Raw genomic sequence first — 53,781 nt, 5'->3', positions numbered from 1 at the left:
ACCCAGGAAGGTGGAAGCCAGGTGAGCTGTGTGTCCTGCAGACAGGCTGCTCCCCCAGAGTCCTGCCTGGCTTCATAGGGAGCAGGCCCAGAGCATCACTCGGGGACACCAGGACTGTCCGACCCCAGGTTTGTGTACCAGGCACCCTGCTGTCTAGCTGCCAATACAGGCATGGGCTGGCTGGTCGGCCCGTGTCCTGCTCCGCTGGGGGTTTGGTACGTAGGGACACGTGCTTTGCATGATGCTCTACCCTGAGGCAAACGGCTTAAAACGTCTCCACAGGCGCTCGGCCGCAGCCAGAGCAGTCGGGGTCTGCGGAAACCCCGCCGAGCCCAGCGTCCAAGCAGGGGCCTGTCTCAAAGGAAGGGCTGTTGCCTGGCCTCTAAAACTGACCAGGCCAAAGCCGCGGGGAAGGGAACGTAGACACCGCTGTGCCTGCTGGGGCTTTTTCAGCCCCACTTGTTCAGTCAGGCAGCCGGTGCCGCAGCCGTGACAAACTCGGGGGGAAGCACCCCGCTGCTGAGGAGGTTACGGCCCAGCAGCTACAAATGGTAAAGAGGGGGCTAACCTGCCCGGCAGCTGCCAAGTCATTAACACTTCAGACTCCTGGCTGCAACTAACCCGGCTTCGGCTCCCTGGGGGCCTGGCTAGGCTGGGGAGCAGCAGGGCCCCGCCCCAGCCACTGTGCTGGAGCCCGAACCGGGGCGGTTTGGTCAGTTTCCGACGCGCACACGGCTGCAGGCGGTCGGCTGGGCCTGCACGCGCGCCCTGGCTGCTGAGGCAGGCAGAGAATCCGCCGGTCAAAGGCTGCCCGTGGTCCCGGCCGGCCAAGCCCCGGGCGGGCCCTTAGGCCTGGGCTTGCTACACTCTAGCTCCTCTCCCCCTGGGGGGGGGGGGGCGCGCGTTTCGGTGAGCGCAGGAGCTCTGGGCTGGGGGCTCAGCGTGTGCTTTTCCCTACGCTGAACGCTCATCGGGCCGGCTCCCTTCCTGTCCTCTCCCCCGGCCCCCATCAGAAGAAGCCTCACACACGCCCCGCGCACGCAGGCAAGTGGTTGCTTTTATTAACAGCTGAGCCCTTCCCTTGCCACATCTCTGTGCCAGGCCAGCTCCCGGGGCCGTGACGCCAGCTCCCGGACACTGTGAATGCAGCATCGCCTCTGGCTCAGCCGCGCCCGCGGGCTGGATCAGGCCCAACGGCCGGGCCTGTCCTTTCAGCAGGCCCCAGCACCTGCTGCCCACCCCCCAGGCAGAGTTCCCATAAATGCCCAGGGCTGTGGGTCTAACCCAGTCTCTTTCCTCCATGGCAGGCATGGCCTGGCCCTGCAGTGCTCTGGCAAGGTGGGGCCTGGCCCGCAGCCTAGCGTATTCCCAGCAGGCGATGGTGTGGGCCGGCCTCCACCCATCCCATGCAGGAAGAGCCCCCTCCCCCCAGCCCCTTTGGGGGCCACAGCTGGTAGCTGGGAGGTTGGGGGGCAGCCTGCGCTGACGGATCCGGCGGAGCATTGCCCTGTAGCTGAAGCAGTGGAGATCAGTTTGCCTCGTCTCCCCCTCCTTGGGGCTGGCGTGCACGGCCAGGCTCACACGGGCGCCCCTCAGGAGGGAGGGGAAGCGGGTGAGTGTCTGCGACGTGCCCACGTCCTCACTGCTGCATGCTGCTGGCCTGCATTGCCCAAGGGCCCGGGCCTGGCTCCAGGGTCGAGGCCGGGGGGGCCTGCAGGCTCTGCTGGTTTTGCCAGAGCTGATGCAGCTCCTTGAACTGCTCCACCATCTTGTCTTTCAGGTCCGGATGGGAGATCTGCAGGCGGATGCTGTCCGCCGACCAGGAGAGCTCCCCAGAGAACATCTCCAGCAGGATGCGGGCGGCCACTGGCACGACCTGGGTGGCAAACAAACAGCAGGCCGTAGCTAGCCCGCTCCCCTCTGCAGCCTGCTCACCCCTGCCCCTTCCCAGCCTCAACCCCTTGTCTGCCCCCACTTCCTGGAAGGATCCGGGGCTGAGTTACCCAGCCCCCGCTCGGGAGTCCCTGCTACAGTCCTGCTCCGAGCATGTTCCCTTCTCTCCGCTGAACCCTGCCGGGTAACAGCCTCCTCTTGCTGCTGCGTCTCCACCCCTTCCAGCAGGCCAGGGCTGCGATTAGGCAGTGTGAAAATCTCCGAGCTTGGCCCAGGGAGGGGAGGGACGGAGCGGTCGGCATGACCAGGGGGCCTGCTGAATGAGGGAGCAGCGAGGAATTGGTGACCGAGTGTCCCGTCCAAGTACTGATCGGTCACCCCACTCCCAGCCCGAGATGCTCTGGTGACCCCCTGCTCGGGAAGGGTATCGCACACACGCCTGGCCCTCAACTCCCCCTTCGCAAGCTGCAGGCGCCCCCTGGTCCCAACCACTCGGCCTTCTCTGGGCTGTTGCTGGGGGCCCATGTGGGTCTGCGGGTGCGTCCTCGTTCTAGCCTTGGCCTGCGTGCATGGAGTTCAGTGCAGTCCAGGGGCCCGGGGCGCTGGGCCATCAGGCACCCCAGCTTGGAAGGGCCATAGTTCCATGGCTGGCGTGTCCTGCTGCAGACTGGGAAGGAGCAAGGGCAGAGAGGGCGGAGGGTCCTTAACAGAGCCAAACCAGCAGACAGGACCGCAGCTGGGCCCTAGGCCCTGCTCCCAGGGGCGAGAGCGGGTGGGGGACCCCTTACCTGGACAGTGATAAGTTTCTTCTCCTTCGGCTTCTGGTCCGGCCACTCCTCTCCGAAGCAGAGGAAGATTTCGAAGGGGGGCGGCGTGCTGGTCTGCCCCTTCTGGAACAGGATGAGCCCTAGGGAGCCCCACAGGGAGACACAGCATGAGGGGCGGGGACCCCGTGGCATTTCTAATCCCCTCCGCCCCCCAGCATCTAGCAATCCCCCCCCCCGCCCCGCCCTCCCGCCGTGTGGGAGGGGCCAGGGCCAGGGCCAGAGGAGAGGGGCCCTAGGGGAATGGCAGCCAGGAAAGCTGGGGGCAGAGAAGCCACGTGGGGAGGCCAGGGCCGGGGCGCCAGGATGCGGAGGGACCCCTCCGCTCACCGTTGAGGAAGCTCTCCAGGCTGAAGAGTTTGATCTTCCTCTCGCGCTCGATGGGGTTGGGGCCGGCCCGCTCGCCGGCGCAGGGCCCCGTCCAGAAGACCTTACACTGACACAGCCGGACGGCGTAGATGTCCTGTCCCTGCAGCTCCAGGATCAGGCCCCGGTCCATGGCGTCCAGCAGCTGGTGGGTATAGAAGCGCTGCTTCTCGTGGGGGATGTGCTCGGTGCTCGGGAACCGCACCTGCTCCAGCGTCACGGGCCCGAAGAGGTCCACCTGTTCGTGCGTGGGTTCCAGGCTGCTGTGAAACAGCCGGCACCCGTGGGGGTTGCTGATGGTCAGGGAGCTGGCCTGCCGGCCGCGGTAATGGAACTTGATCTCCAGGTCGGTCACTGGCCGCGGGAAGAGCGAGACAAGCCCATTAGCCGGGGCAATCGGGGGGGGGGGGGCCCTGATAACCCTGTGCTACCGTCACGCCGCTACCTCCCCTCAGCCTCTCCCCCGGCCTGGTCACGGCGCTAGGTGCTGTCCGGAGGGAACGGCATGCAGCCCGCGCCCCGGGGAGCTCGCGCCCCAGACTAGAAGGGACAGGGCAAGGAAGCACCGATGGGGAGGGCAGCCCCAGGCAGAGCGGGTGGGCAGGGGGGTCTTACATGGCAGCATGTGCGGGCTGATGAGCAGGTCGGGGATGAACTGTTCCATGGGCTGCAGAGACACGTCCGCGGGGGGCAGGTTCTGCAGGCTGCCCGGCCCCCCCAGCGGCATGCTCCCGGTAGGGTTCTGGGCCGGCAGCTCCCCGGCGGTGAAGGCACCGACGGTGGGAGGCGGAGGTGCCGACACGTCCGGGTGCAGGAGTTCCTGGGTGCCCAGCGGCGGGAAGGACCCGTTCCCGCAGGCGTTGGGATACTGGACTTCCTGCTTCGGCCACACGTAGGAGGGGAGTGGCTCCACGCCCTGGCTGCCATCTGCAAGACAGCAAAACACCCTGGCTCAGGATCCCCTCGTCAGCCCAAGCCAGCCGCTGGCATCGCCAGCCATGCCGGCTCCAGCCCACGACACCCAACACCCAGGCCCTGGGGGCGGGCCAGCGGGCCGGGACCCCCTCGGCACACGGCTCCTGCTCTCCAGCAACCCTGGTGCAAGGGCCCTCACCCTAACGGAGAGCAAAGGAGGAAAACAACTGACCCTTCCGGATGGGAGCTGGTCCTTTAGTGCCCCACACGGGAGGGTGGATCGAGGGTAAAAGAGGGGCAGCCCCCAACCTGGAGTGGGATCTTGCTGTGCCAGCCAAGCCCCCAGGGCACTTTGGTAGCTGGGACTGTCTGCTTGGGGGACAGACCCAGCCCGTGACTGGGGAAGAGAGGGACCACCCTGTGTTTCTCCCCACAGCTTTCAGGCTCCCGTTGGAGTTGGGGCGGGGGGCATTGGAGGCTGCTGAGTGCATCGCTCTCCTCTGCCCCACCTTCCCTGATCGGCTGCAGGTGGCTCTGGGCACAGAGCAGGGGGAGCCCATGGGGCTGAGCCGGCAGGACCCCACACCAAGTCACAGCCCCTTCTCCTTCCCCTGTGGAGGCGGGGGTCCGGGCGAAGCAGGGGCGGAGGGGGCAGACTCAGGCATGAGGACGGCATAGGGAGAGGAAGGGCCTCAGAGCCCTATGGAATGCAGGGGGGTGCTCAGGGGTGACGAGACTCTGCACCAAGGGGTGCTGGCCCCGGGCAACTGGGCCGCAGTGACCCCGCCAATGGGCCGGGGCAAGGCCGAGAGACGCCCCGGCTGGCGTCCCGGCCCACGAGCTGGATGAGGTCGCCCTGCTCCATCACCATCCCCGGCCTCAGGCCACGCCGGCACCTGGCACCAGCCCCATCGCCTGCCGCAGGGCCTGGGCACTGCCCGAGCTTGCAGGGCATCCGAGGGAGGGAGGGGTTTAACCGGGGAGCAGAGTGGCTTTGTCCCCGGGGCTAAGTAGATGGAGGGAGCAGACCAGCCCTGCTAGCCCCGTCCCCAAGTTGCCAGGCACCCCGGCCGGCCCCCCAGCACTCACCCACTATCGTCAGCGTCGTCATTTTCTGCAGCTGTGAGAGAGACAGGAGGTGCTCGGTTACTGGGGGAGGGCGCCCAGGGGCCTGTGACAGACCCAGGGGAGGGGGCAGAGGAGGGGTGGCAACTTTCAAATCACACAAAACCTAACACCCCTGCCCCGCCCCCACTCACTCCATCCCCCCCCCGTCGCTTGCTCTCCCCCACCCTCACTCACTTTCACAGGGCTGAGAAAGGGGGTTGGGGTGAGGGTTCCGGCTGGGGGTGCGGGCTCTGGGGTGGGGCCAGGGATGAGGGGCTTGGGGTGCAGAAGGGGGCTCAGGCCTGGGGTAGGGTGTTGGGGTGCAGGAGGGGATGCGGGCTCCGGGAGGGGGCTCAGGGCGGGGGCAGGAGGGGATGCGGGCTCCGGGAGGGAGTTTGGGTGAGGGAGGGGGTTCAGGGCTGGGGCAGGGGATTGGGGTGTAGGAGGGGGTGCAGGCTCCAGGAGAGGGCTCAGGGCAGGGGCAGGGGGTTAAGGTGCAGGAGGGGGTGTGGGGTATGGGCTCCAGCCAGGGGGCGCTGACCTCAGGCAGCTCCCGGAAGCGGCCGGCATGTCCGGCTCCTTGGCAAAAGTGTGGACAGGTGGGTCTGCGCGCTGCCCACCCCTGCAGGCACCGCCCCCACAGCTCCCATTGGCTGTGGCTCCTGGCCCATGGGAGCTGCAAAGCCGGCCCTCAGGGTGGGGCCTCCCTGGCCACCCCGTGCCTAGGAGCTGGACATAGCAGCCGCTTCCGGGAGCCACATGGAGCCAGGGCTGGCAGGGAGCCTGCCTTAGCCCCGGAGCACCGCCAGCCGGACTTTTAACAGCCCGGTCAGCAGTGCTGACCGGAGCTGCCAGGGTCCCTTTTCGACTGAAGGTTCCAGTTGGAAACCGGACGCCTGGCAACACTAGGGCGTGCCCATGCAGCCGAAGGGATTCCCCCACCCCAGGGCCTCGTCAGCCAGCCCGTGGGCTAGCCGACGCAGCGCTGTTCAGCAGGTGGGGCAAGCGCAGCACTCTGCCCCGGGTTTTCAGGGGACACTCAATGGCAAGCTCCGGCAGCCTGCGAAGTGTGTAATGGCTAGTAGCCTTCTGGCCCTATTGCACCCACACTCACGCGCTGGCCAGCTCCACCAACCCCCTCACTCACTCACCTCCTCATCCTCCTCGCCCAGGCAGCAGGTGTGATCCTCCCCGGCCAGCGAGTCTACAATGGACACACGGGGGCGGTTAGCAAGCCACACGTGGGAGTCATGGGGCCTGTTAGTTGGGGGTGAGGCTGGAGTCACAGGGCCTGCTAGCTGGGCGGGATCATGGGGCCTGTTTTCTGGGCCGAGCGAGGGTGTCTGGGGTGCGTCACGGAACCTCTTAGCTGGGTTGTGGGGCGTGGGTCATGGGTCCTGTTTTTTGGAGGGCCTGGGGGGTGTCCAGGGGCCTGTTAGCTGAGTTGTGGGAGGTGGGTCAGAGGGTCTGTTTTCAGGGCGGGTTTGCTGGGTGGGCAGTCATGGGAGCTGTTAGCTGGGTGCTGCGAGTGTGTGGGGGTAGAGTTGCCAACTTTCTAGTCACACAAAACCCAACACCCTAGCTCCGCCCCTTCCCTGAGACCCCACCCCCCACTCATTACATTCCCCCTCCCTCAGTGGCTTGTTCTCCCCCACCCTCACTCACTTTCACTGGGCTGAGCCAGGGGGTTGGGGTGCGGGATGGGGTGCAGGCTCTAACTGGGGGTGCAGTCTCCAGGGTGGGGCCAGAAATGAGGGGGTCAGGGTGCGGGAAGAGGCTCAGGGCTGGGGCATGGAGTTGGGGAGCAGGAGGGGGTGAGGGCTCCAGCTGGGAGTGCAGGCTCTGGGGTGGGGCTAGGGATGAAGGGTTTGGGGTGCAGGAGGGGGCTCCAGGGTGGGGCCGATGGACTCAGAGTGTGGGAGGGGGCTGCAGGTTGAGGCATGGGGTTGGGGTGCAGGGGGCTGAGGGCTTGCGGGGGGGGGGTCACATGGGCTGTTAGCCGGGGTTTGGTGGGGAGTCATGGGGCCTGTTAGCTGGGTTGTCAGGGATGGGTCACGAGCCCTGTTTGCAGGGTGAGTTTGCTGGATGGGGTGTCATGGGGTCTGGTAGCTGAGTGAGGCGAGGGAAGGGGGGTCACGGGGCCTGGTAGCTGGGTTGCAGGGGCAGTGGGTCCCGGGGCCTGGTTTTTGGAGGGGGCTGGAGGTGTTGTGGGGCCTGTTTGTGGGGTTTTTGTTGGGTGGAGGCACAGGCAGCCCCCCCAAGCACTGAGGGGCTCACCAGGCAGCCCCTGCCTAAGCCTCTGCAGCTCTGAGGTGGGGCCGCCGAAGATGGGAAATAGGCCAGAGAAGCCCAGGCGGCGGGGGGGCAGGGAGGGTGTTATCCTCCCTGCCCCCCCCCTCAGAAAAGAGGACCCCAACCCTCATTTTTCCCAGCAGCCTCCTTTCCAGGTACCCTGCTTGCCCCCAGTTCCCCTCCTCCCCCAACCCAGTCCCCCCTTACCATAAGAACGGCCATATTGGGTCAGACTAAAGGTCCATCTAGCCCAGTATCCTGTCTACCGACAGTGGCCAATGGCAGAGGGAATACCCCAGAGGGAATGAACAGAACAGAGAATCATCAAGAGATCCATCCCCTGTCGCCCATTCCCAGCTTCTGGCAAACAGAGGCTAGGGACAGCATCCCTGCCCATCCTGGCTACTAGCCATTCATGGATCCATCTTCCATGAACTTATCTAGTTCTTTTTTGAACCCTGTTATGGTCTTGGCCTTCATAATATCCTCTGGCAAGGAGGTCCACAGATTGACTGTGCCTTGTGTGAAAAAATACTTTCTTTTGTTGTTTTAAACCTGCTGACTATTAATTTCATTTGGTGACCCCCCCAGTACATGTGTTATGAAATCACAGAATATCAGGGTTGGAAGGGATCTCAGGAGATCATCTAGTCCAACCCCTTGCTCAAAGCAGGACCAATCACCATTTTTTGTCCCAGATCAACTGAACAGTCCCCTCAAGGATTGAACTCACAACCCCGGAGACAGAGTAAATAACACTTCCTTATTTACTTTCTCCACACCAGTCATAATTTTATATCGTATCTCCCCTTAGTTGTCCCTGTTCCAAGCTGAAAAGTCCCAGTCTTATTAATCTCTCCTCCTACAGAAGCTGTTCCATTCCCCTAATCATTTTTGTTGCCCTTTTCTGAACCTTTTCCAATTCCAATATACCTTTTTTGAGATGGGGCGACCACATCTGCACGCAGTATTCAAGATGTGGGCGAACCATGGATTTATACAGAGGCAATATGATATTTTCAGTCTTATTATCTATCCTTTTCTTAATGATTCCCAACATTATGTTCGCTTTTTTGACAGCCGCTGCACATTGAGTGGATGTTTTCAGAGAATTAGCCACAGTGACTCCAAGATCTTTCTTGAGTGGTAACAGCTAATTTAGACCCCATCATTTTATAGGTATAGTTGGGATTATGTTTTCCAATGTGCATTACTTTGCATTTATCAACATTAAATTTCATCTGCCATTTTGTTGCCCAGTCACCCAGTTTTGAGAGATCCTTTTGCAGTTCTTCACAGTCTGCCTGGGACTTAACTATCTTGAGTAGTTTTGTATCACCTTCAAATTCTTCCACCTCACTGTTTACCCTTTTCCAGATCATTTATGAATATGTTGAACAGTACTGGCCACAGAACAGACCCCTGAGGGACACCACTATTTACCTCTCTCCATTCTGAAAACTGACCATTTATTCCTACCCTTCGTTTCCTATCTTTTAACCAGTTACCAATCCATGAGAGAACCTTCCCTCCTATCCCACGACAGCTTACTTTGCTCAAGAGCCTTTGGCGAGGGGCTTTCTGACAGTCTGAGTACACTCTATCCCCTGGATCCCCCTTGCCCGGGCTGCTGGTACCTCCGTTGGGCTGGTGGCCCTCGCACACCTCGTAGATCTTGTAGGGCTGCATGGGCGTGTCCTTTGTGCCGTCGTAGATCAGCTTGAACTCGCGGCTCTTGTTGAGGGCACAGCGCAGGTTGGCTTTCCATTTGGCTGGGTCCGGCTCATCTACACCTTCATTGTACTTGCCAGTCTCCTTGGCCCAGGCCTGGGAGGTTGGGATTCATGGGGTAGGGGGGTGGTCACAGACATAGGTCAAGCCCCAGCCCAGCCCCAGTGCTAGGAGCTCAGGAAATCCAAGCTTTCGCCTGTATGGTCAGTTGATTAAAGTTTCATTCCTGAGCTGCCATCGGCTGAGCGATGACAAGGGGCAGCCAGGGGGTGGCCTGGGGAGAAGGCAGCTCGGAGATGCTCTCCTGACACAACGTATAATTCACTGGCGGGCCAGCACCAGGGCCAGAGCCTGTGTCGGCTTCTGCAGTGACACCGGCTGGCATAAAATGCCACGGGCTTCCGGGCCTGGCTGACAGCAGCACATCACCCCTCGCAGCTGCGTCCACAGGGCAGTTCAAAAAGGGGTGCGGACATCACGCCTCCTGCTGCGAGGCTGGTACGATCGGCCCCGTTTCACAGGGGGGAAAACAGGCCTTTTCAAACACCTCAAGAGGCGGCTAACTGAGCGGCCTGGTGGCTAGTCCCATGCAGCTAGCAGGGTGCATTCTGGGACACCAGGGGGTTATGCCATCCCATGAACCTCCCATCCCAAGGGGGCAGAGGGACCCATAGCCTGCCCCAGTGCAGCAGCTCCTGGGAGTCCCAGTTGGGGTCACGTCGCATTGCGCGCATGACCAGCCAACCCCGTTCCTTACATGTCAGCTGGGTGCCATGTGCCCCAAAGGGTACCCCCAGCCCAGCCTGGCATCCCACAGGCCCCCTGGGCGGTCACCTTGAAAACGGTGTTCTCATCGTCCTGTGTGGGGACGTGCCGGGTGGCGTGGCGCCAGGGGATGCAGAAGAGCTTGCGCTCGGGGTTCACCCACTGCAAGCCTGGGTACTGGTTGCTGTTCACTTGGGCGATGAGCCAGGGCTTCAGGCGGATGCGACGGGGATGCGTGTTCATGGCGACTCACGGCCCGCAGGGCCACGCCGGCCACTAGCCTGCAGACAGAGAGAGGGAGAGTCTGTTACAGGGCCAGGTACCCAGGGGAGAGGGCAGAGCTAAGGGGGAAGGAATGAGGGGAGGGGGAAGGGCAGGGATAATAGTGGGGGGGAGGCAGAGTCCTCCCTTCCCCGTTCTTCACAGACCCCCAGATCTGTCAGGCTGGAAGGGACCTCAAGAGGTCACCAAATCCAGCCCTCTGCGCTGAGCCAGGACCAAGTAACCCTGGACCATCTCTGCTGGGGGTTTGTCCAGCCTGGTCTTCTTTCTTTATTCAAGTCAATTTTATTAAATCGCCCTGTGACTAAGGCGAAGATTTGGTCCCCGATATTTTTAGTAAAAGTCACGGACAGGTCACAGGCAATAAACAAAAATTCACGGAAGCCGTGACCTGTCCCTGATTTTTACTAAAAATATCCGTGACAAAATGGGGATCTGTGGGTGCCCACACCGCCTGCAACGGGGCAGCTGCACGGCGGCTAGGAGCTCCCACCGCGGACTGCGTGTCGGCACTCCAGGGTCCCCCACTGTCCATGGCTGGGAGCTGCTGGGGCCCCCGCCGCCTGCAGCAGCCAGGAGCTCTGGGGTGCCCCTGCTGCCTGTACTCCGGGAGCCCGCGGCGGCCGGGAGCTCAGGGGTTCCCCCACCACCCACGGCGTCCAGGAGCTGTAGGGTACCCCCACCGCCTGCAGCAAGCTTGGAGCTCCGGGGGCCGCTAGAGGTGATGGGGGTACCTTAAAGCTCCCTTTCCCGCGCGGGCAACAGGGGACCCTGCAGCTCCCCACCACTGCGGGCTGAAGTCCCAGAGGTCGCTGGAAGTCATGGATTCCGTGACTTCCGCAACCTCCGTGACTAAATCGTAGCCTTACCTATGACACGTCTGCTGCGAATACAAAAAGACAAACCTACAAATCTAAAGTAACCACATCTATATCCATGTTTCTCAACCTTTTCGATACCATAGACGGGCTTGCTGCCTTCCTAAACTGTGTCAGGGGGATCTCAGGGACGGGCGCCAGTCCACGAACCGGTCGGTGAGAAACACTGATATACATGATCCATTAAAATGTCAGTCAGAGCCTAATAAAAACTCTCTTCTTCAGCACAATGCTAAAAGGGCAAAGATTGCCACTGATTTGATTACTGCCAGCGACTGAGAAGAAACTAAAAACATCCTTGGAGATGGTGATCAAAGCTCGTTTCCTGCACAAGAGGTAAAATCCCGCGTGCTCTCAGAAGCTGGAAAATTCTAAAATCCAAAAGAGAGTGAGGTAGGTCCTCCAGCACTCCAGATTTACATCGGCAAAGCCGAAGATGTGAAGGAACTTCTCAACAGCTTGAAGGACAGCAGTTTCCATGGTATGGAATCTTAGCTGAGTCTGTGCCTTAAGCAACAGGGGTTTGAGAACTCACTCCAATATAGTTCAAAGACATACGCCATCTTCAAAGGAAAAAACCAAAAGCAAACTTGGAATCATGAGTCATAGCCAGATATTCTTCTTGAGTATGGGCTGTCATGTTCTGTTTGAGCAGCTGATGATATCAATTAAAAGATATTGACAATAAAGTGAGTAGCAGAAAAAGCCAACACAGCTGTGATAAATTGGTGAGTGTTATACCATGGAAATAAGGAGCACACAGGTTGTTCCTCCATCTCCTGGAGGCAAAGAAGGGGCAATTTATAATCTGGAAGGGGACAGATTTTAAACCAAAATATAAGAAAAGCAATGCAAGCTCTACTACTTACAGAAAGAACATCCAGCTTGGCATGTAAAAACGAGGCAGGGGTAGACTTTGGGAGAAATAAAAGTCTCCTCAAAAAAATATTTTGAACAATCTCTAAGGCCAAAATTTGTCCCCTTAACCAAATTTCAACCCCATAGATGACCTGGAATATTATTTTTGCATTAAAAATTCTTAGTGCCAGGGGCAACTCTGTTCCCACCATATGAGCACGGAGGTCGGGCTCCAGGTCCAACAAGTCCTCGGCCTCTCTGCTGGGACTGCCAAGGAGGGGGCCAGCTGGTGTCATCTACAGGGATGTTTTCTGATGCAGACACCTGCTCATTAGGAACTGGGCAGAGACCCAACAAATTCATCTCATGTAGGCCGCCAACCTGCCAGCACCTGCTGCCTTCCCGTTACTGCCAAGCAAAGCTGGATTCAGGGCAGTGCCCTAGTCGTGAGGGGCCCATTCCCCACCCCCAGAGCCCCCCAAAACTCCTGCCCCGCCTGCACACACACGGTGTGAACTGAGATGCTCCTTTCTCCTGTGAGCCCAGAGTCCCCGTCCCCTCCCCCACTCCCCTGGGATGCCCCACTTCTCCCAAGGTGACTGCCGTGCCAGCCATCCCATCCCAAATGCAGGCCAGCGGCTGCTGCTTCTAGGTGGCGGGGCCTGCTTGTTCGCTCCTCCCCTGCTGCCAGGGCCTCCACTCACACCTCCATGGTGTGATCCTGGCCAGCTGGGACACCTCCTGGGATGGGGGCAGGTTGTGCCAGAGGGATGGGGGATCCAGGCCCCAGTCCATGTGGTGGGGGAAGGGGCATCCCGGCTGAGGGGTGCCCTGGCTCAAATTATATTTGGGGCAAGGGTCAGCTGGGATGGGGACCTCTTGGTGGTACTGCAGGGTGGGGTCTCCTGCTTGGCTTATGTTGGGGGGGTCCCCCAGTGCATGGGGTGGGGCTGCTGGCTCCCAGGAGCAGGGGGCTCACGATGGGGCGGGAGCAGGGGTTGCTGAGCTGTATGAACCCCGGGGCTCTGCCAGGGACGGGCTCCATACCACCTCTCTCCCTGTGCCCGGGCACTTGGTCTACAGCTTCTCCTTCCAGTCCTGCTTCCTCTTTTGGCCTCCCCTGCAGGGCACCATGGGGCATGCACACGGCCTTGTTGCTGAGGACGCAGAGGGAAAAAACAAACCCCGAGAGCCAGCTGCTAGGCCTTTCGAAACAGGCCTGCGGAAACAACCCCAGCGCCAGCCGCCCACGGCCCAACATATCAGCAGGTTGCCACGAGGCTGCTTGGCTGTGACCCTGAGGTCCCCAGAGGACCCCAAGCTAGCACTGCATTACAGGGCACGCTGGATTAGGGCCTGACCAGCTAACAGATCTCAGACAAGAGCTGTCAACAGGGAGCCAACACTGGATGGGAGGGTTCCCAGCGGAGCCCTGAAGTCAGACCGAGCGATCTGGATCGCTTGGGAAGCTGGGCCCAGGCAAACAAAACGTTTGTACAAGTTACAACTCTAGGAACAAGGAACACAGGACGCGAATGGGGGCCGGGATCCTCGAAAGCAGAGACTCTGGGGTCACAGTTGCTAAGCAGCTCAACATGAGCTCCCACGGGGATGTTGTGGCAACAAAAAGGCGAATGCAATTCTGGGATGTATGAACGGGAGCGGTGCCTAGGAGCAGCAGGGCGATTTTACCTCTCTACCCGGCCTTGGTGAGACCACTTCTGGGATACTGAGCCCAGTTCTGGGGGCTGCGTTTTAAGAAGGAAGTTGAAAATCGCAGAGGGTGCAGAAAAGAGCCACAGAAACGATTGCAGGGCTGGAGAAAATGCCTGACAGCAAGAGACTTCAAGAGACTATCTAGACTATCTAGACTTCAAGAGACTATCAAGAGTCAATCTATTTATCTGATCAAAGGAAGATTTAGAGGTGACTCGATTTACAGTCTGAGTGCCTGCAAAGGGAGAAAATACCAGGTTCTCATGAAGACAGACAGAGCAAGAACCACTGGCTGGAAGCGGAAGCCAGACAAATTAAAATCAGGTAAAAATTGTGACCAGGGAAGGTGGTTCACCACTGGCACAAACTACCAAGGGACGTGGAAGGTTCTCCATTGCTTGGGGTCCTCAGATCCAGCCTGGCAGCCTGTCTGGAAGATTTGCTTTAGCCGAACACAAGTTATTGGACTCAAAACAGGGGTAACGGGGTGAAATGTAATGGCCCGTGATACAGGATGGGCTAGGTGAGCTAATGTGGTTCCTTCTGGCCTTCAACTCCTGGAATCTATGAACCTTCTCACACAGAAAACAAGTCCTGTTATTGCCAAGAGAGAAAAAAAAGGGACAGTTTTTGTAGGTCCTACACACAAACAAACAAACAAAACCCCACACTCTGCATGAGCTCCACCTGCTCCCTCCCAGGCTTCACAGCTGCCAGCTGGCAGACACTGGCTACAGCATGGCTGATGCGGGGGCAGCGCCAGGAGGGCAGGTTCCTCTCAGCTCTGGGACAACGGCGCTGCCAGGAGGAGGGGTTCAGGCGCTGGAAATGGAGGAGACGCAGCAGGACTTTTCCTCCGCTCCAAGCTTCTTTGGAGAGAGGATTTCAAATAAGCCAGGGGAAAGGAGAGAAGAAAGCCCAGCCCACATGGGCAGGGCGGGGCTGGCAGGGCCTAGGAGGAGGGGATCTCCTTGCCGTGCTGCACAGCTCCCGACTCTCCCCATTTGCTGCCAGTCCTCAGCGTTTCCTTCACTCTCTCTGAGGTGAGTGCCAAGCCCAGCCCTGTGCAATCTGCACCGATGGGAGCAGGTCACCGGGTGTGGGGCACACGGCGCCCTGCCCTCGGGCCCATCGAAGCTTGGAGGGTGGATGGGGGGAGCACTGAACAGCCCCGAGCCTGGAGAGGAGACAGTCATGGAGGGGGCTGCACACCTATCGCTCCGGGAGGGTAGGCCAAGCCCTGAGGTAGGATGATGCCCTATAGGGGGCCCGCAACACCCTGGTATTTGCAGAGCGGGAGGGTCTCTGGGCTGGGCAGGGAGGCTCTCTGCTTGCTGCAGCTTGCCCGAGCTGGGCGAGTCGCCGGGCTGGTCAGGCCACCTGGCGCCGGCAGGGCGTGGGGCGACACACCAAGCACGCGTCTCCTGTAGACCTGGGGGAGGAGCCTCACCTAGCCCGCTGCTCCCATGCCCTCAGGCAGCTTGGCAAGAGCCCTGAAACAGGAACGTCATCTCGTCCCCTGGGGAGGAGAGCGACAGACACCCACCGGGGAGGTGGGGCGGGGGTGGCGGGGGCTCCACCTAGCCCAGGGCCTGGGGAAAGCTCTTCCCTCCAGTCTAGTATGATCTTAGACACCCCACACGATGGGGAGCCCCTTTCCCCAACTGGCACAGCTCCCTGGTGGGTGCTGACTGCACCCCCGCACAGCCCTTGGTCCCTGCGGGGCTCTTCACAGGCTGCTCCGTGTGTATTTTAATCACCCACCCAAAGTCCAGGCCCCACCCTGCAACCCCCAGCTCTGGGCACACAGCTGTGACCTCCCTTGCACTGAATACATTGGAGTTTACATACACACACCACGAGCATACAGTCATCGAACATCACCGTTGTGTACAACGACCACCGTGGAAGGGAACAGGTGCAAGAAATCCAGAGAGAGAAACCGGATTAGTGTATACCCATGTCGCTGTAATCCCAGGACTGTTGAAACGATGCTAGTTAAAAACAGAAGATGTGGAACCAGAAATTAACAAACTGAAGTTGGTGTGTCGGATATTAGGCCTAATTAGTGGACAAAATAATGCGGGGATGGGCTGTTCCACCCACCACTCCCTTCTGGGGTCCTTAAAGAGAGAGAGACTCTGGGGGAAAAGAACAGACAGAAGGACAGACACACAAGCATCAGCATCCTGGCAGCCACCCCCGACCCCAGCTCCTGGGACCCCTGACCTTAGTGCCAATCCTAACAGATGTCCTGACCAGACCAGGCCAGGCCAGAGAGAGGGACCCAGATGACACAGCCACCCCTACTGGCTCCAGCTGAATCCCATCCACCACCTGGGATGAAACAGGACCAGACATTAAAAAGCAGAAACAACCGCTCCAGCTAGGGGGAGCGGATAGCAAGTCTGACAAATCAGGATGGGGGTGAGGGTAACAGACGCCTGTATAAGACAAAGCCCCAAATATTAGGACCGTCCCTATAAAAATTGGGACATCTGGTCACCCGAGCGCCAGCCCATCTCAGTGAATAGAACTTCTCTTCTCCCCCAAAGGACAGTTACCCCCATCTTTGGTACCACCTAAGGGCTGGTCAAACAAGGGGGGGTTTCCTTCTAAAACTCTCCCCAGCTAAAGGGAAAGGGGACATGGGAGGCTGTGAAAAGGAAAGCCTCACTTAAGAGAATACATTTCACAGGCTTGAACTAGTTTTCTCCCTTTTCCATACCTTTAGTAAAGGCTAACGGGATGTTGGATGTTGCCTTTGCCATTGTGGAAAGCAGACATAGATCTCTGTACACCAAACTCAGGACCTTGTTTAACACTGTTTGATGCTAGACAGTGACTGGGTTACGTTAACTTCTTTGGCCCGTTTCTTCCCTTGAACTCAAGCAACCCCAGGTTTCTTTTTGGTCCCTTGCCTTTAACCTGAGAGGAGGGTCCCTCCAAAGAGTGTCAGGCTTCACTTCCTGTCTCAAACTCTTCTCCAGCGTTACTGTCCACTGTGAAGCAGCTCCCACATTCCACCCCAGAGGTGGCTGCATTTCAGTGATGGGTGTGCAACTCCTCAACTTATTGGGCAAGATTCTGCCACCTGTCCTCCCGTTTAGTAGTAACTAGCCGCAGGGAGGTCTGTGGGGCAGCACGCGGCGTAAGGCACTGATCAGCAAGCGTCAGAGTGGTGGAATGCAGGCTATTATTATTTTATTCCCAAGACAAACATTTGATTTCCCAAGAATCGAGGTTGCTCAAGCGCATTTCCTTTGGACAGAACCACTGCACATCCAGCGAAACAGCTGCTGAGTCGACGCTCACATCCACCCGCAGCCCGGCTCATGTGCCCAGCCAAACACACCCATGGACTCCTTCCCCCAACAGCAAACTCCCCCTCAAGTCAAACCGCTTCCCGGTGTGCATCTCAGCTCCCAGCTAGATCAAGGCACGTGTTCCGCAGATACACACGCGACAGTCATGTCAATCATGTGCTATTTGCAAGTGAAGGAGTCGGAGGCTGGGATAGGCCCCACCGACAAGCACGGGTTTTATGTGCATACGTAGTTAGGGCCCTACCAAATTCACGGCCATGAAAAATGCGTCACAGATCGTGAAATCTGGTCTTGTGGGTGCTTTTACCCTATACCATACAGATCCCACAGCCTCTCTCAAATTGGGGATCCTGAGCCAAAAGGGAGTTGCAGGGGGGTGGCAAGGTTATTTTAGGCAGGTTGCAGTATTGTCACCTTTACATCTGTGCTGCCTTCAGGGCTGGAGAGCAGCGGCTGCTGACTGAGGGCCCCGCTCTGCCGGGAGCAGCACAGAGGTAAGGGTGACGACACCACACCAGGCCATCCTCCCTTCTGCGCTGCTGCTGGCGGCGGCTCTGCCTTCAGAGCTGGGCTCCTGGGAAGCAGCCGCCCCTCTCCAGCTCTGAAGGCAGCGCCATCACCGGGACCAATGCAGAAGTCAGGGTAACGGTACCGCAACCCCCCCCCCCCCCGGACTCGGTTTTGGGTCAGGACCCCTACAGTTACACCACCATGAAATTTCAGATTTAAATAGCTGAAATCAAGACATTTATGATTTTTTAAATCCTATGACCGTGAAATTGACCACAACGGACCGTGAATTTGGTAGGGCCCTATACATAGCCATGGTTTGTGATGTGCTCATTGTTACCCCACTTGTCTTAGTGCCAACTGTGGGCTAATTCCTCTGGGGCCCTGCACCTGGTGTCACCTCTTACGACAGGTGCCAGATGGCCATCTCTCGTGACAGCAGGTGTTTAACTTAAAGCACCAGTTCCTAGAGTCATGTGAATGCAGGAGAATATCAGCTGCCATTTTAAAAAAAAAAAAAAAAAAAACAGGTACCTTTCTAGCCATGGTGGTTGTGAAAAGCCTGAAAATGTGACCCAAACAGCATCGAACCCAGAAGGCAATTGCAAAGAACCCTGCCTATATTTATTTTAATCACAAGGGTTTTTTAAGCCAGTCTCATGACCGCGGTGGTGATGGTGGGGGACCGGGGCTGGCTCATGGTTTTTGAGCATTCAATGTCAGTGCAAGGCTAGTCTATCCCGACCGGGTAGCATTTTGCCCTCCCTTCGCACTGGAGTGACCCAAGACCCACAGTGCCGGGGCCTGTAGGGGGCACACATGGAGCGCATGCAGCCACCCGCTTACATTCTGCCTGCAGCACGTCCGCAGCAGAGAGACAGACCAAGAGGAAGGAGCTCGAAGAAGAGCAACAACAATCATCAGGAGGAAAAGTGAGGCTAATTCAGTAGAGCTGATGAAAAGCTACAGAGAGCGCTGCTCCAAAAAGCCTCCCGAGGAAAATACACGACCACAGGGAAGAGTAAAGCGTTGTTATGGAATAAACCCTGGTTAGGCAACAGGAAGCAGTGAGAGGGAACAGCTGCTCTGCAGAGCACAGGAATGAGGAAGTGCCCCGGGGTGGGCACTGGGGCCAGCGACACTTAAAGGGACAACGGCCACTTCAAGTCTCGTCCCCTTCCAAAAGGATCTGCAAACTCTCCCCAGGACTAACAGCCACCCCATATCTGGTGGTGTTGGACTCACCTGGCCCGAACTGTTCTTACAAACCAAAGGATAAAAATCCATTTAAAACATTGGATTTTTTAAAATGTATATAAATATTTTTTTAATTACATAAATTACATTTGAAATTGATGACCTATGTTAAGGCCTACATTTATTATAATCTATCAACATCATTTAATTTAAATACGAAATAATACTATGAAGCAGTACATGTTCGCTGCCAAGTTTTAAAGAAAGTCAGACCACTGAACCGGTAGAAGTTGCTGGTGAAGCACCTGGAACCCGAGTTTGCTGAAATTCTAAACTATTTTAGAATATTTTCTTCAGATCAGCTTATTCAGCTAGGTCAGTTCAATGACTACTAGTTCCTTCAAATTAAGAAACCAATTGGGAGATGCAAAAGCAGGAAAGCTTGTTTTCCTCTCCCAATCTGTAAATAAAAACTAGGTGTGAGAGGATGAGCTCTACTAATTCTAAAACCTTGAGGGATGTGGTGACTAGAAACAATCCATTCAGTTCACTAACTGCAGATACTTCCTTTCTTTTATAACTCGTTAGTTTTAAATGCAAAACATGTTTTGATAAACTTTTTGATCAATTGTTTTTTCTCAAGCATCCAGCACTTTTAAGTTAGTTTAAGGGGAAAAAACGGTGTTTTTGTGCATTTTTAATTGAATTTGAATTCTCATCCAAGTTAAACTTAATCATCTATTGTATAAGAAACGTTTCATTCCCCATTTTCTAATTTAATAAAAATGTAAAAATTAAGAAGATGAATAAATGTATTTCAAACTGCATAATTGCTTAAATAAAAGTGTCTCAATATAGCATATCCTCCTGGTTAGCAAAAAGAAGCCCCGAATTTAGCACAAAGGCTGCAAATCAATGTGTTTTAATGGTTACCAGCCAACGCGAACTAACCTGTCTTTAGAAAAATAAAAAGTGCAAATGCAAAACATGATTAAAATTGTTTATTTAAATCAAGGTTTCCTCTTTGTAACAGAGCAGGTTGATTTAAATTAGCAAATGTAGTTCTTGTCCTTGTTTCTGCAGGGAAGACTCTCTCCAAACAGCTGACTACCCAGAGGAAAACTGACACTGACTATCCAGTGCGCTGTCAGTTACTGTTAGGTGCAGCTTTCCACGTGGAAATGTCCCGGTTAGACTGATGTTGTCCCTGTAATACTGGGCATTTGTCACTGTGCTGGGTGCTAGGGTCAGTCTGGAGAACGACAACCAAGCTGTTGTGAAAACACGGGCCCCTGTCACGAGAGCAATGGTAAGCGACAGACAGAGGACTAGGGCACACAGTTCTGATCCTGTCCACCCAATGCAGTGGCCCCGATCCCCACATACACTCCGGGGGCCATTACAGTGGACAGAGTAATGAGCAGGAGGAAGAAAGGGGCTTAGAAGTGAAATTTGCTAAGTCCTGGATCCTCAAAGGCTGAAACCAATAGAAGTTAGGCACCAAAATACCTTTCAGGATGAGTCTGTCAGGTTGGTAATTGCCATAGTGCAGTATGAGAAGTTCCTGATTGATGGGGCCGGGGTAGATCTAGTGGGGAGGGTGCTGGGAGACCTGGATGCAATTCCTGGCTCTGCCAAAGACTCCCTGTTTAACTTGGGCAAGCCACTTAGTCTCTCTGTGCCTCAGTTTCCCACAAAAAGAATATCGCTGCCCTGCACATGAGTAGTTCCACTGACTTCACTAAGTTTCCTCATATGCTTAAAGTTAGGCACTTGCCTTTAAGTTCCCCGCTGAACCAGGGCTCAGACACGACCTAGGGTGCAATTCTTAACTCTGTGCCACCCTTCTCCTTTAAGACACCCTCACTTGCCCCGCTCTGCTTGACTAGAACCTGCTGCAGCTTCCGCTCAGCCCCAGTGGCCAGAAAACAACTGGCTGAGCTAGTCCTTCCTGGGACGCAGGTAAGAAGAAAATGGGGAAAACCTCGAACGTGCCAGGAGCTGTACAAAGCCAGAACAAAACGACTGTCTAGGAGAGTTCTCTCGCTTCCATTCTCGGGAGAGCTAAGCATGCGGTAGTGATTTAGAGACTTAAAAAAACCAAACAGTTACGTGCCATTCACACCACACATGCCAGTGGCGGATTACCCCACGGGCCAACAGGGCCCATGCGCAAGGGCCCCAGCCAATTTGGGGGCCCCGGAAAAATCTTCCCTCGCCATGACTCCAGGATTGGAGGAGCTCTTGCTCTCTGCAGCGGGGGGAGAGAGGCATGGACAGGAGTGAGCGGGGGGCAGGGCTGTGGGGAAAGGGGTGGAATGGAGGCAGGCCATGGGCAAGGGGATGGAACAGGGTGGGGCCATGGGCGGGGCTTCAGGCAGAAGGGGCAGGGCCGCAGGTGGACAGGGTGGGGCAGGGTCATGGTTCCAGCACCAGGGCCCCACCCTTGCTCCAGCCCAGGGCCTCAGGAGACCTTAATCCACCTCTGTCTCACACACACACACGCCACACTCACCAGGAATCCCCAAAGCAGAAAGGGAGCTGATGATGAACAGGGAAAAGCTCTGCCTCAGAGTGTGGAACAAAGGACAGAAACCGGCCCCAAACACCTGGCCAGCGTGGGCCTGCTGCTGAGTGCACGAAACGGGATTGTTTCTTGGGCACCATGTCCATCTTCCTGCCTGTACGCTTGGTGTCACCCATCTGCTGTAGCCCACCTTCGACGCTCTCTGGGGCAAGGACCGTACTGTGTGTTCCTTTATCTGTGTGTACAGCACCTGGCACACTAGGACCCTTGGTGGGCGCCTTTCAGTGCTACTGGAATACAAAGAGCTGCCATCTCCTGGATGGAAGCAGGCTTGCTTGACTGTGTGCCATAGGCCCTGTACTGGTGATGAGTGCATATCACTAGCCCCACTGTACAGAGGAGGAAGCTGAGGCATGGAGACAGGCTATAAGGGAGGTACTGGATAGACAGTGGTAGAAGCCATGCTTAGCTACTCTCAGCCAGAGCTGATTTCAGCTAGGAGTCACTCTTTGCAGAGCTCTCTTCACCCCTCAGATGTCAGGCAAGGGAACTGGGGTAATCGATGCCAGCAGCTGAGCAAGGGGGAGTAGGAATTGGGGTCAGCTCTGTGCAAACACTGCTGTGGTCCAGTTTGTCTGGCATCCTGTACCTAACAGTGGCTGGTGCTAGTTGCTCCAGAGGATATCAGAATGCCTCCTCATCTCCCACAACCATGCATTTCCCACGAAACCTCTTCCTGACCCCAGCTGCCGATCAGTTTATGCCCTGATGCATGAGGATGAAGAGCCAATAAACAGATTCTAGGCTTGCAGCAGAAACTGATGTACCAAGATTTAAGGGCATGTGCAGAGGGAAAAAACAGGAGCCTTCCCCTTATCCAGTTCCCGCATCTGTCTTTCAGCTCCCAGAGCCAGAGGGAACAGCACTTCACTGCTCTTTAAACAGCCTTCTTCCACATTATTCATGCCCTCCCGGGACTTCACAGTACAGCTACTTGAAAGCAGAACTTTGCTACCAACATTTTGCTACCCTGCACCGCATGACCAGCATGGGGGACGACAGGGGACTTTCCAGGCTTGTGGGGATTCTAGAAATAATTTAAGTTGCACTCTTAAAAAACAGGTATCTTTGGAAAGACTTAAAAAATACTTAATTGGCCGAATATTTGTAGTAACTGGCACCAACCCACCAGTAACAGGCAGGGCAGGATACTGGCTGAGCTAAGCAATTAGGAACAGAAAAGGTCACCAAGTCCCACCCCTCCCACTAGGGAAGGGTTAGACGGGAACATTGAGAGACAACAGAACTTTGCATGGTTGCCGTTGCTTTAAAAAACTATCTGGTCACGCTCCGGGCTCCACAACCAACCAGCAGGGGGTGCAGCATTCTGCTAGCCACGCCCGCACCAGGGTACTTACACGAACATAGAAGTAACAGCCGCAAAGTTACGAAGAGCACGCTCTGGAGGAGAGGTGTGCGGATCCAGGTGTAGCTGGCTACTAGACACGGCGCCAAGAGACAGTGCTCGGGAACGTGCGGTGCAGTGCTTGGGTTTTGCAGGACCAATAAAATTTGCCGTGCTCTGCAAACAGCTTCTGGCCGTGGGCTGGCCACCACACATGGTGCTGGGGCAGCAGAAACCAGCCTTGGCCCACATGGAAGGGGCTAGGAATGGTTGGTAAGAGAGGCTTGTGAGCAGCTGCTAAGAGAAGGAGGTAAAGAACGCTGGAGAGTGCAAAATACAACATACAACAACAAAATCCTGGCCAGCCGGGGACATAGGCTGCACCCTGTGTGCATCTGGAACGTCACAGCACCACGGGGATAGCACCCTGATCTTACTGGGGATAGCTCAGTGGTTTGAGCATTGGCCTGCTAAACCCAGGATTGTGAGTTCAATCCTTGAGGGGGCCATTTAGGGATCTGGGGCAAAAATAAGGACAGTACTTGGTCCCCCTGTGAAGGCAGGGGATTGGACTCAACTCTATGACCTTTCAAGGTCCCTTCCAGTTCTATGAGATCGGTGTATCTCCATATTATCTATTATTACTGCTCCACAACACCCCTATCTCTTCAGCCAAAGGAGACCCTCCACTCGCCATTAGCAGTGCAAGGCCTAGGACACATGCACAAGCAGTTCTGATTCCATCCAGCAGGGGGCAGTGGCGCGTGCGCACACACACTAACAAACCCAGTTACAGTGCAAACTCACATCCAAGGGCTTTGCTGCTCAGAGCTGCGTGGCGGGCAGCTGGCCTCCTGGGCATCCCTTCGCGTCGGACGGCTTGCCAAGGGCAGCCCTGCCTGGTGGGTCAGACGCCTGCCCTGGGAGTTCTTGCCACATGGCAGGGAAGGGAAGTGGAGGTTTCAGATCGGTGCTTAGTCACAGCCAGAAAGGAAATGACACACAATAGGTGAGGAAACATCCCCTCTTTGCAAGCAGAACCTTTCCTAACTCCAACGCAGGCCACGCGTGCTCACAGAACGCTCTCCAGCGCCCTGACAAGGGGCCCATCGCCACCGGCAGCCCCGCCGGAACAGCCAACGCAGAGCACAGCCAACAGCCCGAAGCAGGGGGTGTGTAACCATGGACAGCTGCCAAATGCAGGAGGAAAATCAGCCCCTTTCCCAATATTCCAGCTGTGACACTCTGCCCCGGCACAGCCCAGAATGCAACACGCTCCCTCTAGACACGGTCACCAAATCTGGGGGCAAACCTGTATTTGCTACCCTTGGCTCAGTCAATGCCAGGACCCCTTCTGACCCACTGCAAAACAGAGCTTGGCTTCTCTCTCTCACCAACCAGCTTCCTGTGCTCACCGGCCTCCTTTCGGTATCTTTTCAAGCTCTGAGCCTTCCCTGTTATGCATCAGTCGCGAGACCCCCATCAGGGAGCCTCCCTGCACCCTGGAAAGACCAAGGGGCTGGACGCAGGAGATCTTGTCTCTCATCATGGAGACAGTCACACCCCTCAAGGAGCAACCCTTTAGAGGAGATCTCTTTCTCCTAAGTGCACCTATGATCTTGTACTCTAGGCCATAAATGTCACCTACCTATGTTTCCACATAGCCAGACCTCATCCTTATGGTCCACTTTCCTGTCTCCTCTCTCTCTCTCCTTTTTTTCTACTCTTCTGCTCCTTTCTCGCTTCTTCCTATATCTTTCTGGCCAGTCAGGTAATTGCATAACTGACCCCCGCCCCCCACATCCACACCGCCCGAAGAAACACAGAATCACTTGTGGGCAGCTGCAACTGCCTTGTCCACCGGGTTTCTGCCCAGAATCGCCTGCTTTCACACACCGCACTTCTGATCCTCCCAGGAGAGCAGGCAGAGGGAAGCTCTGGTTTGCTGGCAGCTGGTTATTGTTACTGTACCAGGACCCGGACATTCTTGGAAAGCCAGGTAACCAAAAACCATCAAGGCAAATAAATTACATTGAGAAAACAGATTCAAGTTTCCAGTTCTTCCACGCTCTCCGCGCACAGTTCTGCTGGTGCCCCTCAATCCCGACCCGCAGCCCGCTGCTCTCCAAGCCCTGGGCTCCCCCCTCCCCAAGATCTGCCAGTGCCCCTCACTCCTGATCCGCAGCCCCCCGCTATCCCAGCTCTGGGCTCCCCCCACTCCCCACTGCTTTGCCTGTGCCCCTCAATCCCGACCCGCAGCCCCTGCTATGCCAGCTCTGGGCGCCCCACACATTGCTCTGCCAACAACTCGGTCCCAACTTGTAACCTCAGTTCCAGCCCTGAAACTCTGGGGATAAGCTACCAGTACCCCTGAACTGCGGGTTTTCCTTTGTGGGAGGGTTCAGTATAAATGGGGCCAGGAATGATCCTCAAGCCCTTTCCCCTCGTGACCTGGGATCTGCTCTGCATGGTGCTGCTCAGTGAGCAGTTGGGTTTCCTGGTTGAAGCAGAGTGTTAACCCCAAGCCCTCAGAGAGATTTCTGACTGTCATTGGGAGCCAGCCAAAGTTTGCTCAGCGCTTTGGAAATGTAAAGTGCTCGGTGAGTGCCGGGTAAGATTACTGCCGAGATTAACAAGAATTGACCTAGACAGTAAATATTGGCAGAGCCACAGGCAGCCAATAGCATCACGCCCAGAGTTTCCGCACTCACAGGTTTGAATCTCGGCACGTTAGACTTGGCCCCTCAGCCTTCCCAGGGAACAGAGTCAGTGCACAGACGCTATTGAGACCATGGGTCAGGAGCTGGAGTCAGGCTCCAGCAACCTACAGGAGTGCAGCTGACCTGGAGTCGGCTGCCTGACTGGTGGGAACCGTGCCCCGCAGCAGCAGTTTGGGGGCTGCTCAGAGCATTCGCCCATGGCTGCGATAGGACCTGTTCCTCCGGGTTGCCAGTCCCCTCCTCCCTTGCCTTGCCTCACTGCAGGCGAGGGTAACCTGCTCTGAGTCTCTGCTCCGATGTCTGCCTCCGGCTCCAGTCCCAGTCACCAACTCCTGCTCTAACCCCTGGGCATGACCACCATGTCCTGGTCTCCGACACCATGGCAGGTTTTGTAAGAGCGAGGAGTTACTCCAGTGGCCCTGGAATCCTGCCAACGGGGCTCAGGCCAGGCTGACTCAGTAGGGCAGGATCCGCTTGCTGACTCCATCCTCCCTGGCTGGAATCGGGTGCAGCTGCAAGATTAACTGCCCAGGCAGCACCTGGAGGAGCAGCCAGGGAGCAGGGACTGATCAGACAGGCAGCTCAGCTGGGCAGGAACAGGAGGGGCCTGTATAAAGCCCAGGCACTGTAGGAAGGAGCAACAGGTTCTTGCAGGAAAGCAGGCCACAGCTGCAGATACGGGGTCCCCAGGCTGGCACCCGGAGCAGTGGGTGGGCCTGGGTTCCCCTGCTGGCCGCTGGGGAAGTGGCACAGGCTGGGCAGTGAGCACGAAGATTGCCAGAGTCCATGTGTCAAGAGAGACTTTGGTACCCCCGGAAGGGGAAGCGCGCAGTGACCTGGCCGGAGGGGCCAAGGCACGAAGAGGGACCACAGAGGGTTGAGGTGCAGAGGGCAGGAGGGATGCTGCCAGAGGCGGGCGCAATGCCTGGCCAAAGCTAATCCCCAGAGCAACCAGGAGGCAGCGAGTGGACCCAGTGACAAGGGGGCACATTTGGAGGCCAGCTGAAGGTGCGCATGCTCCAAGCATGGCCTGGGGGAATGGCTCTAGTCACCGGGCCATACAGACACAGACCGCTCTTTCTCGAGGGGCAGGACATCCTGCTGATCACGGAAACCTGACGGCAGCGTCCCCACCGGCACACGCTCAGCGTCCCATCAAACGCACTGGCAAGTCCTGCGGCCGAGCCCATGGACATCACTCTGCAGCCATTCTTCTTAGGCCACGTCTCCAACACAAAAGTGCATCAACCTCACGTATGTCGGCACGCAGCCCCAGAGGTTATTCCATCGCTTGTGCGGGTCCCCACACGGCTCCTTGTGGCGGGGTGCGCGCCCCCACCCGGAGCGCAGTTCTGAGTTTACTGTCAGCGTGGGGCATCGGGGGACGGCCCCTGAAAGCCAGTAACGGTCAAGGTAAGCAGCATAGGGTCTACACTGACATGGGGAAAAAATATTCCTCCGAGCCAGCCAGCAAGCAGAGATTTGCATATTGCTATCTGATTGGCTGAGAGGTGGCCAATACTTTTGCTCTGGATGAGCTGCAGGTTCCCGAGTTTGATGGCTCTTCCCCCGCCTATCTGAAGTCCTGCTCTCTCCCTGCCTTTCTTCCCCCTGGGCAATTTAAGCCTCTGCTTGTTTCATCACATCTAGGTCTCAGAACCCGGCCAGTGACATCACATAGGTTGCTACAGCAGCAACCACGGATGTGACGGGCGGACGGGTGAAGCAACTGGCGTGTGAGTAAAGAGCCGGGAGCCCCACATTTGCAAGCTGGGTCTTTCTCTGAGAGGCCAAGCCCCGCGGGAAACAAAATCCCAAGCTCTCCCTGGAGATCTGTCTCATTGCAGAAACCGGGTAAGGAAACAAAACCATCGCTCCAAAAGTGAATTGGTTCCATCTACAAGGTGCATGGTGGAGAAACGCCAGCCCGCTTACCTGTACACCATCACTCCTACCCCATCTGGGTCTCCGGCAAGCAGGGCTCAGGTACCAGACCTGCTGCTGCTCCAGTCCTGGGGCTCCCCCACCACAGATGTGCTGATGCCTTGGGCCTCCTCTGGCCACGCCCCTCAATCCAGACCCTTGTTCCTGCAGGCCTGAGCCCCCAGCCACCCTCTGCCAATGCACCTGAACCCAACTGGGCCCACAGACATCTGTGGCTGCCCAATTCCTCTTGACAGGGACCTCCGGCGACCTCCCTTCATTCAGAACGTCTCCCTTTGCACGTGGAAGGCCTTGATTTTCCGTTCTGAGCACCTGCCCACCTCCTACATTTGACAACAGGCAAATTAAGAACAAAGAAAGCAAGAGCCACAGAATATGTCAGCAAAGTGACTCAACCCCCAGCTCGCCCCATGTCCACACACAGACATGCAGCAGGCTGGGGGGCAGGGGAAGGGGAGGGTCCTGAGCTTTCCAGGAGGCTGTTTCCCTCCCAACTGCATCACCTGAGTGGGATTTGAACCCCGGCCTTCAGAAATGGTGCATAAAAGACAAACAATAAGACCCAGTCCCCGCCTCCAAGATCCTACGCAGCAGAGCCACCGTCACGCCATCCCCGGGCGATGCTCTGGAACTGCTCCCTACAAAGCCAGGCAGGACTCTGGGGGAGTCTCCTCTCCGGGAGCAGACTGTCTGCAGGACACACAGCTCCCCCGGCTTCCACCTTCCTGGGTCTGACCTCAGAGCATTCAGCCTCCTCTGCCCCTCCATGCGCTTCCCACAGCTAGTCTGCCCTGGTGGGGCTCCTGGGGAAGCCAGTGGGCCCTGCACCCCAGTTCCGCAGTCAGACGTGACTCTCAGCCAGTCAGTAAAACAGAAGGTTTATTAGACGACAGGAACACTGTCTAAAACAGAGCTTGTAGGTACAGAGAACAGGACCCTCAGTCAGGTCCATCTTGGGGGGCAGGGAGGCCAGAGCACCATCTGGGCCTCCCTCCATTTCCCCAGCCAGCTCCCAACTGAAACTCTCCTGCCCCTCCTCTGGCCTCTGTTTGTCTCTTTCCCAGGCCAGGAGACCACCTGGTCTCTTTGTTCTCCAACCCCTTCAGTTGGCACCTTTGCAGAGGAGAGGCCCAGGCCGTCAGTGGCCAGGAGATAGGGTGTCGGCCATTCTCTGTGCAGACACCATCACACTGGCCCTCTAGGGCTCTGCAACAATCACACCCTCTTATCCCACCACCTAGATACTTAAGAAATACCTGGGGGAAACTGAGGCACCCATACAGTATTCAGAGAAAACATTAAGAACATTCCCACTTCATCACAGCCATGCAGTGCAAGTGCACGGGCCCCTGGTAAGAGCGTGGAGAAGAACCCAGGGATGACTGGCGAAGGAAGAAGGTTTGAGGGAGGGACACCAGGAAAGAGGAAAGCAAGTGAGTGGAAAAGAGGGGAGAGATACAGCAGAGACAGGGCTCTGTAGGGCCTTGGCCAGAGCTCAGATGTGCTGAGATGGAAGGCTAAGCTTGCAAAGGCTTTCTGCCATCCAGCCCCAGGCTGATCCCCAGGTGATATCAGGAATGGCAATACCATGTAATGGGGCAGATGAGACATCTCATAGGGACTTCAACTCTGAAGTCGCAGGCACTGGCCCTTGCTAGAGACACGATATTCAGCTCTACGGACCCATGTTCTGATCTAGGCTGGCAAACTGTATGTTCCTGAGAATAGGACTAAGGAAAAAAAATAGACAAGAGAGAATCTCCCTGCAACGCCGATTCAGAGAGCCTGTCCTCCCATGCAAACCAGCTCACTCTCTACCGCCATTCTGTTGGACAAGGCATCAGGCAAAAATTCCCTTTGAGGCTCTATTCACAAAGGTGGGAGGTGATTTCTCAACCTCCCAGCTGGCCAGCATCCCTGTTACCGTATGAAATTCATACAGTCATCCTGTTCGTGCTGACAAAGATTAATGCTGCTGGAATTTATTGGAAGCCCCTTTGATTCTTTCTGTAAACGAACATCTCATGCACATCTTCATGATCGCTCTCAGTTTAAACCACACCCGCTACTTCATTTAGGTCTAGCCAGTAACCTCAAACGGAACATCAAATTTAACACGCCTTGGCTAGTTTAAGAGATCATAGAATCATAGGAGTGGAAGAGACCTCGAGAGGTCATCTAGTCCAGTCCCCCACGCTCATGGCAGGAGTGGGTATTATCTACTATTTGTCTTTTTCCAAAACTAAATGATCCCAATCTTTTCAGGCTCTTCCCCGTGTGGAAACCCATGGAAATGAGCCCCAGATCATTTTAATCACGTTGCTCGGAGGTGGCTGCGCGGGGACCATTTAATGTGAGGAAAGGGCAGACTGGCTGAAACCGCAGTAAGCAGAACCCAGGAAAATATTTGTGTGCCTCACTCATTTTTCACAGGCAGTTTAGCCTCTCCAGGCCAGATTTTTGTTCTGTGTTTGTACATAAACTAGCACAATGTGGTCCTGCTCCCAGAGGGGGATCCCTAGGCATTCTCAAAATACAGCCATAGGAATAAAAAGAAAAGGAGGACTTGTGGCACCTTAGAGACTAACCAATTTATTTGAGCATAAGCTTTCGTGAGCTACAGCTCACTTCATTGGATGCATACAAGGCACTCCATCAGAAATGGGAATTCTCTGGAAGTTAGTTAATTTAAAAAACGCTACATTTCTTTTCAGCAAGGGAAACACCAAGCGACTGATTGACTGTAAAGAGGAACAGCGAAACTGACTCTACAGAGCCCTGTAAAATGCCACATGACAAAGCGCAAAGACAGAGATTTGCTTTTCTGCGAACGTCTCTCAGGTTTCCTAGTCTTATGTGCTACTTTTAACTATCGTAGGTCCAACATTTTCAGATAGATCCGATTTTCAAGACAACCGTGTCCCTTTACATTATTTCTTAAAGGAGGTGGAAGGCGGAGAAACCGACTTCATTAACTCCAGACTCTTGAGTTTTATCTCAATCCTTAAACCTTGATTCTGACCTGACCACAGTCTGTAGCTGGGTGACATGGTAACAGGTTCTTATTTACAACCCCTTCTCCCACCTGTTAATTAAACATGAACAATGATCTTACAAGAACAGACAGTTCCCACACAGCTCTGCTCCCGGTCTGAGCCGCAATTAACCATTCATAACCACATTGTTCTAGTCGGTAACAGTGCTGCAGACACCAGGTCGAGATAAAAAATACAACATCCACTACACCACTATCAATTCCTGCCTGGATGTTTCCCACTAGCGGACACCTTCATAAAGTTAATGTGCAAAAGACAAGCGGACTTACCTAAGGTAGTTCACAGAATGGAAAGAGAGAAGAGGCGGCCCAAGACTTCTTGGAAGCCCATGGAGGTCTGGCTTTGAATTCGATGTTAGAGAGGGGAATTTGAAATTCGGGTTGGGGTTTTTTCTAACTTCAGTATCTGAAATAAAAATGAGAGAGACACTTCCTCAAATCATCAGAAATAGACATGGGTTTTCAGCTACCAAGCGTGAAAACTCCATAACTTTGGGAGGAGGAGTATAAACAGCCTAGCCATGTCCGTAACAACCCCCTTCATTTCCCCTCTTATTTGTACCGCAAGTAACCCCCGGAGACCTCAATCAGGGCCCCACCGTGGTAGGTGCTGGACAGACCACATGTCTTGCCTTGTCTTGGAAATCTTGCAGTACCAGAAGCTCAGTTAAAAGGAAGGAATTCATATGCAAGCAACCAAACCCCAGGCAGGCAAGAGTGACACCCAGCTTAGGTTGCAGTACTTAAGTCTCTCACTTTCCCATAGGTCTGTGCCTGTGACTCAACAGTATCTAAATACCTAGGTAGAGAGAGGGAACTCGGATTAGCTGTTTTGCAGATGACTTCAGACCTTTGTAATAAAAACACATGTACATTTCAGAACCCCGGGAGACAATCCCAGCTCCCAAAGAATCTATAGTGTAATCTCTGGGAGCAATGAAACCTTAACAGCAGCTGTCAATTAATACTGGCTCTCCTAGGCAATATTATCCGAGGGAGAATTGTCCAGGAGAGCCTTGTAGGATTGGTCCCTAAAGTTTTGCAGGACTATATACGCTATCCTGGGCAATTATATTATGGTCACATTTTTCAGAGTTGGGTGTCTATATTTAGACAACTAAATCCACACTTAAGCAATTAAATAAGTGTCCTTATTCTGTGTCTGGCTAGAAGCACCCAAGTTTGAACACTTACATCCACACACAGGTCCCTGTTTAGTGTGTGACTCAGGTCCTCCTGCCCCTTTCTGCTGCAACAGCCTGGCTTCCCCCACCCTCCAGCTGCTATTCTGGGCTAGGTTTTTGAAAGGAACAGGGAAGCATGCTGTTAAAATGACAAATTCAGCATTCTGAACCAGCTTCTACTGTGCCACCCTGCCTGGGTCATTGTGTTTGTCATTACAGCCTTGCTTAAGGAGGGGAACTCCCCTTTCACCTCCTAGCACCTGTATTCAAGGGATGAGTTTATTATTACAAGGAGAACTGGGCTCTGGGAGGGATGACCAGTTAACCCTGCTGCAACTCGTCCAGAAGCATGGTGAGCCATCTAGGCTGGTATGCTGCTGCCTTTGGCAATGGCCAGGGCCTGTTGCTTTGGAGAAAGGTAAACACCACCACCACCATCTCTGTGAAGCTGCCATTGATAGGAAAAAAACTATCCTGAAGTTCTAGAGACGACAGGTGGGCAGGCCTATGACATTCAATCCAGCCACCGTCAGCCAGTGCAGGATTGGGTGGGGGTTATACGATCAACGACTGTGCTTTTGTTGAGTTTCCCCCATATTCATCCTAATTGTCTCTTTTTTAAAGGGAGGCTCGCGAACTAAAGGTCACATTTGCATTGGTTTTTGTTTTTGTTTTTTTTTAAGAAATCTCATCTCCTTGTTCCTAACAAACCCCTCAACTGTTGGCACTGAGAGAATTTTTAAAAGTTGTTATTCGTTTCCAATTTGTTCGCCTTGGCCCAGCAAATCCCACTCGTCTGTTTCCTGTTTGTTAGAATTCAGTGCCACAAGCTGCCTCTCTCGGGCTGTGGCGGTTGAATACAATCCTGGCAGGGGAAGGTTAAAAGCCACATTGTGTGATGGGTTTTCCTAATTTTGTCTTCATTGTAGCATTGAAAACTCCTTTGACAAACTGTCAGTAAAACCTACACTGTCTGCCAGGGTCTTTATTAATTTAATCCTGCTTCTCCTAGGTATTTGCCAGCGGATTGCCCACTACCTATGTGTCACTGAGCCGAGAAAAATAGCTTAACATGGGGAAAAAATGTTCCTCTGTGGGGAATTGGGGAAGGTGGGAACATGGCACACAGAGGAATAGGCACAAGGGGGAATAACCCAATTAAAGCTCTTGCATTGATTGTGAGAAGTAAACCCTCTAACAGCGCGGTCTCCTGCTACTCTCCCCACTCCCTCTCTTCATCTAGCATGGGACCCTTCTGGGCCCATCTCCACGGCAGGTCCTGCTCTCCGGAGCAGCCTGCTAGGTCTGTGCCGCACGCCAATGGCAGCAGGAAACTTTTGGTCTTTATTCCCCACCTGCTGTTTTGGGGAAGGGGGGGGCTTCCTTTAATTTGTACACAAGGGGTTTGTGTGTAGACACAACTCTGGAGAGACAGAGAGAGAGAACGAGAGCACAACCCTGCGGGGGGGGGGGGGGGAGAGTGTACACACACACAACTCTGCAGGGAGAGAGAGAGAGAGCGTGTGTGTATACACATGCAACCCTGCACGGAGAGAGTGTATGTACACACACACACACAACTCTGCAGGGAGAGAGCACGTGTGCGCGCTTGTGTGCCCACACACGACTCAGGAGAGCAGAGTGCATTATCTCAGTGAGGAAGAAGCAGGACAGTGAGGAGAAGTGAGCCCATCTGGGAGGTTTGTGTTTCCAGCACTCAGAGATAAACCCGCTTGTGCCGCACCTCACTTGGATCAGCTTGAAAAAACAATATCGGCTGGATCAAGAGCTCTGCGCTAATGACACCAGGGGGTGGGGGCAGAGCAGCTCCCGGGGGCAGGGGGCTGCCTCAGCTCCCACCAGCCCCTCAGCTGGGGACCCACCAGCTTTCAGTTTCTCTCTCTCCCACGGGGTTGGGGTCCCGGTCCAGGAAACTTTTCACCCCAATAAATAGAGGCGCCATTCCCCGGGGCACTTGTGCCAGCCCCCCACCTGTCCGCGCTGAGCCTGGACACACGAGGAGCTGGCATAGGGAGGGGCTGGCCCTGGGCAGGGGCTGGCACAGGACAGGCATAGGGCTGTAGGGCTGGCACAGGACAGGCATAGTGCTCTAGGGCTGGCACAGGACAGGCATAGGGCTGTAGGGCTGGCACAGGACAGGCATAGGGCTGTAGGGCTGGCACAGGACAGGCATAGGGCTCTAGGGCTGGCACAGGACAGGCATAGGGCTCTAGGGCTGGCACAGGACAGGCATAGGGCTGTAGGGCTGGCACAGGACAGGCATAGGGCTGTAGGGCTGGCACAGGACAGGCATAGGGCTGTAGGGCTGGCACAGGACAGGCATAGGGCTGTAGGGCTGGCACAGGACAGGCATAGTGCTCTAGGGCTGGCACAGGACAGGCATAGGGCTGTAGGGCTGGCACAGAACAGGCATAGGGCTGTAGGGCTGGCACAGGACAAGCATAGTGCTGTAGGGCTGGCACAGGACAGGCATAGGGCTCTAGGGCTGGCACAGGACAGGCATAGGGCTCTAGGGCTGGCACAGGACAGGGACTCAGGGGCTCCCCCAGCAAGGGAGGGGCGCTGGGGCACTCGGGGGTGGGAGTCACGGGGCCCCGGGGGGTTGGGGGGTTCGGAGCCCGGGGAGGAGGGGACCGCGACTCACCCTGCGCCGGGAGGCTCCTGGACCCTCCTGCCGGGCTGCTCCCCTCGCTGCCCGGGGGCCGCTGTCAGCCGGGCCGGGCTCCTGACTTCGGCAGCAGCCGCCCAGCACTTCCGCATGGCGGGGCCGCCGCCCCCGCCGCTCAGCCGCACCCCCTGCCGGGACGTCCCAGGGGCCAGCCCCGCCTCGCCGCCCGGGAGCCCCGCACCCGCCTGGGGAGCCCCTCACCCGCCCAGGGGGAGCCCCGCACCCGCCCAGGGGGAGCCCCTCACCCGCCTGGGGAGCCGCTCACCCGCCCAGGGCCAGCCCCTCACCAGCCTGGGGAGCCGCTCACCCGCCTGGGGAGCCCCGCACCCGCCTGGGGAGCCCCTCACCCGCCCAGGGCCAGCCCCTCACCTGCCTGGGGAGCCGCTCACCCGGGCCAGCCCCTCACCCGCCTGGGGAGCCCCGCACCCGCCTGGGGAGCCCCGCACCCGGGCCAGCCCCTCACCCGCCTGGGGAGCCCCGCACCCGCCTGGGGAGCCCCGCACCCGCCCAGGGCCAGCCCCTCACCTGCCTGGGGAGCCGCTCACCCGGCCCAGCCCCTCACCCGCCTGGGGAGCCCCTCACCCGCCTGGGGAGCCCCTCACCCGGCCCAGCCCCTCACCCGCCTGGGGAGCCCCTCACCTGCCTGGGGAGCCGCTCACCCGGCCCAGCCCCTCACCCGCCTGGGGAGCCCCTCACCCGCCTGGGGAGCCGCTCACCCGGCCCAGCCCCTCACCCGCCCAGGGGGAGCCCCTCACCCGCCCAGGGCCAGCCCCTCACCCGCCTGGGGAGCCGCTCACCCGGGCCAGCCCCTCACCCGCCTGGGGAGCCCCGCACCCGCCTGGGGAGCCCCGCACCCGGGCCAGCCCCTCACCCGCCTGGGGAGCCCCGCACCCGCCTGGGGAGCCCCGCACCCGCCCAGGGCCAGCCCCTCACCTGCCTGGGGAGCCGCTCACCCGGGCCAGCCCCTCACCTGCCTGGGGAGCCGCTCACCCGGCCCAGCCCCTCACCCGCCTGGGGAGCCCCTCACCCGCCTGGGGAGCCCCTCACCCGCCTGGGGAGCCGCTCACCCGGCCCAGCCCCTCACCCGCCTGGGGAGCCCCTCACCCGCCCAGGGCCAGCCCCGCCTCGCCGCCCGGGAGCCCCGCACCCGCCCAGGGCCAGCCCCTCACCCGCCTGGGGAGCCCCTCACCCGGGCCAGCCCCTCACCTGCCTGGGGAGCCGCTCACCCGGGCCAGCCCCTCACCTGCCTGGGGAGCCCCTCACCCGCCTGGGGAGCCCCTCACCCGCCTGGGGAGCCCCTCACCCGCCTGGGGAGCCCCTCACCCGCCTGGGGAGCCGCTCACCCGGGCCAGCCCCTCACCCGCCTGGGGAGCCGCTCACCCGGGCCAGCCCCTCACCCGCCTGGGGAGCCGCTCACCCGGGCCAGCCCCTCACCCGCCTGGGGAGCCGCTCACCCGGGCCAGCCCCTCACCCGCCTGGGGAGCCGCTCACCTGGGCCAGCCCCTCACCCGCCTGGGGAGCCCCTCACCCGCCTGGGGAGCCCCTCACCCGCCTGGGGAGCCCCTCACCCGGGCCAGCCGCTCACCCGCCTGGGGAGCCGCTCACCCGGGCCAGCCCCTCACCCGCCTGGGGAGCCGCTCACCCGGGCCAGCCCCTCACCCGCCTGGGGAGCCGCTCACCCGGGCCAGCCCCTCACCCGCCTGGGGAGCCGCTCACCCGGGCCAGCCCCTCACCCGCCTGGGGAGCCGCTCACCCGGGCCAGCCCCTCACCCGCCTGGGGAGCCGCTCACCCGGGCCAGCCCCTCACCCGCCTGGGGAGCCGCTCACCCGGGCCAGCCCCTCACCCGCCTGGGGAGCCGCTCACCTGGGCCAGCCCCTCACCAGCCTGGGGAGCCGCTCACCTGGGCCAGCCCCTCACCTGCCTGGGGAGCCGCTCACCCGGGCCAGCCCCTCTCCCTAGGTATCCTGCCCTGTGCCACCTGTTGATCTAGCCAGAGATCTGTGCCAGCCCCTCACCTCCCCAGTACGGTTGAGTTGGACTGACTGAGACATGAGTTTCACCTGGATGGGGGAGCTATTCCCCCGCACGGGCAGCCCATCCACTCCAGCCCTTCATTCACGATGAAGCTTCTCTTGTCAAACTCAGTGTGTGCCTGGGAACCCTTGCCAGCCCTCCTCTTCCGTGGAGAAAATGGCTTCCCTTGGCCAGCTGTTGACTGGCCTCTTCTAGGTACCTTCATCCAAGCTCTGTCCCAAGTGGAAACCTTGGTGTGGCTCATTGGCATCACACTCTTGTTAGTAAACCCAGCAAGCCAAGGTGGGCTCGGGTGAGTCTCTCACACTGGGATAACACTTCTTCAGGGGAGATTTGTATAGTATTTGAAACTAGCTTTTGATGAAGTGCAGAAGCTGCCTACAAGGAGGAGAAGCCAGCCCTATGTGGCCAGCCCGCTACGTGGGGACCAAATGCCCTGAGGCTTACCAATTGGTCCAGGGGCCACCGTTTAAGAACAGCTGTGTTGCAGCATAGCACAATGGGTGCTCCAGAGAGATGCTCTGCTTCGGAGAATTTAGGCTGAGGTCCCGTCTTCCAGCTGGTGTCCATCTCACAAGCAGCTGTCCAAGATGTTGTGACACTTTTTAGAAAGAGGAAGGAGCAATACCATTGGTGGTATTTTTAAGCACTGGGTGTAAGCTGTTGTTGAGCACATCATAGTTACTCCAGGCCCAGTAGAAGCCTGAAGTGTTTTCAAGAGAACCCAGTGCGTGCTGTGTCCCACCCACGCAGCAGTCACCTGGTGAAGTGAAATTAACCCGATTAAACTCTTTTTAATCCTGATGTCAAAACTTAACCGCAAAATGAGATTTCCATGCCTGCCATCCTACACAAAGGGGAATGGAGTGATATCCCTCTCTGCTGGCCATTCAGTACGTGGCAGGGATCTGGGGCTCAGAAGAGAATGGAACTGAAACAATTTATTTGTTCCATTACATCTTCTTTCCAAACCTTCCTTTCGAGACAAGACTTCCCTTGGAACATATTCCTTTAAAAGCAACAAGCTGGAACTCCGTTCTAACGAAGCAGAATTCTGATTTGCACAGCTTAAAATATTCCAGCCTCTCACCAAAGAGTTTTTGGTAGGAAATGATAGGTTTTCTTAGCTAAAGCAGTTTTTGCAACTGCTAACCAGGAGCCTCCAGACACTCAGATTCTATGAAATCACAGCTTCAGATTCCAGCAGGGTTCCCCTAGCTCTTCATCCTTCCAACCAAGGTCAATAAACTGATGAGCTCCCTGCAGTTTACTGCATGAAGGTCTTTTAGATGAGACCTTGAGTGCCAATATTCTGTTTGTTCTATGTATGTATTAAGGATTCCATGGCACTTTTCATAAGTAGGGTTTTTGCTCTGAAGTCCTTGGTCCAAAATTCTCTCTGTTGATCCATGTCCCAGATTCCTGACTCACAGCAGGGTGGCTGTATTTCAGAGCAAGATATTCCCAGCTATTCCTGCTGGTATTGTAGCAGCAGCCACGATAGTTAGGTTGCACAGTGTTTCCACACACCAAACAGCTGTTGCCAGTCACTTCTAAATATCTGAAACTGAAAAGTTCCACAGAAATGTAAAATATTCATTTACTTGATTTGATCAGCTTCACGTGCATTGTTGAGGCTGACCAGGAATGTTATTTAATTTGGATAAAAGGTTGGGATTTAGCCCAGGGGATCTCTGACAGTACCTGAGCTGTTCCACAGTACTGTGTCAATGAATTTAGTCATCAGACCCGTTCCAGCTGCAGAGATAGACACATGAAGAAAACCTCCCACACAAGCTGCAAGTCTCCAGTTTCCCCATAAAGATGTCAGAAATACTAGACTGACAATCACAGACTTTTATCTCCTCTTTTTCAAAGGTAATGTTGAATTTAACATAGATATTGGCTTGGTGACAGGGAATCAGGACTCCTGGTTTCTGTTCCTAGCTCTGCTCTTGACTTGCTGTGTGGGTCATTTCTCCTCAACATGCCACCTTCTCCTCATTTGTCAAATGGAGGTGATGTAAAGGAAGTTCACAGATTTTAACACCAGAAGGACCGCTATGATAATCTAATCTAACCTCTTGCATAACGTGGCCATAGAATTTCATGCTGCGATTCCTGTATCAGGGCCAATAACTTGTGGTTTAACCAGACAAAACCTCTCTCCTCTTAAAAAGATGTCAAATCCCGATTTAAAGATTCTAAAGTGTCCAGGATTTGTTTATTTTGGTTACTTAACAAATCAGTGATATTTTGGTGTGATTGCTGGCTGGGACACAAAGTGGCATGTAACTAAGTCAAGTGAGAGAAATTAAACTGGAAAATAATTACTCTTGGCAGAATTTAACTTTTTTATAATTTTGATTGATATCAATGTTTATTTTAAGCATTTTTTTTTAGATTTTTATCCGTTTAAATTTTCAATTGTGGGATATGGGGGGGGGCGCAGACTAAGGACAATAGACACTGATATTCAAAAAGGCAAAGCTTTACAAACTGTTAAAACACAAATTGTCAAAATCATACAAATTAAATATCCTTAAATCAATAAATCACACCTGTTCACTATTCATACGCTAGTCCATTTGTAACAAGCCTCATTCAACATTCTAAACCACAGTAAGTTCTCAAGCAGCATCTTTCTTACATTGCCTGTCTGTACATTTCTATTGTTATCGCTGAAAATATTTTTGTCAGTTTGGGGAGTGTACAGGGAAACTGAGCTTTACCGACATCAACCAATAAAAAAAAGAAATCCTTCCACACCTAGGAATAATGAATTTAAAGTTACAGGATACAAGTTACAAGGCCTAGATGTTTGGGGACCTCTATTTGACACAGCCATCAATCTAGGATATGAATATGTAGCCAGCCTGGTTGTTTGTGATATGATTAAGAATAGTTCACTTCATGAGGATTGCTGCTCATGTCATTCATATCCCTGTTCTGTTTTTGGTCCTGACTGTGCAGTCCTACCTCTAGTTCATGCCCTATGTCAGTGTCTGGTTATTGACACCTGGGGTATTTAGATTCTGGACTTGGGGCCTGAGCCTGCATCAGTTAATGTGGATGGTAACGTCCCTACTGACTTCAGTAGGGCAGGACCTTGATGAGTAGCTGGCGTGCAGTAGTTCCCTGGGGGAAGCTCCCCTCGTGAACATCACCAAGGGTGCCATGGCTCCAGGCATCATCACCTCACTCCAGCATTGCAGGGATGGGCTCTGCGAGGGTCAGTGCTGCTGCCACATGCTGGTGGAGCGTGTGCATCACATCCACTTCCTGTCCAGAGAGGTAACAGCCCAATACTCCCAGCAGCTAATGGAGCTGCTCCCACAGCTCGAGTGAGACAGGGCTAGGCTGAAGGAGCCAGGCTGCAGTGCCGCCATCCTGGGACATCCCTACCCCTGTCCTAGGCCCAGTACCCCCAAGTCCTCTGGCTGCACGGGTGCCCACCCCAGCCTTGCACACCCCAGGCCCTGTGGTTAGGCCCTGACCCCTCCTGACCCCGCACCCCCCCCGTCCTATACCCTGCACCTGCCAGCCCTGCACATTCCCCTGCCCAGCCCAGTACACCCCAAGCCCTGTAGCTATGCCCTGCCCCTGCACCCCCCAGGCCTTCTGGCTGGGCCGTGCCCCGTCCTGGGCCCTGCCCCCTCCTAGCCCTGCGCCCCCCGGGCCCCCTGGCCGGGCCCCGCCCGGACCCTGGCCAATGCCGACCCGCGTACCCACAATGCACCTGGGCACTCGCTCAGCGCCGCGAGGGGGAGGCGGGGGATGCAGCGGGAAGGGGGACTAGGGGCCTCCCCGGCTTCCTCTGGGCCGCCAGCGAGGGCTATGAAACTGTCCCCGCCCCTTCGCTTTTCTCCGCTCCCATTGGTTCGCCTCCTGAGATCGCTCCGCCCCTTTCACCCAGCCCGGCTCAACGATTGGCCGCCGCGGGTTGGTCAGTTCTCACTGGGGGCCGCCTGGCGCGGGCGGCCGTTGGTAGCAGACGGGAGCTACGTGCGGCGGTTACCTGGCAGCCCCGCCCCCCGCCACGCGACCCCATAGACAGCCCCTCCCCCACAGCAACCGCCATAGACAGCCCCGCCCCCGGCCACTCGCGACACCGCCCCTCCCCCACAGCAACCCCCATAGACAGCCCCGCCCCCGGCCACTCGCGACACCGCCCTCCCCCACAGCGACCCCCATAGACAGCCCCTCCCCCGGCCACTCGCGACACCGCCCTCCCCCACAGCGACCCCCATAGACAGCCCCGCCCCCGGCCACTCGCGACACCGCCCTCCCCCACAGCGACCCCCATAGACAGCCCCTCCCCCACAGCAACCGCCATAGACAGCCCCGCCCCCCGTCACCCGCGACACCGCCCCTCCCCCACAGCAACCCCCAGAGACAGCCCCGCCCCCGGCCACTCGCGACACCGCCCTCCCCCCACAGCGACCCCCATAGACAGCCCCGCCCCCGGCCACTCGCGACACCGCCCTCCCCCACAGCGACCCCCATAGACAGCCCCGCCCCCAGCCAGTGGTGACACGCCCCCTCATACACGGTCCCTCCCCCATAGACAGCCCCACCCCCAGCCAGTCGCGGCACGGCACGGCACCTCCCCCTTAGGCAGGCCCACTCCCCTCTGCACCAGAAAGCCCCACCCCCGCTCCACCCCAACCAGACCCCCTCCACAGGCCGCAGTGCCCCTCAGTGCCAGAAAACCCCAGCTGCCTCCTTGCAGCCCCCCGCCCCATCCCACAGACTCCTCTGCTCCTCAGCACCAGACAGTTCCAGCCCCCCCCCAAGCGCCGGACCACCCCAATCTCTTCCCTCCGCTGCCCAGGCAGCTCCAGCTCCAGCCCCCCCCCAGCGCCGGACCACCCCAATCTCTTCCCTCCGCTGCCCAGGCAGCTCCAGCTCCAGCCCCCCCCCCCAGCGCCGGACCACCCCAATCTCTTCCCTCCGCTGCCCAGGCAGCTCCAGCTCCAGCCCCCCCCCAGCGCCGGACCACCCCAATCTCTTCCCTCCGCTGCCCAGGCAGCTCCAGCTCCAGCCCCCCCCCCAGCGCCGGACCACCCCAATCTCTTCCCTCCGCTGCCCAGGCAGCTCCAGCTCCCCACCCCCCAAGCGCCGGACCACCCCAATCTCTTCCCTCCGCTGCCCAGGCAGCTCCAGCTCCCCCCCCCCCCGAGCGCCAGACCACCCCAATCTCTTCCCTCCGCTGCCCAGGCAGCTCCAGCTCCAGCCCCCCCCCAAGCGCCGGACCACCCCAATCTCTTCCCTCCGCTGCCCAGGCAGCTCCAGCTCCAGCCCCCCCCCAGCGCCGGACCACCCCAATCTCTTCCCTCCGCTGCCCAGGCAGCTCCAGCTCCCCCGCCCCCAAGCGCCGGACCACCCCAATCTCTTCCCTCTGCTGCCCAGGCAGCTCCAGCTCCCCCCCCCCCCCAAGCGCCGGACCACCCCAATCTCTTCCCTCCGCTGCCCAGGCAGCTCCAGCTCCCCCCCCCCAAGCGCCGGACCACCCCAATCTCTTCCCTCCGCTGCCCAGGCAGCTCCAGCTCCCCCCCCCCCCCCGAGCGCCAGACCACCCCAATCTCTTCCCTCTGCTGCCCAGGCAGCTCCAGCTCCCCCCCCCCCCCCGAGCGCCAGACCACCCCAATCTCTTCCCTCCACTGCCCAGGCAGCTCCAGCTCCCCACCCCCCCAAGCGCCGGACCACCCCAATCTCTTCCCTCCACTGCCCAGGCAGCTCCAGCTCCCCACCCCCCCAAGCGCCAGACCACCCCAATCTCTTCCCTCCACTCCCCAGGCAGCTCCAGCTCTCCCCCCCCGGACCACCCCAATCTCTTCCCTCTGCTGCCCAGGCAGCTCCAGCTCCCCCCCGACTCCAGGCCCCTTCCACTTCCTAGGCCTGCCCAGTACCGGCTTTTGCCCTTTCGGGACCCCTAGCCTCTCAGCCTCAGCTTCACCCCCCACACCGTCTCCATTTCCTTGCCCTAAGTCCTCCCTCAGGTGCTAGGCCCCCTTACGCCCCTGGGTGTCACCCTCTGCCCACTCCAGTTGCCCACCTACAACCCCCCGCTCCATGCCCTTCTGCACTGCTAGGCAGCTCCCAGAGACTTCCTGGAAGGAAGCGGCAGCCAGGCCTGCCACATGGTACGTACCCCCAGGAATAACCTTAGCAGGAGCAGCATGGGGTTTGCCTCTCAGTTTATGAACTGGTCCCAGATGTGAGGGAGCGTTCACATCTGTGCCTTTAAAATTGGGGCCACAGAGGGACACCCCTCCCCATCTAGGGTTGCCACCTTTCTAATCATACAAAAACGAACACCCCTGTCCTTCCCATCTCCCACCCCTTCTCCGAGGCCCTGCCCCCGCTTGCTCCGTCCCTGCTCCCTCCGTCGCTCGCTCTTCCCCACCCTCACTCGCTTTCACTGGGCTGGGGCAGGGGGTTGGGGTGTGGGAGGGGGTATGGGCTCTGGGCTGGGGGTGTAGGCTTTGGGGTGGGGCCAGGGATGAGAGGTTTGGGGTGCAGGAGGGGGCTTTGGGTTGAGGTGCAGGAGGAATGAGGACTCTACCTGGGGGTGGGGCTGGGGGTGGGAGGGGACTCCAGGCTGGGGCAGGAGGTTGGGGTGCGGGAAGGGGTGTGGGGTCCTAGCGGCGATGACCATGGCTCCGAGGAAGCGGCTGCCAGGTCCCTGCGGCCTCTAGGCACATGGACGGCCAGGCAGCTCTGCGCAGTGCATGCTGCCTTCACGCCCACAGGCACCGCCCCTGCAGCTCCCATTAGTCATGGTTCCCGGCCAGTGGGAGCTGCGGAGCTGGTACAAGGGGTGGGGGCAGCACATGGAGCCTCCCTGGCTGCCTCAGCACCTTGGGGCCACAGGGACCTGGCAGCCGCTTCTGGGAGCAGTGCAGAGCCAGGGCAGGTAGGGAGCCTGCCTTAGCCCTGGGCCCCTGCTGCACTGCTGACCAGACTTTTAACAGCCCAGTCAGCACCGCCACCAGGGTCCCTTTTTGACCGGGCATTCCAGTTGAAAGCTGGACGCTTGGCCCCATCCCTCTTCCTGGATCTCTGCCCTGTGACTGTGATGGTGCAGAACTCTATGATTTGGCGTGGTGCTCGTTTTCTGATGCCAGTTCATCCCCCTGAGCTCAGCATCCAAGTAAACCGAAAACCTCAGCGCAAAACTTCTCCAGAATAACCCAAATTTTGTTTGTTTTCTAGTGGAAACGCTTAGTCAGACCTAGGGCCATGTGAGAGTTAGAACATGTTCACTTCACTGCTCACCTGCATCTTTGCTGAGGAGTCTGCCATGGATTCAGGGTTATGGGGAAAAGCAGGAGAGGTGGTATCTGTATATGGGAGAAGGAATCTGCACACAAAGTTAGTTTGCGCACAGTAACGAAACTAACTTATTGTCTAAAATCCTTAACCTGAAATAGCTAACTGATCTTAGGAAGTGGTAGTGGCTAGACTTGGAAAAAGAGAATAAGGCAGAGGCTGTTACTGAATCAGTTCGCTATTGTTGCATTATATGGTCTATGGCATTATGACTCATGCACTCACTTCCAAGTCTGCATTATAATTCGTGATGCTGAGTAATAGTATTCGTGGCAGTATTCGTGCTTCTCCCGGATCATTTATGTGAATAGAGGAAGAGTGGGGAGTCACATGGAAGAGCAGCCAGAAGAGTTTTGGGAAGGTAGCAGTCAGGCTCTCAGCTGACAGGTCTTCCAGCGTATTGTGGAATGCACGAGGCAGATCAGAATCCACCTCTCAGCCATAGCTGCATTGTTGTAGTTGGGAGAGCAATTTGTGTTAGTGAACTGAGCAGCTACAGTGTGACTCAGAGATACACAGGAGAAGATGGCTTGAGTAAGAAGGAAACTTTTAAATATAGCTGCTTTTCTGGCTCCAACCACAAACTTTCCTTCCAGTTTTCATTACAGTAATTATCATGGTGATTTCTCTTCCACATTGTATATAGTGACAGCATCTTTCACCATGTACAGTGCAAAAATGAAATGCAGTTAGCAATCCATATCTGGCCTTCTAGCTAGGTAATCCAGTCTTGAAAGCTTAAAACAACACGGACTTATATTCAGATCAGTCAAGTTTTAACATTTCAACTCCATACCTTTTACTTTCACGTATATTTTATATTTAAGCCAATTAACTAGTTTATTTGTTAGCAAAAGACCAGTTCTGGTGAGTGTATGGAAGATATAATGTGCTTACCACCCTTGCAAAGCATACCTGAAATGATTAAAATCTTCCTGAACATTGCAGGGTTAATATCTTATTGGTCAGCCTTCACTGTGGTCTTATATCTTTGATATCCAGTATGGCAATTTTCATGCAGGAGGACTTCAACGCATTTTATGGACCATAAAAATAGCAATTACTTTGTGACTTCCCCATGTTGAAATGCAGCTACCTTTGTGATGGAACACAGCACCACCTGTTTACTGGCCGCAGCGCTCTGCAGCAGCTGAAGGAGAACACCATATCCTGTTGAAATGACACAGAGATGTTAGGAAATCAAAAGTGCAGTGGGCTCTGACCTGGACGCCTCCTTCTGTATTTCAGGACATTGATGCACTGAGCAGTCCTTGGGACAGTTCTCGTTCTTCTTCCAGTTGTGAGGAGGAGCCATATGGAAGGCTAGCAGTGTCGGAACTCTTGGTAAGATTTTAGCTGCAGCACTTGACTTTAATTGGTACTCAGGGGTGAAGTCCTTCACTCATGAATTATTGGGACTCCTAAGCAATCAGTGACTCTAAAGAAGCAAGGGGATAATGCACAGTGACCTTTTTGTGGACTGGAGAAGGTGAAGTGGATGGCAGGGAGGCCAGAGAAGAGGAGGAGTTGTAGAGGTCGATATGGGAAATAAAGGCCTGGACATGAGCTCTTAGCTGCAGAGATAGAGAGGTTATGGAGGAAGAAGTGGCAAGAGTTGGATATGACTTGCATATGTGGGGAAAGGAGAGAGAGGAATGAAAGGAAACTCCCAGGTTATGGGCCTGAATGAAGGTGAGGGTGGTGATGGTGCCAACCATCCTTACAGAGGCTGCAGGGAATGGAGAGGATTTGGAAGGGAAGATCAGGGGAGATAATTTGGCCATGGTAAATTCAAGCTTTTCAAAACACTTCACTGATGCTAAACCTCTCAACATACCAGTGAGCTAGGTAAGGACTATCCTCCCCATTTCACAGGTTGGGGAATTGATGCAGGGTGAAGGGAGTCATTTACTCAAGCATTACAGTGAGCGAGAAGCAAAACTCAGGAGTTCAAGGTCCACAGTCACCTAAGGCTACTAGACCAGTCTTTTCTACAGGAAGGACTTTTGGAGCAGTGATGTGGATTAGCTTGTGGATTCTAGTCTCATCAAGGATATCATGGAAGCTCCATCACCTGGGGCCCTTAAAACTGGACAGGACACCAAACCCTAGGAAATTAGCACTAGAGATCAGTCCTTCATTGGTCCCAGGAGATGGGTGGTGTTTAGGAGAATTTGGGGCCTCTGCAGGAGGTGCAGATGCCTAAAGTTGGCCCTTAGGTGAGGGGGGAGGGGAATCTAAACTGCGTGATGTGGAACTTTGTCTAAATGTAGTAAACACCTGACCACCCCGTATGGCCCAAGACTAATGTTCTTTTCCCATCATACCATACATACCATACAGACTATGCTGACAACTTGTGCCACACGGTCTCAAAGAAACTGTGGAACCACCTGATCAACATCCTCTACAGCAACAGGGAAAGATTAAGAATGAGCTCTCAAAACTGGATACTCTCATTAAAAAACAACCTTCCACACAAACTTCCTCGTGGCTGGACTTTACAAAAACTAGACAAGCCACTTATATCCAATGAAGTGAGCTGTAGCTCACGAAAGCTTATGCTTAAATAAATTGGTTAGTCTCTAAGGTGCCACAAGTACTCCTTTTATTTTTTGCAAATACAGACTAACATGGCTGTTACTTTGAAACACACATTTTGCTTCTCTACAAAAGAAAAAGGACACTAAACTATCTAAACTACTACAATGCCACAAGAGGCCACAGCAATGGTTCCCTTAACCCACCCAGCAATATTGTTAATCTATCCAACTATACTCTTAGCCCAGCAGACGAATCTGTCCTATCTCGGGGCCTCTCCTTCTGCCCCTCCACCCCCAGAATGATACAGTTCTGTGGAGACCTAGAATCCTATTTTCGACGTCTCTGACTCAAGGAATATTTCCAACACACCTCTGAACAACATACTAATCCGCGGAGACCTTCCTACCAACACTACAAAAAGAAGGATTCTAGGTGGACTCCTCCTGAAGGTCGAAACAACAGACTGGACTTCTACATAGAGTGCTTCCGCCGACGTGCACGGGCTGAAATTGTGGAAAAGCAGCATCACTTGCCCCATAACCTCAGCCGTGCAGAACACAATGCCATCCACAGCCTCAGAAACAACTCTAACATCATAATCAAAAAGGCTGACAGAGGAGGTGCTGTCGTCATCATGAATAGGTCGGAATATGAACAAGAGGCTGCTAGGCAGCTCTCCAACACCACTTTCTACAAGCCATTACCCTCTGATCCCACTGAGGGTTACCAAAAGAAACGACACCATTTGCTCAAGAAACTCCCTGAAAAAGCACAAGAACAAATCCGCACAGACACACCCCTGGAATCCCGACCTGGGGTATTCTATCTGCTACCCAAGATCCATAAACCTGGAAATCCTGGACACCCCATCATCTCAGGCATTGGCACCCTGACAGCAGGATTGTCTGGCTATGTAGACTCCCTCCTCAGGCCCTATGCTACCAGCACTCCCAGCTATCTTCGAGACACCACTGAATTCCTGAGGAAACTACAATCCATCGGTGATCTTCCTGAAAATACCATCCTGGCCATTATGGATGTAGAAGCCCTCTACACCAACATTCCACACAAAGATGGACTACCAGCCGTCAGGAACACTATCCCCAATAATGTAATGGCAAACCTGGTGGCTGAACTTTGTGATTTTGTCCTCACCCATAACTATTTCACATTTGGGGACAATGTATACCTTCAAATCAGCGGCACTGCTATGGGTACCTGCATGGCCCCACAGTATGCCAACATTTTTACGGCTGACTTAGAACAATGCTTCCTCAGCTCTCGTCCCCTAATGCCCCTACTCTACTTGCGCTATATTGATGACATCTTCATCATCTGGACCCATGGAAAAGAAGCCCTTGAGGAATTCCACCATGATTTCAACAATTTCCATCCCACCATCAACCTCAGTCTGGACCAGTCCACACAAGAGATCCACTTCCTGGACACTACGGTGCTAATAAGTGATGGTCACATAAACACCACCCTATACCGGAAACCTACTGATCGCTATTCCTACCTACATGCCTCCAGCTTTCACCCAGACCACACCACACGATCCATCGTCTACAGCCAAGCTCTACGATACAACCACATTTGCTCCAACCCCTCAGACAGAGACAAACACCTACAAGATCTCTATCAAGCATTCTTACAACTACAATACCCACCTGCTGAAGTGAAGAAACAAACTGACAGAGCCAGAAGAGTACCCAGAAGTCACCTGCTACAGGACAGGCCCAACAAAGAAAATAATAGAACGTCACTAGCCATCACCTTCAGCCCCCAACTAAAACCTCTCCAACGCATCATCAAGGATCTACAACCTATCCTGAAGGATGACCCAACACTCTCACAGATCTTGGGAGACAGGCCAGTCCTTGCCTACATACAGCCCCCCAACCTGAAGCAAATACTCACCAGCAACCACACAACAGAACCACTAACCCAGGAACCTATCCTTGCAACAAAGCCCATTGCCAACTGTGTCCACATATCTATTCAGGGGACACCATCATAGGGCCTAATCACATCAGCCACACTATCAGAGGCTCATTCACTTGCACATCTACCGATGTGATCTATACCATCATGTGCCAGCAATGCCCCTCTGCCATGTACATTGGTCAAACTGGACAGTCTCTACGTAAAAGAATAAATGGACACAAATCAGATGTCAAGAATTATAACATTCATAAACAAGTCGGAGAACACTTCAATCTCTCTGGTCACTCGATTACAGACCTAAAAGTTGCAATATTACAACAAAAAGACTTCAAAAACAGACTCCAATGAGAGACTGCTGAATTGGAATTAATTTGCAAACTGGATACAATTAACTTAGGCTTGAATAGAGACTGGGAGTGGATGGGTCATTACACAAAGTAAAACTATTTCCCCATGTTTATTTCCCCCCACTACCACCACCCACTGTTCCTCAGACGTTCTTGTTAACTGCTGGAAATGGCCCGCCTTGATTATCGCTACAAAAGGTTTTCTTCCCCCCAGCCCCTGCTCTCCTGCTGGTAATAGCTCATCTTAAGTGATCACTCTCCTTACAGTGTGTATGATAACACCCATTTTTTCATGTTCTGTGTGTATATAAATCTCCTCACTGTATTATCCACTGAATGCAACCGATGAAGTGAGCTGTAGCTCACGAAAGCTTATGCTCAAATAAATTGGTTAGTCTCTAAGGTGCCACAAGTCCTCCTTTTCTTTCCCCATCTATAACCCTAGCTAGTTCCTTGGGTGCTGTAATGTATCTCAAGCGAAGGAGAGCATGCCTTGTTTTAAAGAGCAATTTTAAATTGGTGTCTTCACCTTGTGATACAAACGTTTTGGTTAGCAATATGAGACTGCTGACATCCTGCATCTTTCCCAAGGCTGGTGCTACCGAGTCCTTTTGCAGTCAGGAAGAGGAGGGACAGAAGAAGCAGCAAAGCCATCAAGGGAATGGAGCAGGAGTTCCACAGCAGGATGGGTAGGTCCATCCCCAACTAGCACCGCCCAAACTGGGAGATTTTCTTCTGCCTTTTGGAGAGGTAGTTGTGCTATTATGGTTCATAGCTTTTCTCTTTCCCCGCGTGGGTTTCCCTCTCGCTCTACTGTATTTGCTCTTACTATCAAGACACGTTACCGTGACTGCCCCATCCCTCTGGCTAAGGAGGGTTGGACACATTCACTCCAGAGCAGTGCAGCTCCTGAAATATCCAGAGCAACATGAGGACTTCGCTCTGTCATTGCTGCTGCTGCTGTTCAGGTCCAATCCTGGTTCCTAGAAGACAAGACAAGAGGAATAAACACAAAAGGGGGAGAGAAAAGGACAGCAAAGAGACAAAATGCAGCTTCTGGCTCTGGTATTGACTCTTGCAGCCTCACTGCTTGAGAAACACAGACCCAGCACACTGTCTGGTCAGGCATTCAGAGTATGCTTACACAGAGTATGTTTACACAGCAAAGAAGACTCGTGGGGCTTAGGCTGCGGGGCTGTTTCTCTGCTGTGTAGAGTTACAGGCTCAGGCTGGAGCCTGAGTTCTGGGACCTTCCCACCTCGCAGGATCCTACAGTCTGCATTGCAGCCCAAGCCCAGTGGTCTGCACAGCAGTGAAATAGCCCCACAGCCAGAGTCCTGCAAACCCAAGTCAGCTGGCACGGGCCAGCTGCAGGTGTCTAGTTGCTGTGTGGGGATACCCTCAGAGACTTGGCAGACTTGTCCCAGCTTCAGACTGTTTAAGGCATTGCATGTAGCTGCCTTTTTTTGCTCACAGGCTTACAGCAGAATTGCAAAATATGCAGTCTTGGCCAGCTAAGCCAGACTCTTATTAAATAGAAGTAAAAAGGAGAGGGAGGGATGAGAAGGAGAAGAAATAATGTGGGGAAGGAAAAGAATACACAAAGGGGTGGGGGCGGCGTGTGACAAAGTTTGATATCCCAGGTGGTATTTGGATTTAGCCAGTAGAGATGGAAACGTCATCTGGCTCCTTCTCTCTGGCCTGGTATCTTGGACTTTAAGGTCAGAAGTGACCATCATGATCATCTTGTCTGACCTGCACATTGCAAGCCACAGAACCTCACCCACCCACCCCTGTAACACACTCATAACCTCTGGCTGAGTTACTGAAGTCCTCAAGTCATGATTTAAAGACTTAATGTTACAGAGAATCCACCATTTGTAGTAGTTTAAACCTGAAAGTGACCTGTGTCCCATGCTGCAGAGGAAGACTAAAAACCCCCAGAGTCTCTGCCAGTCTGACCTGAGGGAAAAATCCTTCCCGACCTCAAATATGATGGTCAGCTGGCCCCTGAGCATGTGGGCAAGACCCTGGGAAAGAAGTCTCTAGTAACTCAGAACCGTCCCCATCTAGTGCTCCATCACCGGCTCTCGGGGATATTTGCTACCAGCAGTTGCCGATCGGCTGCATGCAGTTGTAGGCAATTTCCTTGTACCATCCCCTTTATAAACTTATCAAGCTCAGTCTTGAAACCAGTTAGGTTTTTTGCCTCCCCTGCTCCTCTTGGGAGGTTGTTCCAGAACTTCACTCCTCTGATGGTTAGAAACCTTTGTCTAATTTCAAGCCTAAACTTGTTGATAACCAGTTTATATCCATTTGTTTTTGTGTCCACATTGGCACTTAACTGAAATAACTCCTCTCCCTCCCTGGTATCTATCCCGCTGACATATTTATAGAGAGCAGTCATATCTCCAGCTCTTTGAGTCTCCTCTCGCAAGGCAGGTTTTCCATTCCTTGGATCATCCTAGTAGCCCTTCTCTGCACCTATTCCAGTTTGAATTCAACTTTCTTAAACATGGGAGACCAGAATTGCACACAGTACTCCAGATGACGTCTCACCAGTGCCTTGGAAGTGTTAGTATCGTTATCCTTGTCTCTACTGGACATACCTCACTTATGCATCCTAGGACTGTATTAGCCCTTTTCATGGCCGCAATCACGTTGACAGCTCATAGTTATCCCGTGATCAACCAACACACTCAGGTCTTCTCTTCCTTTGTCACTTGTAACTGATAAATCCCCAGTTTATAGAAAAAAATCTTCTTGTTAGTCCCTAAGTGCATAAGTTTGCACTATTAAATTTTATCCCATTTCTATTACTCCAGTTTTCAAGGTCGTCCAGATCTTGTTGTATGATATTCCGGTCCTCCTCCATATTGGCAATACCTCCCAATTTTGCGTCATCTGCAAATTTTATTAGCACAATCCCACTTCTTGTGCCAAGATCAGAAATAAAAATGTTAAATAAGATTGGTCCCAAGACCGATCTCTGAGGATCTCTACTAATAAATTTTGCCCAGCCTGACAGTTTACCTTTCAGTATGACCATTGTAGTCTTCCCTTTAACCAGTTTCTTATCCACCTTCCAGTTTTCAAATTCATCCCCATCTTCTCCAATTTAACTAATAATTTCCCATGTGGAACTCTATCAAATGCCTTACTGAAATCCAGATAGATTAAATCTACTGCATTTCGTTTGTCAAAAAAATCAGGTTTTTTTTCTCAAAGAAGGAGATCGTGTTGGTCTGGCATGATCTACGTTTTGTAAACCCATGTTATATTCTGTCCCAATTACTGTTTACTTTTATGTCCTTAACTGCTTTCTCTTTCAAAATTTGTTCCAAGACATTGCATACAGTTGAGGTCAAACTAAGAGGCCTGTAATTTCCTGGATCACTTTTTTTCCTTTTCTTCAAAATAGATACGATGTTAGCAATTCTCCAGTCGTGACCCATGAGTTTACAGAGTCATTAAAAATTCTTGCTATTGGGCTCCCATTTTCATGTGCCAGTTCCTTTAATATTTTTGGATGGAGATTATCCAGGCTCCCCAATTTAGTCCCATTAAGCTGTTTGAGTTTGTCTTTCACCTTGGATATGGTAATTTCTACTTCCATATCCTCGTTCCCATTAACTACCCTGCCATTGCCCCTAAGCTCTTCTTTAGCCTCATTAAAAACTGAGGCAAAGTATTTCTTTAGGTGTTGGGACATGCGTAGATTATCTTTAATCTCCACCCCATCCTCAGTGCTTGGCGATCCTACTTCTTCTTTCCTTTAATTACTGCATCGGCTGTACGCCAACCTAACTTAGGTGGACATAATTTCCTTTAAAAGGTCCAACTCTGCTTAGCTTTTAGCAGTTCTCATTTATCCCTACACTTTCCTTGCTGATCCTTCCCATCTTCCATTTCTTGTAGGCTTTCTGCTTTCTCTTTATCACCTCTTTGTGATACTTAGTCTGCAACCCTTCCCTATGAATTTTTTCCCCTTTCTTGGGATGCAGGTAGAGTTTCTGCAACTTTGACTTAAAGTAGTTCCAGGCCTCCTCCACATTCAGATCCTTGAGTTCTTCAGTCCAGTCCACTTCCCTAGCTAATTCCCTTAATATTTTAAAGTTTGCACTTTTGAAATCAGGGACCCTATGTGCAAATTTGTTTTTGTTTATCCTTTCATTCAGTTTAAACTGAATTAGCTCATGATCACTCAAACCATGTCCTCACTACTCACCAATTCTAAATCGGAAATGGCATCAGCTCTTGTTGGTTCGATGACTGTTTGATGAAGACATCTGCCAGCTATCACAACCCGGAAAATCTGGGCCTTGCTATTACTAGTAGCACTTGTCCTTCAATCTATATCTGGGACATTAAAGTTTGCCATAATCATACAATTTCCAATTGTATTTATTTCATTAAAAATATTAACAAGGTGTCAATCCATATCCAGATTGGATCCTGGGGTCTTTAGCACACCCCAAGCACTATCCTAGAGTAGCCTCTGGTAGCTTTCTTTCCCAAAGTGATATTGACCCAAATGGATTCTGTGTTATCCATTCCATCACTTCTAATTTCTTTACAGTCTACCTCATCATTAACATACAATGCTGCTCCACCACCTTTATCCTTATTTCTGTCTTTCCTGAACAGCACATAGCCTTCAATACCTGTACGCCAGTCATGGCGACTATTCCACCATGTTTCTGACATCCCTATAGTATCTGGCTTCACTTCCTGCACCAGTAGCTCTAGTTTCTCCATTTTGTTACACGCTCTATAAATGTTCCTTCACATTTTACAGTTTAACTCACAATTAGGGTAAATTTGTAGGCCCAGTTAGCACAACAGCTCTCATCTGCGGAGCTGTGGGAACTGAGCCATAAACTCGGCATTTGTCAAGGGGCTGAGTGGGGATCAGCTGGAGATAGTGCAAGGACTTCACCATAAGGTTTATGAGATTTTGCATGGCAAACTAGCAGTCAGTCTGTATCCCTGCTGTACACGAGAATTCCTTCGTGTGGGGATCGGATGGAAGCATTGCAGCACCAACTACAGAGAACTTCTCTTTGACGGAACATCAGATGTTCATGTTCCAAATCACCTGGACGTGGCCAACCGTCCTAGAATTGTTTACACAGCCACAAAACGCAGACAGCTGATTTTTCTCCCCTTCTGGTTCAAATATCTTCTTAATCTGCGCAACTAGATCACAGGTTTACTGACGGGGTTGTAGATATCGTCACGAATAATTTAGGTTTGGCTTTTAACCCGAGGGGAGGGAAACTTCATCTGCATCCTTCGTGAGGATTACAGGGACAAACCATCCCGATGTGTAGAAAGAATAGTAAATATGGCAGGCGACCAGCTTGGCTTAACAGTGAAATCCTTGCTG

General features: G+C 54.7%; 1 protein-coding gene across 3 annotated transcripts; it reads right to left on the bottom strand.

The window, feature by feature from the left end:
* Nucleotides 1-1,037: 1,037 nt before the first annotated feature.
* On the bottom strand, nt 1,038-39,668 carry IRF5 (interferon regulatory factor 5). Of its 3 annotated transcripts, XM_073328967.1 has the most exons (11): nt 37,924-39,668; nt 36,246-37,786; nt 30,582-30,717; nt 9,963-10,174; nt 9,035-9,224; nt 6,257-6,309; nt 5,088-5,118; nt 3,699-4,010; nt 3,048-3,437; nt 2,682-2,800; nt 1,038-1,876 (listed from the first exon to the last, which is right to left on the bottom strand). In XM_073328967.1, exons 4-11 carry the CDS (start codon nt 10,134-10,136, stop codon nt 1,640-1,642), a joined length of 1,506 nt encoding a protein of 501 aa, XP_073185068.1. In that variant the 5' UTR covers nt 10,137-10,174; nt 30,582-30,717; nt 36,246-37,786; nt 37,924-39,668; the 3' UTR covers nt 1,038-1,639. The 3 variants fall into 3 exon arrangements, with proteins under 3 accessions (XP_073185068.1, XP_073185067.1, XP_073185069.1); XM_073328966.1 differs by lacking the exons at nt 36,246-37,786; nt 37,924-39,668 and adding an exon at nt 34,161-34,353; XM_073328968.1 differs by lacking the exons at nt 30,582-30,717; nt 36,246-37,786; nt 37,924-39,668 and having other exon boundaries at nt 9,063-9,224; nt 9,963-10,051.
* Nucleotides 39,669-53,781: the final 14,113 nt, after the last annotated feature.

The sequence above is a fragment of the Lepidochelys kempii genome, chromosome 1 (genome assembly GCF_965140265.1).
Source record: "Lepidochelys kempii isolate rLepKem1 chromosome 1, rLepKem1.hap2, whole genome shotgun sequence".
Taxonomy (NCBI): domain Eukaryota; kingdom Metazoa; phylum Chordata; order Testudines; family Cheloniidae; genus Lepidochelys; species Lepidochelys kempii.
This window is presented reverse-complemented; position numbering and strand designations above follow the sequence as displayed.

Coding starts and splice junctions, on each gene's coding strand:
- IRF5 (XM_073328967.1), bottom strand. CDS start 10,136: ATGAACACGCATCCCCGTCGCATCCGCCTGAAGCCCTGGCTCATCGCC. Junction 3,438..3,698: donor CAGCCCGCACATGCTGCCAT/GTAAGACCCCCC, acceptor TCCCGCGGCCAG/TGACCGACCTGGAGATCAAG. Junction 1,877..2,681: donor AGAAACTTATCACTGTCCAG/GTAAGGGGTCCC, acceptor TTTGCCACCCAG/GTCGTGCCAGTGGCCGCCCG.